Source organism: Dryas octopetala, chromosome 7 (assembly GCF_963921425.1).
Source record: "Dryas octopetala chromosome 7, drDryOcto1.1, whole genome shotgun sequence".
Taxonomy (NCBI): domain Eukaryota; kingdom Viridiplantae; phylum Streptophyta; class Magnoliopsida; order Rosales; family Rosaceae; genus Dryas; species Dryas octopetala.
The window spans coordinates 17,522,405-17,594,493 of NC_141372.1; the positions used below are offsets into that span (position 1 = coordinate 17,522,405).

At 40.2% G+C, this 72,089-nt stretch overlaps 1 protein-coding gene, 3 long non-coding RNA genes and 1 other non-coding gene across 6 annotated transcripts; 1 reads left to right on the forward strand and 4 right to left on the reverse strand.

Moving 5' to 3' along the window:
• Positions 1–4,388: 4,388 nt before the first annotated feature.
• On the reverse strand, positions 4,389–6,694 carry LOC147280157 (uncharacterized). The gene is made up of 3 exons (XR_015123216.1): positions 6,633–6,694; positions 5,806–5,863; positions 4,389–4,683 (listed from the first exon to the last, which is right to left on the reverse strand). It is a non-coding gene; the product is annotated as an uncharacterized LOC147280157 (long non-coding RNA).
• Positions 6,695–9,289: 2,595 nt separating this feature from the next.
• LOC147280158 (uncharacterized) lies at positions 9,290–11,504 on the reverse strand. Its single transcript, XR_015123218.1, has 3 exons — positions 11,443–11,504; positions 10,616–10,673; positions 9,290–9,493 (listed from the first exon to the last, which is right to left on the reverse strand). It is a non-coding gene; the product is annotated as an uncharacterized LOC147280158 (long non-coding RNA).
• Positions 11,505–13,264: 1,760 nt separating this feature from the next.
• On the forward strand, positions 13,265–13,371 carry LOC147280159 (small nucleolar RNA R71). Its single transcript, XR_015123736.1, has one exon. It is a non-coding gene; the product is annotated as a small nucleolar RNA R71 (small nucleolar RNA).
• Positions 13,372–44,066: 30,695 nt separating this feature from the next.
• LOC147280160 (uncharacterized) lies at positions 44,067–45,512 on the reverse strand. 2 transcript variants are annotated; one of them, XR_015123480.1, is made up of 4 exons: positions 45,121–45,512; positions 44,629–44,735; positions 44,258–44,453; positions 44,067–44,108 (listed from the first exon to the last, which is right to left on the reverse strand). It is a non-coding gene; the product is annotated as an uncharacterized LOC147280160 (long non-coding RNA). The 2 variants fall into 2 exon arrangements; XR_015123479.1 differs by lacking the exon at positions 44,067–44,108 and having other exon boundaries at positions 44,133–44,453.
• A 21,382-nt stretch (positions 45,513–66,894) lies between these two features.
• Positions 66,895–67,890, reverse strand: LOC147280161 (uncharacterized). Its single transcript, XM_086252143.1, has 2 exons — positions 66,946–67,890; positions 66,895–66,900 (listed from the first exon to the last, which is right to left on the reverse strand). Exons 1-2 carry the CDS (start codon positions 67,888–67,890, stop codon positions 66,895–66,897), a joined length of 951 nt encoding a protein of 316 aa, XP_086108269.1.
• Positions 67,891–72,089: the final 4,199 nt, after the last annotated feature.

Genomic DNA, 72,089 nt, shown 5'->3' on the forward strand with positions numbered 1-72,089 from the left:
TAGATGCAATTACCCTAAGGTGACCAATCAAAGGATGCAAACAACTAGTGACGGGTTCTAATAGATAGTGGAAATTTAATACATGCAAACATCAAACTAACAGACCAAGAGACGGATAAACGATTTGTTAGAACATGCAAATCCATTAATCGACCTACGACTAACATGCAAGATAGAATAACTAACCTACATACTTAAATTAAATAAATAAAAACAGCAACCAACAATAATGAAATCTCAATTCATGCTTGCTAAAGAAATCAGAAACGCAAAGTTAACGAAATTAAATGCATGCACGAATTAAAATCAGAACCACAACTAAACTAGATTGAAAAATATAAACTAACTAGAATCTGAAACATGCATTGAATAAAACAAAGCTTTAAACTAATTAAATTCAGCAACTCAATTAAATAAATTCATAAATATAAACTAGATAAATTTAGAAACATAAACTAACATAAAATCATAATTCTAGAAGGAAAAAGAAAACAAAAATCAGAGATGCAAACACATGGGGGCTGCGGCAAGGAGAGAGGAAGAAGGAGGCACCTAGCAAGCAGGAGGAACTCACGGCAAGGTGAGCTAGGGCTTGCGGCAAGGCTGATTCCTTCTCTCTCTCACTTGTCACGCCACCCTCTCTCTCTAAGTCTCTCTGAATTCGGCTCTCTCTCACTCTCTCTAACTTCTCAAAATAAAAACCTAAAACTGAAAATAAAACTAGCAGAAGGTAAGAGGGTCTCTGGGTTCTGAAGTATATGATATATTTATAGAGGTTCAATCCTTGAGAGGCAAGGAGAAGGTAACTTGCGGCAGCAGCTAGGGTTAGGGTGAATCAGGCCTTGCGACATGGGCTGCTCCTTGGGCTTAAGTGATTCATGCCTAGCCTAGCTAGGGTTCCTTCCTTGCGCATGGGCTGCTGGTCTTGGGCTTTGGGCTTGCATGTTGGGTTGAAGTGGCTTGCACAAGATGGGCTAGGGTTTCACTCCATGGGCTTCCACCTTGGGCTTGCATCTTGGGCTTGCGCATGGGCTCCTTGGCTGCTAGGGTTTGCATGGCATGCATGGGCTGCCATCTTGCTCCTTACGCATGGACTTTGGGCTGCTAGAGTTTGGGCCCATGCATGTGCATGCATGGCCCATCTTGCTTCGGCATCCCTAGGGCCCATGGGCCCTTGACTTTTGACTTCCCATTTTGCCCCTCATTTCCATTTGAATTCAAATTCATTTCTTCCCTCCATTCATTTCCATGGATGTCCACCACCTTTTAGAAGCTTCTGGAACCTTGACTTTGTAGAGTTGACTTTGACCAACATTTCCTGGTGCAACTAGGATTCCTTGAAAATGAGTGATTCCTTATCCATTTCGACTTCTCGTAATGACCATATTGCCCCTGGGGTCTCCTAGTGTCATTAGGACTCATTTCCCTAGTTGGGTTAGGTTTCCTAGTTCAACCAGGATTTCCTGTTCGAATCAGAATTTCACATTTCTAGCTCTGCAATGATGGTTCTGAACTTGATGTTTCCTAGTGTGACTAGGAATCCTCATTCGACTAGGATTTCTGCACTTTTCTTGGTTTGACCAGGATTTCACTCGTTTTCCTGGTTTGACCAGGAAATGTCCCAAAATGGCTCCATTTGCTTCTTTTTCTTATTTCTGCTTCATTTGACCTGAAAACACAAAAACAAGACAAGAAACACAAAATATCGAGTTCTAACACTCTAGGTTAAGGAGTTAGTATCATAAAGTGATGCAAAATGCACACTCATCACACCCCCAAACTTAGATTTTGCTAGTCCTCGAGCAAATAAAGGAAAGAAAAGACTCAAGACTAACTCCAACATCCCGACAACTGAATTCATGCGCACAACCATTAATCACATAGGAAAGCAAGGCATATAAATTGTATTCTCCAAATTCTAATAACATTTCAAATAACATACCTCGCTCCTTTATTGTCATATAGGCTATCCTTGACACAAATTCAAGTATTAGACAAACAAAACTAAATCAATACATACATAATAGATTCAACTCCAATCCTCACTATGGCATACTCTCAATGATAACACTCAAGAATTGGGTTGATATGTGCACTCAAAAGTATATGTGAGAGGAAATATGTAACAAAAACAGTTAGCTCACATATGTACATGAAATAAAGGCACATTTTAGAAAGAATACTGATCTCATGAAAGGAATCCAAATGCTTGAAATAGAATCAATAACCATAGGCTCCCTTCTCAAATAGACTCCACATAAGTATAATACACACCTCTTGAGATCAGCTAGGGCTTTAATAGGGTTATAATGAAGGCTTAGGCTAGGATAGGGTAGTGAAATGAAAAGGAAACACAAAGGGCTAAATTCATGGAATTGCAAGTATTACTAGAACATTCTGAGGTACACTTGCTTCTTTGCACTTCATAGCTCAATTTGAACTCTTTTTGCTCACTTTTTCTTTTGAAACCGTCCCATCTCTTTTCTTTGATTTATTTTTTTTTTATTTTCTTTGGGCACGACACACATACTTTTATGACACATTTTTGTATAAGCTATGCATTTTCACTTCTTTTTCACCTCAATCAACATGTAAACAACTTGCAATACCATAAAAAGGGTAAAACGGGTAAAAGGGGTGTAACACCCCCAAACTTAGGGTTTGGTATGGGGTAACAAAGAAAACAGCTGAAAGGGCTCAAATTGGGTAACTAAATATAAAACATGTAATGGGTAGGCTTTCAGGCTTTGGGGTACACAAACAGGGCCTAAATTCATTTCTCAAGAGTTATGCAAATACGACATGCTTTGTGTACACAAGAAAAGAGTTCTAGCTCATTGATTCAAGATTATGCATATTCCAAGCAAATGACCAAATGAAAGACAATGAGATCAAAACAACGACTTATATGACAATAATAGAATCAGAGTGGCGCGGAACACTCAAGAATTGAAGAACAGGGCTCAAAGGCTCACTTAGGTCATGCAAGTCTACTCTATTATGCATATAATCATTAGTAATGCTAATCACAACCTAAATTCATATCAACAAGGCCAAATGACATAGAATTGCAAGATATGTTATGGAACACTATTAGAATGAAAAGAACACCAAATATACACACAATACTAAAACATGCTCATAACAATCATGCACACTCAAATCAATTAGTTGGGGACTCAAAACGACCTGAAACAACCAAAATGACTCAAAAACTTTTTGTTTTTAAAACAATGTCGCACACTTCTAAAGAATCACATCCATCACTAAGGTGAATGAGATCTAATGAAAACGTGCATTTTGATGTGGGTTTTGACACCCTAAGTTTAAAAACAAAAGAAAAAGTTCTTTCCTAACCTAAAAACACTAAAAACGAAATTATTTATTTATTTATTTTTCTAAAAACACTCAAAAACACTTAAAACACCCTAAACACTTGTTCTAACCTAAAAACACTAACAAATGACAATTGCCCTTCCCCCCACACTTAAATGATACATTGCCCTCAATGTATATGAAATAAATGCAAGAATGATCAAATTAAGCGAAACGGGAAATTGCAAATATCCAAAACCAAATAAACACACCAAAATGAAAAATTGTCTTATGAAGCGAAATAAAGAAACTGTTTACTTGCGTACGCAAGCGTGGACACTCCAAGGGTAGGCGCGGCCTCCTTGGTCCTCGATGACTCCTCCTCCATTATTCGAAACAAAAACTTGAGTTGCCTCCCAATAAGCGCTTGTTTTTCTGTCTTCAGCCTGACATTGCCTTCTCCTTTACTTGCGTCATTTCCTCTTCTTCTTGCCACTGCTACTCTCGGCACTCCCTAAGAACGCACTGAAGAAGCTCTCCATTTCTGACTTCTCCTCTCCATAAAAAGTGATCTCCTCGCTTTGTGGCATCTCGGAAGTGAGACAATACACCTCTTGCTTGGTGTAGTGCCGAATCTTCATGGTACTCTCCATCGCCTTGTACTCCATGTTAGAGGTGCACAAAAATTGTCTCCCAAGAATAATCGAAACGTCGCCCGGAAGTCTCGGCACATCTAGCACTATGAAATCAGAGGGAATTAGTAATTTACGACATTTAACCAAAACATCCACAAGCATACCACGGGCTTTCTCGACTGAAGAGTTGGCGAAGCGAATGTTCAAATCGAACGGTTGCAAATCAGCCTCCACAAATCCAAGCCTCTTGAACACCACCAGCGGCATGACATTGATAGCTGAGCCATTGTCAATTATGGCATTGGCGATCTCATACTCCCTTATGCTGCATGGTATGACCAACGAGCCCGGATCCCTCTTCTTGCTTGGAAAAGATGCAAAGAGTGTCAGGAACGCCCCCGGATTCCACCCTGAAACCCGAAGAGGTCCTGCGGGAATCCAAATTCAAAGAAAATCCTACCGAAATTTCGGCAGAACCTCCCCTGAAAATGGACTAACCCAGAATTCTTATACCTGTTAAAATGCACTTCTAAACAGCAACCACCTCTACCACAACCAAAATAGGGTCTCAGACCCAACAATTTCACAGAAATCCAACTTAAACCTTAGGAGTGGTTATCAGAGCTACTAATAAGTTTTTACAAAAATAAACATGGCGCCTACAGGGTCCGGGAATGAAAAAATGGATGCTATGCCTCGACGCGTTTGGCTCGACCTCCACCAAAGCTACTACCTGGGGGGAACAATTTAAGACAAAAGAAAATAAACCGTGAGACAAACTCAGTGAGTGGACAGTTTAATAAAAACGAAAATAAAAGTAAACTTTCTTTTTCAGAAAATCCTTCAAAACCACATTTAGCACCAAGACCTCACGTCACTCTCTGAAATCCCCCAGTTTTAAAACCATAAAGTTTATTTAAATTTAAAGAATCTCATAAAACGATATATATTTTCTCAAGAAAACAATTTCTTAAAACAACCGAACCGTAAAAACATCGTAACAACAACCTTGATGGAATTCAAAAGAAATCCCTCACTTAAAAACATATTTGATAATTTCCGAAAATAACCAAATTTATTTTCCACCATGCTATATACCCTGAATAATCCTGGCCATACACACGCGTGGAGTGAAATCCAACACGTGCAGGCAATATCCTGGCCATACACACGTGTGGAGTAAATCCAACACGTGCAGGCAATATCCTGGCCATACACACGTGTGAATAAAATCAGCACGTGCAGGCAAATCCTGGTCGTACGTGCACGCAGAGCGGCCCCCAAAGGGCGAAGCATCCCGACACACGGCCCAAAGCCTATATGTGCATCGTGATGGGTCCCAAAGACCTATTAAATCTGATAACCTGTAGGGTACTGCAAAGGGTGGTTTTGAAAACCATTTTCCATAACCAAATCATAATCCTTTTTCCACCAAGAATAAATATCAAGATATTTTCCCAAAAAGGAACTTAAAATCCATAAGCTAACATACGAAATTCAAATAAAAATCGATATACATAAATCAAAATAATACTTTTCGACAAAACTGAAATATTAAATGAAACTTGTATATAAAATGAGAAATTAAATTCTTTTCCCAAAGTCCAACAACTCACTAAAACCAACATGTAAATATATGTTTAAAAAAAACTTTCTTATGAAGCATTGAAATCCGAAATCCAACATTTTCTTCAAATCCCAAATCAAATTCATGCATAATAGGATTAATGAAATCTTTTATAAATTTATTTGAAAACCAAAGTTCGCTCACATTTGTTATTTCTAAATCAAACTCAATTAACCAAAATAAAACGCAAATTTCATAAATCATTTAAAGAAATGAGAGTCCACTCACAGTGAGAAGATCTAATGTCGATCCTCCGCCGGATCGTCACGAACCCCGGTCGTCTCGCCTATAACACAAACGATAAATTATGAAATTAGTCTTGACTCCAATACATTAAATTTTGCATGGGTGTTAATCCTAATGTCCCGCCAAACTCACGCTCAAGTAACGGTTATAAATCATCTTCCTCAAAACTATACGCTCTCTACTATATTCCTAAACCATCTCGAAACTTCCCGGCTCACACCAACGTCACCCACACTTCTAAAACCAATTTCAAATTTCGAAAATAAATCTACGTAGCCAACCTCCATCGAGCACACCGTCTGAGAGTAAGTTCGATATCGGAAAAATATCCAAACATTTAATCCATTAATACCCAAATAAACCTTACGTGTGTTATGCCTCGACCTAGGTTCACTCGGGAATCGTTTTCAATATAGAAAACATATCCAATATCAATCCAAATTGGGGTTTCGTAAACTCCGGAAAATTTCCACCTAAACACAATTAATAACCAACTCCAAAAGAGTTTTAAATTCAAGTATCAAAAGAAATTGGCGGCTGGTTGATCAGAACCGCCGCTTCCGCCGCTTAAAGTGGCAGCCACAAACGCACCAAAACTAGATTTCACAAATTTCTCCCAATTTCCTCCAAATTTCAATCCTACACAGCCATTGGGTTTCCTAGAGACAAAATTTATCCAAAACAGCATCACAATAGCCCCCAAATTCGAAAACCCAAGATAACCCGAAATGGCTATAAACTCCAAAATTTCAATTCGCGAAAATACTCAAAATTTATCAACTAAACCAAGGGGGAATGAAAGCCCATACCTAAAGGAGTAAAACCCCTCAAGAATCACGGCCAACGGTGGCTGAAAACGGGTGGGATCGACGAAATGGCCGACGGTGGCTGCTGGCTTCTCCGGTGGTTTCTGCATGTGGAAACAATTGGCCTGCTCGAGGAGGCTTCGGGGATGGATGGCCGGCCTAAGGGGATCACGCTGGTGGCCTCGCGTTGCCGGGAAAGTGGCCGGACCACTGCTCCCAATGGTGAGGTCGCGCGCAGGGAAGAAGAAGAGAGAGGGTCGGGGAGAGAGAAAATGAGAGAAAGAGAGAGTGAGCTTAGGGGAGGGTGGTCGGCCCCTGGGGGTGCTCACCGGAGGTTGGTGTCGGCAGGGGTGGCTGGTGATGATGGCTGGGAGGGAGGTGCCGGTGTGCAGGGGTGAGGAGACACGAAGAGAAAGGGGGTGCGGGGAGAGAGAAATAAAAGGAGAGAGAAGTGTGTAGAAAATTCTAGAGAGAGAGAGAAAAAATCAGATTTTGGGTATTTAAAAACCTACTTTTATAAATTTACAAAATTACCCCTCACTTCACATGTCCGTATCTTTTAAACCGTAACTCGAAACGATGCGTGCTACGTGTCTATGAACTCGTGGGCTCGAAACCTATCTAACGGACCCAAAGTCAAAATCGAAAACCCATTCATTTTAAAAGTCAACTTTTGGTCAAACCCCAAATTAAAACAATAATAAAATAAAAATTTTAAATCCAAACCTTTTTTATTGTCCGAATAAATCCCAAAATCTTTAAAATACAATTCAACATCTTTTTAAAAAAAAATATCTTTAAAGCATAGTTAAATAAAAATTTAAATTTCTAGTGAAAATTTGGGTCGGGTCGTTACAACCTTCCCCCCTTACAAAAATTTCATCCTCGAAATTTAGTAGAAAACCTTAATTTAAGTGAATTACAGTTGTAAAATTCTTATCGCCCATCAAATCAAACCTCCTTTCAACAACCATAAGTTGAAATATGCCTGAATTTTGACATTTCCTTCCGTTTGAGGAAACCAAAAACATTTAAACTAAAAAGATCACTCCACAATGAACCTAAATAAATTTAGTAAGCCTCAAAAATAAAAACTTGAAAATGTGGTAGAAGCGCCAAACTCTAGATAAAGTTTTTAAGAATAAAATCATTACGAAGTAAATCAATTTAAAACCTTTAAATCATTTGAAAACCACTCTAACCCACAAATCGAGAAAGTTTACTCAAAACACGAATATGTGACAAGCTAGAGTGTGTGTCTCCTGAAGTCTATCGAAAATATCGTATCATGTTCAAAGTTAGATAATGTACCCATGATGACGTCTGACGAAACCAAAGCGTCCTGCTGCGTCATGGCGAAAACTCTGCCCTGGGCTCTGGGGCGTCCTGGCTGATTCCTCTGTTGTTCTCCACCTCTACTGACATGGCTGGACTGGCACCACTACGCTTCCGCTGCGCCACTCTGATTAACCTTTTGATCTCCAAATGTATCCAACGTAAAATATGATCGCGACTTCAAGTATCGTTAATTACTACGTCTTCCACACTATTCCTTACATATCCCTGAAAATGAGAAATAAATTCTATCGTGAACTAAAGGGTCACCCTTAAGCTCCTATCATTTCCTTAGCAATGTGTGATGTATTTAAGTCTATCTCGACTCCAACTACCCAGACTTTCATCACAAGATACTTATGTCTCCAAAATGGTCTAGCTCCTCATTACCATCCATAAGTTATCGTTAATCCATCAAGTACTCACATGCCCCAAGTTAAGAAAGCTAGATTAGTGGAATTACAACAATTTCAAGCTTACTCTTTTAAATAAAAACATCACTTCATACGTCATCGCTTTGTGACGTCCTTCCTCCTCTAATATCAACCCTTACTTAAATCCAATACTTGGATCTCTTGCTTTCCATATGCCTACCACCTTCTAATTTCTCCTATCATTCCTTTAAGTCATGTCTTTCTCTACTCAAATTCCTTCATTGTCCTCACTAGACTTCCAAAATAAAAACAATTCTTTTATCCCTTAATTGTTATTATGATACTTTTATCTTAATACGCAAGCATCTATCCTTCGCCATCCTTATTGTAAACCATCAAAGTTTAACTAAGCTTCACTGTGTCACATCTTTGATACTTAATCTCTAAGGAAATCTATAATTCTAATAACGTTAAATTCAATAAAATTCCAACTTGATTTCCTCGAATGGGCTTCAAACGAAGTACTGAAACATTTAACAATGCATTCTCAATTCCGCAGTTACTAATTATCAAAAAGAAATCCTCACGAGAACGACCCAATTTGTAATACTAGCATACTGCAAACGTAACACTCACGTTAATCGTATTAAATCTACCCCCATAATCTTACCACACTCTACTTTGAGGTCGGCCACGTCGAGGAGCTATATCTATACTAGCGGAGGAAAACCTTTTTGTACACTGAAGGACGCACAGGAGGTGCAGAGTCTACAGGAAAATTAAAACCTAATGCTCTGATACCAAGTTGTCAGGACCGCCCCCGGATTCCACCCTGAAACCCGAAGAGGTCCTGCGGGAATCCAAATTCAAAGAAAATCCTACCGAAATTTCAGCAGAACCTCCCCTGAAAATGGACTAACCCAGAATTCTTATACCTGTTAAAATGCACTTCTAAACAGCAACCACCTCTACCACAACCAAAATAGGGTCTCAGACCCAACAATTTCACAGAAATCCAACTTAAACCTTAGGAGTGGTTATCAGAGCTACTAATAAGTTTTTACAAAAATAAACATGGCGCCTACAGGGTCCGGGAATGAAAAAATGGATGCTATGCCTCGACGCGTTTGGCTCGACCTCCACCAAAGCTACTACCTGGGGGGAACAATTTAAGACAAAAGAAAATAAACCGTGAGACAAACTCAGTGAGTGGACAGTTTAATAAAAACGAAAATAAAAGTAAACTTTCTTTTTCAGAAAATCCTTCAAAACCACATTTAGCACCAAGACCTCACGTCACTCTCTGAAATCCCCCAGTTTTAAAACCATAAAGTTTATTTAAATTTAAAGAATCTCATAAAACGATATATATTTTCTCAAGAAAACAATTTCTTAAAACAACCGAACCGTAAAAACATCGTAACAACAACCTTGATGGAATTCAAAAGAAATCCCTCACTTAAAAACATATTTGATAATTTCCGAAAATAACCAAATTTATTTTCCACCATGCTATATACCCTGAATAATCCTGGCCATACACACGCGTGGAGTGAAATCCAACACGTGCAGGCAATATCCTGGCCATACACACGTGTGGAGTAAATCCAACACGTGCAGGCAATATCCTGGCCATACACACGTGTGAATAAAATCAGCACGTGCAGGCAAATCCTGGTCGTACGTGCACGCAGAGCGGCCCCCAAAGGGCGAAGCATCCCGACACACGGCCCAAAGCCTATATGTGCATCGTGATGGGTCCCAAAGACCTATTAAATCTGATAACCTGTAGGGTACTGCAAAGGGTGGTTTTGAAAACCATTTTCCATAACCAAATCATAATCCTTTTTCCACCAAGAATAAATATCAAGATATTTTCCCAAAAAGGAACTTAAAATCCATAAGCTAACATACGAAATTCAAATAAAAATCGATATACATAAATCAAAATAATACTTTTCGACAAAACTGAAATATTAAATGAAACTTGTATATAAAATGAGAAATTAAATTCTTTTCCCAAAGTCCAACAACTCACTAAAACCAACATGTAAATATATGTTTAAAAAAAACTTTCTTATGAAGCATTGAAATCCGAAATCCAACATTTTCTTCAAATCCCAAATCAAATTCATGCATAATAGGATTAATGAAATCTTTTATAAATTTATTTGAAAACCAAAGTTCGCTCACATTTGTTATTTCTAAATCAAACTCAATTAACCAAAATAAAACGCAAATTTCATAAATCATTTAAAGAAATGAGAGTCCACTCACAGTGAGAAGATCTAATGTCGATCCTCCGCCGGATCGTCACGAACCCCGGTCGTCTCGCCTATAACACAAACGATAAATTATGAAATTAGTCTTGACTCCAATACATTAAATTTTGCATGGGTGTTAATCCTAATGTCCCGCCAAACTCACGCTCAAGTAACGGTTATAAATCATCTTCCTCAAAACTATACGCTCTCTACTATATTCCTAAACCATCTCGAAACTTCCCGGCTCACACCAACGTCACCCACACTTCTAAAACCAATTTCAAATTTCGAAAATAAATCTACGTAGCCAACCTCCATCGAGCACACCGTCTGAGAGTAAGTTCGATATCGGAAAAATATCCAAACATTTAATCCATTAATACCCAAATAAACCTTACGTGTGTTATGCCTCGACCTAGGTTCACTCGGGAATCGTTTTCAATATAGAAAACATATCCAATATCAATCCAAATTGGGGTTTCGTAAACTCCGGAAAATTTCCACCTAAACACAATTAATAACCAACTCCAAAAGAGTTTTAAATTCAAGTATCAAAAGAAATTGGCGGCTGGTTGATCAGAACCGCCGCTTCCGCCGCTTAAAGTGGCAGCCACAAACGCACCAAAACTAGATTTCACAAATTTCTCCCAATTTCCTCCAAATTTCAATCCTACACAGCCATTGGGTTTCCTAGAGACAAAATTTATCCAAAACAGCATCACAATAGCCCCCAAATTCGAAAACCCAAGATAACCCGAAATGGCTATAAACTCCAAAATTTCAATTCGCGAAAATACTCAAAATTTATCAACTAAACCAAGGGGGAATGAAAGCCCATACCTAAAGGAGTAAAACCCCTCAAGAATCACGGCCAACGGTGGCTGAAAACGGGTGGGATCGACGAAATGGCCGACGGTGGCTGCTGGCTTCTCCGGTGGTTTCTGCATGTGGAAACAATTGGCCTGCTCGAGGAGGCTTCGGGGATGGATGGCCGGCCTAAGGGGATCACGCTGGTGGCCTCGCGTTGCCGGGAAAGTGGCCGGACCACTGCTCCCAATGGTGAGGTCGCGCGCAGGGAAGAAGAAGAGAGAGGGTCGGGGAGAGAGAAAATGAGAGAAAGAGAGAGTGAGCTTAGGGGAGGGTGGTCGGCCCCTGGGGGTGCTCACCGGAGGTTGGTGTCGGCAGGGGTGGCTGGTGATGATGGCTGGGAGGGAGGTGCCGGTGTGCAGGGGTGAGGAGACACGAAGAGAAAGGGGGTGCGGGGAGAGAGAAATAAAAGGAGAGAGAAGTGTGTAGAAAATTCTAGAGAGAGAGAGAAAAAATCAGATTTTGGGTATTTAAAAACCTACTTTTATAAATTTACAAAATTACCCCTCACTTCACATGTCCGTATCTTTTAAACCGTAACTCGAAACGATGCGTGCTACGTGTCTATGAACTCGTGGGCTCGAAACCTATCTAACGGACCCAAAGTCAAAATCGAAAACCCATTCATTTTAAAAGTCAACTTTTGGTCAACCCCAAATTAAAACAATAATAAAATAAAAATTTTAAATCCAAACCTTTTTTATTTTCCGAATAAATCCCAAAATCTTTAAAATACAATTCAACATCTTTTTTAAAAAAAATATCTTTAAAGCATAGTTTAATAAAAATTTAAATTTCTAGTGAAAATTTGGGTCGGGTCGTTACAAAGAGATAACCACAAATCTCCCTAGGAACGTTGTGACTATGCCCTTGCTCCTCAACCTTCTTCTCAATAGACTTCAACTCCCTCATGGTTGCTGGAAACTTAGTGATGTCGATGTCCGGAATGAGGGGAATCACACGTGTGTCATATTTCTCTTCAATCATTTCCGGATCCTCCTCTTCTTCACTATCCATGATCTCAATCACCTCCTTAGTCTTGACCACTCTAACTCTCTTTCTTGGAGTAGTCCTCAAAATAGCATTTACATGCTCCTCATTCTTCGGGTTGACGATGGGCTGGCTTGGAAATTTCCCCTTCTCTCTCTGACCCAAAGTAGTGGCAATCTGACCCATTTGACTCTCCAAATGTGCAATAGCCTTCGAATTGGCTTGCATCTGCTGCTCGGTACGGTTCATGAAGGCATTGGTACTCTGAGCAATGGAAGTGGTGCTTTGAGCAATCTGAGCAATCTTGTCCTCCAAACTAGACCTCTCGGCATTAGGGTGCATATATGGCTTGTTGGTGCTCCCACTAGCTTGCTGTCCATTGTTATTGCTCCACCTGAAATTATGGTTGTTCTTCCATCCAGGGTTATAAGTGTTAGAAAATGGATCATATGGCACCCTAGGATAATTCCCAACCTGATTCACGTGTTCCACATCACCTCCTTGTTCTTGCATACCCATCATCTTCTCTTGAGCCAAAGATAACTTCTGCACCATAGTCTTGATTTCCAAAATCTGTCCCCCCATGGTGTTTGGCACATCAGCTACCTCATATAACCCTCTCTTTGGTCCTCCTCTCGAACGATTGGAATCCCATTGTTGAGAACTCAAAGAGAGTGACTCAAACAAATCTGTAGCCTCATCCTCTGTCTTTGACATAAACGCACCACCACATGCCGAATCCACCTTGGCTTGATCTCTCTCCAATAATCCCTGATAAAAAAAACAAATCACATACCAAGGAGATAGGTTATGGTGTGGGCAGCTAGTAAGTAACTCATTGAATCTGTCCCAAGTCTCATGGAATGGCTCATCCGCTTTCTGCACAAATCCAAGGATCTCCTTCCGAATCGAATTTGTCTTGGAAATGGAATAAAATTTGTTCAGGAACTTGCTCGAAAGATCATCTCATGTCGAAATGGAACCACTGGGCAGCGAATACAACCACCTCTTTGCCTTGTCCTTAAGCGCAAAAGGGAACATCCTCAAACGGTATTGATCGGCATTCAGACCCCTCAACTGTGCGGCTTCACAAACCCCGGAAAACTCCTTCAAAAAGTGGATTGGATCCTCCCCATTCAGCCCATGGTAGCTCGGCAACAAGTGAATCTGGCCACTCTTGATTTCGAAATCAGTGGCTATGGTTGCATACCGAATGCAAGATGGTTGAGTGGGCAGCGAAGGTGCTGAAAAATGGCTCAGGGGCTGCGGCATCATCTCGTTTGTCTCAGCCATGTCGACACTCTCAGTCTCTTCACTACTTGAATCTGATGCACTAGGTTGCGGGCTGGCTTGTGATGTACCTAAAGTCTCCTTTTTGAGCCTCTCCAACCTTGCAACAAGCTCAGGGTTCATAAACACACCTAATCAAGAGAAAAACACACAATCAGTAGAAAGAATGCAAATAAAGGCATGGCATTTATTAAAAACTAAAAATTAACCAAAACTGAAATCTAGCTAATATAACCTAATTCTAATGACTAATTAAACCAATTCATTGATATTAGACACCATTCCCCGGCAACGGCGCCAAAAACTTGTTGATCCTTTTTGTACAACTTGTTTTACTTGGAATTTAGAAACGAATACCAAGTTGTAGCTCGCAAGTATACGAATCGCTCATGTAAGCATAGCGTATAAGTACGAGGTCGATCCCACGAGGAATAGGTAAATACACATCAAACCAATTCAACTTACCAACTAGAATAACCAAACACACACACACGGCAGGGGGGGTTTGTAGATTGTTAAACTCACACACACCACATACACACACACACACAATTGCAATGCTAAGAATTCAGAATCCACACCAATTGATGGAAATACAACCAAGCAATTCAAGATAATGCATAAATGTAATAAAGTTTACCAGCCGAAGGCCTTCTTGAGGACACTCATAACTATTGTTCTCCTTATGCATATACTAAGAGCTTCTTGAGCCTCCCCTAGTCAGTTAACTTGCATGTTCCCTAGTGCTAAGCTAAGGCAGCTGTTACCCATGCAAGAGTCATTAAGTTTTGTGAAAACGATAAACACATAGCGCATAGTTCCAAATTAATGTACTGTATGTCATCTATGATCCCTCTTCTCATGAGTATTATCTTAGGATACCCACTTGTTGCCTACTAAAACTATCATCCTTTCGAGCTTGTTTAGTTCCACAACATAAATCTAGATGCATGCAACCTAAGGTGATCAGTCAAAGATGTGAAACAAATAGAGTCAATTTTACTAGAGATCAAGGACTTACTACATACATCAAATTAAATCACAAGTGTCACCATTGCATAACTCACAATTAAAGTTTCATCATCCAACTTAGCAAAGCAATAAAAAAACTCAAAACATAATAATAAAGAAAATAAGAGATCTAACTTCCATTATAATAATTAAATCCACAATGAAAGCAAGAACAACTAATTAACTAAAGAAAAAGAAGAAAATCAAAAGAAAAACAAAGAACATCACAAGAGGGTGGCAGCGGCACAAGAGAGAAGAAGAGGAGAGACATAGCAGCAAGGAGGCTCACGGCAAAGGTGAGCTAGGGCTGCGGCACATGGTCTCTCATTCTCCCTCAAGTGGCGCCACCTTCTCACTCTCTCTCTCTGAAATTCGGCTTCCCCCTCTCTCTTTGAATTCTGAAAATATAAAAATATGGGAACCCTAAACAATGAGAGAATAGGATATATTTATAGAGGTGAGATGAGGATTCCTTGGGAGGCAAGGAGAAGACAAGGTGCGGCTAGGGTTTCATTAAAAGAACATGGGCTTAAGTGAATTTCTTGCTCCTTAAGACTTCTAATTTTCGGCCAAAAGTGGGCTTTGGGCTGATTTGGGCTCTTTTTGGGCGTAACTTATTTTCAGCTCGCGGAACTGCTGCGCTACCTCCACTAAAATGGTAATATCTTGAGCTAGAAAACTCGGAATTAAAATCCGTAAAATTCCCTTTGAAGCTAACATCCGTATCTTTCCAATCATATATGGTATGCTACCTGGTTCTCTCTGGAGAATTACAGAATTATTGTCGAAATTGGTGCTCTATTTTCCAGGGTTTTGACTTCTTTTTCAGCTAGGATTCCTTGGGCTTTCTCTTTGCATGGCGTGATGGACTTGGGCTGCATGACTTGCGCATGGCTATATGGGATGGGCTGCTGCAGGTGACGTGATGGGCTTCCTCCCTTCTAGCTTGCGCATGGCTGCATGACTTGGGCTGAATGGGTTGCACATAGGCCCTAGGGTTTCAGTGCATGGGCTGCCACCTTGCATGGCGTGATGGACTTGGGCTGCTAGGTTTAGGCACATGGGCTTGCATGAGATGCGCATGTATGCATGGGCTGCCACCTGGCCATTAACTTCCACATAGGCCCATGGCCCATTTGACTTGATGACATGTCATAGTTGACCCTTGACCATTGACTTTAACTTTCCATTTCGCCCCTCATTTCCAGGATGTCCACCACCTTCTAGAAGCTTCTAGAACCTTGACTTAATAGAGTTGACTTTGACCAACCTTTCCTAGTCCCACTAGGATTCCTTGTAGATGTAGGATTCCTTGTCCATTTCAACTTCTCATAATGACCATATTGCCCCTAGTGACCCCTAGTCTCATCAGGACTCCTTTTCCTAGTAGGATTAGGTTTCCTAGTTCAACCAGGAATTCCTGCTTCAATTAGGATTTCTCATTTCTGGCTTGACAATGATGGTTCTGGGCTTGATGTTTCTTCTTGTGACTAGGAATCCTCATTTGACTAGGATTTCTGCTCGTTTCCTAGTTTGTCCAGGAAATGTCCCAAAACGGCTCCATTTGCTCCTATTTCCTATTTTTGCTTCATTAGACCTAAAAACACAAAAACAAGATAACAGACACCAAAGTATCGAGTTCTAACACTCTAGGTTAGAGAGTTAGTATCATAAAATAACGTAAAATGAATACTCATCACTACCTCGTCTTCTCCTCACTGCTTCCTCAGTCTGCTTAACCTGCAAAACAACCACAACCACACTGCACCATATCCATGGTACACCGGGTCATTCAAACAAACAACCCGGTAAGCTCAGTAGAGCTCGTATGAGTGAAATGACGAAATGATTATCCTCAATAATATCCTCAATTTTCATATCACATAATAATTTCATTGCCAATCATCCAAGTATCAAGATAAATCAAATTTCTTTAATTCCACAATAAAATCCCATTAGTAAAAATGTAATAGTCATTCCAACAATTCAAGCTTAATCATCCACCATTAACCTTAAACATAATTTATAAAGCCTATACCATATCTCTAACTGATTCGCAATAATCCAAACCACACATCAACCCATAATCTCAATGCTAATCATCAACATTCTCATCCTCAGGATTCAAGGCTAGACTTTACCAAGTCCTAGCCAAACCAAATCCTAGCAAACATATGCACACAAGCACACAAAGCAACAAAACAGACTATCTAATTTCACTCACAGTGCAACCACGTGAAAAGACTGAAATGACCTTCTTGGCTCCTTTGCTCGGATATCAAATCCAGCAGCATAACGGCATAGGGAAAGAGATTTCCCGAGCCCGTGTACCTGTTAAGACCAGACAACCAAATAAAAACCAATTAGGAACACAAATGGTCGCTGAACGACCGAAACGGGCGGCCGCCACCACACACAGTGGCTGCCCAGCCCCCAAACAACACAGAAAACACCACAAAACTCACCACCGGACCAGGAGAAGCTTCTGGAGGTTCCGAAGAGTCAGAACAACGAAGAAAAACGACCAAAACGCCGCCACACAAGGCGGAGCTACAGTAGTCGTGGCTAGAAAATAGGAAAGTCAGATTCGAATCACAAATGGCTCAAACTAAGTACACAGACATGAATGAGACGTCAGAGGATCAACATTTATACTTGGGTCAACGGCCAATTATCGCCGGAAAAGCTCGAAAATCGCCAGAGAAGCCGCCGGAAAAAATTCTTCGATCCGCCGCCGTTTGTGGTCATCGAAGCATGGTGTAACCACGGGGAGGCTCGCCGGGACCTGGGGAAGAGAACCCAAGTGGCTCGGAGTCGCGTCGTGGCCGGAAAAATGAGATCGCCGACGAGGAGAGGCTCGGCTGTTCCGCGTCGTTCCTTCGTCGTGGGTGATCAGCTGGAGAGACAGAGTCCACAGGTAGAGAGGGGAGGGTGGCGAACACCCAGCCCAGCCGCCGCCAGATGCGCCGGTGGCAGGCGGCGAGGGTGAGGAGCGAGAGAGAGAGAGAGAGAGAGAGAGAGAGAGAGAGAGAGAGAGAGAGAGAGAGAGGAAAAATGAGGAGAGAGAGGAAAAATGAGGAGAGAGAACTAACTTTTGTGGTTTCAAAACCACTTTTATAAAAATTACAAGTTTGCTACTCACTTCAATTGCCCGTAACTTTCAAACCGTAACTCGGATCGACGCGTGCTTCGTGTCTACGAAACCCGTGGACTCGAAACCTTTCCAACGGGCCCAAAGTCAAAACCAAAAGCTCAATAGAATAAAAATTTAAAATTAAATCAAAACCCTTTTTATTTTCCAAATAAATCTCAAAATCCTTAAAATAAATATTCAAAATATTTAAAATAATTATCTGGAAAATACGGGGTCTCACAATAACCAAATCATAAATAAATAAATTCAAATTTCAAATCCTTCCATTATTCTTCCAAAACTTTCTTTAACAAATCCAAACTCATCAAATATGCATTTGTTCAACCCACAACATCTCAATACATAAATCCATGAAACTTTGAATACGCAAAAAAAAAAAATATATATATAGTTCCTAATTTCCACCACAATTTTCAAATATTAATATTTAATTTTATCCAAAAGCCTAAAACAAAATTTTTCGAATATAAATGAAATTCCTCAAATTGTTTAAAACATGCTCTCCAATGAAAATAAACCCAACATGATGAATGTATTAAGGGGGAGGCTATTCTGACCACCCTAAAATATTGAGTTGACCACCCTAAGATTTTTTCCCCATTTTTTCCTATTTTACCCCTGCCACCATTAACAACACACCCACTACCACCACCAGACCTCACCACTGCCACCACCACCCCTCCCCATAATTGGTTCAAACCAATCTGACCAACAACAAGAACACAACGAGAGGATCGAAAATCATACATGGATCGACCCAATTCATCGCCGGAATCTGTCGAAATCGGCGACGAAAGCCGCGGAGCTTCACGACGTCGATTAGCCGCACATGGTGGTCGGATGAGTAAGGGAAGACCAGGGTTGGACTCGCCGTGACCTGGGGAACAAAACCCAAGTGGTCCGGTGTCTCAACTCCGCCGGAAAAGGAAGATTGTCGGCAAAGGGGCCGATCGGGTCTTCGCCTTGGTTCGAGTTTTCTGGGCTTTCCTAGTTTGAAGGCTACCATGGGGAGAGAGAGGAGAGGCAAACGAGTTGACTGGTGGTGGTCTCGCCGCCACTGATCGCCGGATGGCGACACACCGAAGAGAGAGAGAGTGACTGGTCCGGCGGGTGGGTGGGAGGGATGGGGTTTGGTGGTGTAACGATCTGACCCAAATTTTCACTAAAAATTTAAATTTTTATTTAACTATGTTTTTTAAGAGATTTTTTTTTTTTTTTAGGTGTGGAATTGCATTTTAAAGATTTTGAGGTTTATTTGGAAAATAAAAAGGGGTTTGATTTAAATTTTTATTTTTGTTTTAATTTGGGGTTTGACCCAAAGTTGACTTTTAAAATAAATGAGATTTCGATTTTGACTTCGGGTCCGTTGGATAGGTTTCGAACTCACGATTTCATAGACACGCGGCACGCGTCAATCCGAGTTACAGTTTGAAAGATATGGGCGTTTGAAGCGAGGGGCAATTTCGTAAAATGGACAAATTGGGTTTAAAAATCAGATTTTTTTTTAGAACTTTCTCTCTCTCTCTAGAACTTTCTCTCTCCCTTTCTATTTCTCACCCCCGCACTCTCTCTCTCTCGGTTTTCTCCTCCCCCACAACCACCCAGCACCAACCGACTACCACCACCACCCAGCCGCCGTCGACCACCACTCGCCGATCAGCCTCACCAGCGTGACCCCACCCCATCGCACCGACCACCACACCCCAGTCACCCCTTGCAGCCCAGCCCACTTGCGCGAGCGAACAAGGCCAGAGGAGGCCCATTTGCCATCGCCTGTAGTCGCCGGCCATTTTGGCCACCTGAGACCTTCGGCGAGCCTTCCCGACGCCGACCACCTCCCCCGACGCCTCCTCCAGCCAGCCCAGCCCCACGCGTACAGTAACGACGCTAGAGACACCTTCTGTCTCGCCGGATTCTGGCCTAGCTACAGTGCCATCCACTTCGAAATTAGGTGGATTCCCTTCCCTTCTCAGTGGGCTTTTACCCTCTTATGGTTTAGTTGTTTAATTTTGAGAATTTGCTGAAGATGAAATATAGGGGTTGAGGGTCATTTCGGAATTTCTGTGGGCTTTGGATTGGGGGGCTATTGTGATGTTGTTTTGGATAAATTTTGTCTCTAGGAAATCCAATGGCTGTGTAGGATTGAAATTTGGAGGAAATTGGGAGAAATTTGTGAAGTCTAGTTTTGGTGCATTTGTGGCTGCCACTTTAAGCGGCGAAAGCGGCGGTTCTGATCAACTAGCCGCCAATTTCTTTTGATACTTGAATTTAAAACTCTTTTGGAGTTGGTTATTAATTGTGTTTAGATGGAAATTTTCCAGAGTTTACGAAACCCCAATTTGGATTGATATTGGATATGTTTTCTATATTGAAAACGATTCCCGAGTGAACCTAGGTCAAGGCATAACACACGTAAGGTTTATTTGGGTATTAATGGATTAAATGTTTGGATACCTTTCCGATATCGAACTTACTCTCAGACGGTGTGCTCGATTGAGGTGGGCTACGTAGATTTATTTTCGAGATTTAAAATTGGTTTTAGAAGTGTGGGTGGCGTTGGTGTGAGCCGGGAAGTTTCGAGATGGTTTAGGAATATGTTAGAGAGCGTATAGTTTTGAGGAAGATGATTTATAACCGTTACTTGAGCGTGAGTTTAGCGGGACATTAGGATTAACACACATGCAAAATTAAACGTATTGGAGTCGAGACTAATTTTATAATTTATCGTTTGTGTTATAGGCGAGACGACCGGGGTTCGAAACGATTCGGCGGAGGATCGGAGCTAGGATTCTCACTGTGAGTGAATTTTTATTTTTGAAAATGTTTATGAAAGTTTATAATTTAATTTATACTTATTTTCTAATTATTGTTTGAGAAATAAAAATCTTTGAATTGGTTGTTTAATCCTTAATAAGTTATGAAAATCGTATCATTTTAATTATTCCGTGATGTTGATTTTAATTTGGGATTTGATCAATGGCGATGGATTTCGAATTTCAATTGTGTTCATAAATAAGTTTTAAAACCATATATTTTCATATTAGTTTTAGCGAGTTGTTGGGCTTGGGAAAGGAATTTGGTTTCTCATTTTATATACAAGGTTTATTTAATATTTCGTTTTTGTCGAAAAGTATTATTTCGGTCCCTGTATATTGAATTTGATTCGAATTTCATATATTGGCTTATGGATTTAAAGTTTCTTTCGGAAAAGGACTATGATATTTATTGTCAATGGAAAAAAGATCTATTATTTGGTTTATGGAAAAATGGTTTTCAAACCACCCTTTGCAGTACCCTCCAGGTTATTAGATACATAGGTCTTTGGGACCCATCACGGCACACATATAGGCTTTGGGCCGTGTGTCGGGATGCTTCGCCCTTTGGGGGCTGCTCTGCGTGCACGTATGACCAGGATTGCCTGCACGTGTTGATTTTATTCGCACGTGTGTATGGCCAGGATATTGCCTGATGCACGTGTTGGATTTCACTCCACGCGTGTGTATGGCCAGGATATTGTCTGCCTGTGCGATGCAGGAATTCCGCATAGGTGTATGGCCAGGATTATTCAGGGTATATAGCATGGTGGAAAATGAAATTGGTATCTTCAGAGTTTAAGTATGGATTTTAAGTGAGGAATATCTTTCGAGTTTTATAATGATTTCGATTTTATTATTATTTTTATGACTTTACTAATTTAGATGGTTGGCTTTTGAGAAATGTGTTTGAAATATCTTTTCCTTGAGTCCTTTAGTGTTATAACACTCTTAATGATTGGAAATGATTTTAAAACTGTGGGATTTCAAAGAGTGACGTGAGGTTTTAGAGCTAAACGTGATTTTGGAGGATTTTCTGAAACATGAATTTTACTTTTGATTTCATTTTATTAAACTGTCCACTCACTGAGTTTGTCTCACGGTTTATCTTGTTTTGTTTTAAATTGTTTCCCCCCAGGTAGTAGCTTTGGTGGAGGTCGAGCCAATCACGTCGAGGTGGTTACATCCAGTAGGCGTCATTTTATTTTCCGGTGTAAAATTCTTTGTAATAGATTAGAGGCTCTGATAACCACTTTAAATATTTAGTTGGTTTCTCTGTGAAATTGTTGGGTCTGAGACCCTATTTGGTTGTGGTAGAGGTGGTTGATGACTTAGAAGTGTGTGTTTTAACAGGTATAAAATTTCTGGGTTAGTCCATTTTCAGGGGAGGTTCTGCCGAATTTTCGGTAGGATTTTCCTTGATTTTGGATTCCCGCAGGACCTCTCCGGGTTTCAGGGTGGAATCTGGGGGCAGTCCTGTCAGGTGGTTTTTTTTAAGGGTATATTAGGAATATTTGTAAAATAAAAAAAGGAGGGTGGTGAACTCAGCATTTTTGAATGGTCTGAATAGCCACCCCCATGTATTAATTAATTCAAATCAATTTCCTCAAAATATTATGTAAAACTTATTTAGATTGTCATGCATAAATCATAAATATCAATTTAAACTTAGGATAGAAGATTTTGAAAACGAAATTCTAACTCAAAATCTTGTAGCTTAAATTCAAACTCAATATAGTCAAGAAATATAATTAATCATCAAACGTCACTACAAGAAAAACCTTAATATATATCAATGATAAACCGATATCTATTTAGGTTTCCAACCGATATCTATTTAGGTTTCCAACCGATATATTGAGTGCCGATATCTATTCTCCCATATTACATATCGGTTATACACTGATGTCTATACTATATTAGATATCGTATTTGTTTGATAATCTGATATGATATACCACCATCGTTATCAGATATTAATCATTTCTGATATCTTAAAAACTTCATTCCGATATGTAAGATACTTATGATATCATTAGTAATTTTGGAACCGATATAAAAAATGTATTCAATATCGTCTTGGTACTTAAAATCAGATATAAAATGAGTATAGCATATCGGTTTTGTAATTAAAATTGGATATAAATGGTGTATTACATATCGGTTTGATACTTAAAATCTGATATAAAAGGTAGATAAAATATCGGTTTGTACTTAAAATATGATATAAAAAGTGGATAACATATCATTTTTAAATTAAAATCGGATATAAAAGGTGTATAACATATCGGTTTTGTACTTAAAATCGGATATACAAGGTATATAACATATCGGTTTTGTACTTAAAATCGGATATAAAAGGTGTATAACATATCGGTTTTGTACTTGAAATCGGATATAAAAGGTGTATAACATATCGGTTTTGTACTTGAAATCTGATATAAAAGTATCCTTTACATATCGGTTTTTTGTTTTTTAAATGATGTTTAAACATCATTCCTTATCGTTGCATTTTTACATAATCTGATATACTTCTGATATGGATAAAAATTAATTGGTAAATATGCATCCACGCAACAATTACTAAGCTTCTAAAGTAATCCAACTTAAATTCTTCTATTCATATAAATGAATCCAACATCCAAACTCAGTAATGAAGTTAACAAAATAAGATTACAAATCCATATAAAAAGATGGATAGCCCTCATCATGTATACCTCAAAATCACTATCCTATCTCCATAACCTTCACAAAATCCATCTCTAGCTAGCTAGATCCTAATTAAACACATGCCAACATGTACAAAAATAATGAAGGCATGACAGTACAATTCAGCTAGGCCTAAATTCTGCCTATACAAAAGATTTGAATCTGAACTAGCTAGTATATATCTTCATATCTACAACAAAATGCTCAAAAAGGTACCAAAAACATGCATATTAGTCTAAATAAAATTCATGGAAACATAATCTCCCCATTCAACCCGGACTTCATCTATTTGTTCATGTGTGTAACTGCTCCTCTTGTTCTTCAGGTTACTCCACTGAAAACAAGAAAGAAAAGTGCATTAATTAATAAGATGGCAGCAAGGATCTCAAAGTATTGAAAAGTGCATTCAGCAAAAATTGGGTAAACTAACAAAATTTAGACAAACTTGGAAGAATTATTGACAATAACAAGTGTGAAAACTAGCAAAATGAAACTTTGAATCATCTCTCTCTCTCTCTCTCTGTAGCTAGTGATGATGGGGTGTAACGACCCGACCCAAATTTCCACTAGAAATTTAAATTTTTATTTGACTATGGTTTTGAGAGGTTTTTAAAAGATGTTGAATTGTATTTTTAAAGATTTTGAAATTTATTGGGAAAATAAAAAGGGTTTGGATTTAAAATTTTTATTTATTTTATTTTTGTTTTAATTTGGTGTAACGACCCGGCCCAAATTCCATTAGAAATTAAAATTTTTATGTTTTATTCGTAATGGTCATTTAGAGGCATAGTGAGAAATTGAATTTTGAGACTTCGTATTTTTCTCAAAAGTTATTTTTAAATATTTTGAAAATTTATTTGGATCATTTTGGGGAATTTATTTGGAAATTAAAAAGGGTTTTGATTTAATTTTTAATTTCTGTTTTAAATTGGGCTTGACAAAAAAAATTGACTTTTAAAATTAGTGGGCTTTCGTCTTTGACTTTTGGCCACGTTGAATAGGTCTCGAGTCCACGAGTTCGTAGAGACGTAGCACGCGTCGATCCGAGTTACGGTTTGAGAGATACGGGCAATTGAAACGAGGGGCAATTTTGTAAATTTATAGAAATGAGTTTTAAAAACCCAAAATGTGTCTCTCTCTCCTCAGATTTCTTTCCCCCCCCTCCCCCCGACTTCTCTCGGGCTCTCTGGAGCCTTCCTCCCCGTGCACACACACCCCCCCTCCGAGACACCATCGCCGGCCACTCCCGCCGACTTGGATTCCGGCGAGCAACCCCAGACGCTGACCACCCTCCCTCCCCCGAGCTCCCTCTCTCTCTCTCTCTCTCTCTCTCTCTCTCTCTCTCTCTCTCTCGCACCTCCCCTGCGCACACACACAGCTACCACTGGAAACCACGCCGTCGGCCACCTTCCACCGACCCAGACCCACCGGCGTGCTCCCCCGGCGTCGATCAACCACCCCGTCCTTCCACCAGTGCAATTTCTACTCAGAAAACCACCACAGGGCGCCGACCTCTCTCCTCATTTCCGGCCAATTTCTGACACCAATTCCCTCAATTCCAGGTGGGTTTTCTTTCCCTCATCTTGGACTTTATTTCCCCTATACTATTGTTGGTCAATTTTGAGTTATTAAGGAAGATTGAATTCAAGGGTTTGGAACCCATTTCGGGTCTACTTAGAATTTCGAAATTTTTTTTGTGTCTTGGGATAGCTTGGGATAAATTTTCACTCTAAGGAACGCTATTGGTCGTTTCAAATTGGAAATTTTGAGAAAGTTTGAGTTTGGGTGAAGTTTACAATTGAAGGCATCGTTTTGGGCAGCAACGGCAGTAGTTCCGACCACCCAGCCGTCAATCCAAGAGCTTAATGTCAAATTGAAACCCCAATTGAGTTCCTTGTTGATGTGGGGTAGGTAGAAGGTGTTGGGATTGATCGAATTTCCCGATACCTAAATAACTCTAGGGAGATTTATGGATCAAGTAGGCTTTACGCATGTTACCTTTAGGTTTATGGTTGGGTTATGGAGCATAAGCGACGTTGATTTTGAGCTAAGAAAGTTTTGGAGCGAGTATAAGCGTTAATGGGTTTAAGAGAAGAGGATTTCTAATCGTGGTGATGAGCGACAGTCGAGTGGGACACTTAGTTTTCACACACGCATGTTTATGGCTGAGCCGAGCCTAATTTCATGTTTATTTATGCATTTTTAGGCAGCACCTCGAGGCTTAAGGTGATCCAGCGAGGGATCGACGCTAACTTTTCACAGTGAGTGGACTTTTATTTGTGAAAGCATTTTATAAACCTTATGAATTTACTTATTTGATTATCTCGAGTTTTAATTGAGAATGAGTAAATCAGAGTGGACTTTCGGGTTTTCTAGTAAGAGTATAGAAATTTATTAATTTTATTAATCTTAATATCTTGAATCTGATTTGGGATTTGGTGAATAAATGTTGACATATGGATTTAAAGTTCTTTTGGGAAAGTACAATGACAATTTATTTTTGGAAGTGGAAATGTTGTGAATTGAAAATGCAAGTACTGATCGTACGAGCCTGCTCGTGCGGAGTGACCCCTCCGTACGGGATTGTGGCCAGGATGTGAGCCTGCTCGTGCGGAGCGACCCTCCGTACGAGATTGTGGCCAGGATACGAGCCTGCTCGTGCGGAGTGACCCATCCGTACGGGATTGTGGCCAGGATGTGAGCCTGCTCGTGCGGAGTGACGCCTCCGTACGGGATTGTGGCCAGGATGTGAGCCTGCTCGTGCGGAGCGACCCTCCGTACGAGATTGTGGCCAGGATACGAGCCTGCTCGTACGGAGTGACCCCTCCGTACGAGATTGTGGCCAGGATACGAGCCTGCTCGTGCGGAGTGACTCCTCCGTGCGAGATTGTGGCCAGGATTTGAGCCTGCCTGTGCACGGGATTGTGGCCAGGACAATGTTTACAGTACGGGTACAAGTGTAAGTATTTTGAGATATCAGTTTATAAGGATAATTTCAGTCCAGATTTGCTATTTCTCAGCTTGGAAGGTTTTATTGTTTTTTTTCCGTATATTGAGGTTTATTTGAGATGATTTTCGAAAATGGATTGCAAAATAGTTTTAAAGCTGGGGGATTTCAAAGGGCGAGTGTAAGGTCTTAAAGATTTTTATTGTATGACTTCTATAAGATAATCTAACTTTATGTTTCGTTTTCATAACTTGTCTACTCACTGAGTTATCTCACAATTTTCTTGTTTTGTCTTATATTGTTTCCCCCAGGCCGTAGCTTTGGTGGAGGTCGAGCCAATCACGTCAAGGGATAACGTCCATTTTCTTTACCCAGATCTTGTAGGCATCGTTTTCATTTTGGAAGTTCCTTTTTACTTTAACTGTAAAATTTGTCGTAGTAAAAGTAGTGGCTCTGAAAACCATACTGGAACCTTATGTTATTGTGGTATGTTTGGGTCTGAGACCCTTTTTGGTTGCGGTAGAGGTGGCTGAAGATTTTAGAAGTGCTTTTAACAGGTTCTGAAAATTTTGGGTTAGTCCATTTTCAGGGGAGGTTCTGCCGAATTTTCGGTAGGATTTTCCTTGATTTTGGATTCCCACAGGGCCTCTCCGGGTTTCAGGGCGAAATCCGGGGGCGGTCCTGTCATTTGGGGCTTGACCCAAAGTTGATTTTTAAAATAAATGGGCTTTCGATTGTGACTTTGGGTCCGTTGGAAAGGTTTCGAGCCCACGATTTCATAGACACGTAGCACGCGTTGATCCGAGTTACGGTTTGAGAGATATGGACGTTTGAAGCGAGGAGCAATTTCGTAAAATTGACAAATTAGGTTTAAAAATCAGATTTTTAAGAGGATCTCTCTCTCTCTCTCTAGAATATTCTACACACTCTCTCTCCCACTATTTCTTCTCTCTCCCCGCACTCTCTCTCCCTGTTTTCTCCTCCCCCGCAACCCGCCCCTGCACATCAACCAACGTCCACCACTCTTGCCGCCGACCACGACCAGCCAACCTAGCCTCACCGGCGTGTCCCTACCGCACCGACCACCATCTCTCAATCACCCCCTTGCAGCCCAGCCTTCACACACGAGCGAACAAGCCAGAAAATCCTCAACCGCCGCTCTTCTCTTCGCCCAGCCATCTTCAGCCACCTGAGGTCACCGGCGTGCCTCCCCTAACTTGAGCTAGAAAACTCGGAATCGAAATCCGTAAAATTCCCTGCGAAGCTAACATCCGTATCTTTCCAACCATATATGGCATGCTACCTGATTCGTTCTGGAGAATTACAGAATTGCTGTCGAAATTTGATGTTCAGATTTCAGGGTTTTGACTTCCTTGCAAGATAAGGACTCCTTGTGTGTCGACTTGGGCTAGGGTTTACAAACACACATGTGGGCTGCTGCAACCTTGTAAGCGTGATGGGCTTAAGTGACTTGCAAGTGGGCTGGCGCAAGGAAGCTTGGAATGGGCTTGCTCCCTTCTAGCTTGCGCATGGCTGCATGACTTGGGCTGAATGGGATGCACATAGGCCCTAGGGTTTTAGTGCATGGGCTACCACCTTGCATGGTGTGATGGACTTGGGCTGCTAGGTTTAGGCGCATGGCCTTGGTCCTTTGGGCTAGGGTTATGCGCATGGCCCATAGTGCATGGGCTGCATGTGTGGTCCATGTCATGTGATGATGTGGCACGGTTGACCATTGATTTTGACCTTTGACCTTTGACCAAAAGTCAACCTTGACAAAAAAGATTCCCCAAAAGATTCTGTCTGAGATTCTCCAAAGATTCCTTTCAGATTCCAGATCCTTCTAGCAGATTCCCTCAAGATTCTTTTTCCCATTTCTTCCATTTTTAGCTCAAAATAGCCTCATTTAGCTTCTTTCTCCATCATTGCTTCATTTAACCTAAAAACACAAAAACAAGACAACAGACACAAAAGTATCGAGTTCTAACACTCTAGGTTAGGGAGTTAGTATCATAAAATAACGTAAAATGAACACTCATCAGCTGACCCCTATGGGCTTGCATGTAGCTGATTTCCTCCCCTAATGGGCCTCCAATAAATCAGGAATTAAAATGAAATAAATCAGGTTATATCAAATCTGATTTTTAGAGCCCAATTAGGAAAGGAAAGCCTTGCAAGGTGCGGCCAGCCCTTTTCTTCTAGCAACCACGCCACTTCCTATGTGGTTTGGGCTGGGCTTCCATTTCTTCATGCTCTTGGACCCTCTCTTGATCTTGGGTTTCCCTTTAAACAGCACATATTCTTTTAAGCTCAAAATGGGCTGATTTGCATCCATTTAATTCCTATGGGCTTTCCACCTACAAAAGAGAAAAATACAAATAAATAACATAAAATATAGGGACTAAGTCCTAAATACATGAAGATAGAGGGCCTAAAATGTAAACATTTAAGGACCCAACACATGTTTTAGTATTATGTGTATATTTGATGTTCTTTTCATTCTAATAGTGTTCCATAACATATCTTGCAATTCTATGTCATTTGGCCTTGTTGATATGAATTTAGGTTGTGATTAGCATTACTAATGATTATATGCATAATAGAGTAGACTTGCATGACCTAAGTGAGCTTTTGAGCCCTGTTCTTCAATTCATGAGTGTTGCGCGCCACTCTGATTCTATCATTGTCATATAAGTCGTTGTTTTGATCTCATTGTCTTTCATTTGGTCATTTGCTTGGAATATGCATAATCTTGAATCAATGAGCTAGAACTCTTTTCTTGTGTACATAAAGCATGTGGTATATGCATAACTCTTGAGAAATGAATTTAGGCCCTGTTTGTGTACCCCATAGCCTGAAAGCCTACCCATTACATGTTTTATCCCTAGTTACCCATTTTGAGCCTTTTAAGCCATTTTCTTTGTAACCCCATACCAAACTCTAAGTTTGGGGGTGTTACACCCCTTTTACCCGTTTTACTCTTTTTATGGTATTGCAAGTTGTTTATATGTTGATTAAGGTGAAAAAGAAGTGAAAATGCATAGCTTATACAAAAATGTGTCAGAAAAGTATGTATGCCATGCCCAAAGAAAAGAAAGAGAAAAGAAATCAAAGGAAAGAGATGGGATGGTTTCAAAAGAAAAAGTGAGCAAAAAGAGTTCAAATTGAGCTATGAAGTGCAAAAGGCAAAGTGTACCTCAGAATGTTCTATTGATGCTTGCAATTCCATGAATTTAGCCCTTTGTGTTTCCGTTTCATTTCAATACCCTATCCTAGCCTAAGCCTTCATTATAACCCGATTAAAAGCCCTAGCTGATCTCAAGAGGTGTGTATTATACTTATGTGGAGTCTATTTAAGAAGGGAGCCTATGGTCATTGATTCTATTTCAAGCATTTGGATTCCTTTCATGAGATCAGTATTTCTTTCTAAAATGTGCCTTTATTTCATGTACATATGTGAGCTAATTGTTTTTGTTACATATTTCCTCTCACATATACTGTTGAGTGCACATATCAACCAAATTCTTGAGTGTTTATCATTGAGAGTATGCCATAGTGAGGATTGGAGTTGAATTTATTATGTATGTATTGATTTAGTCTTGTTTGTCTAATACTTGGATTTGTGTCAAGGATGGCCTATATGACAATAGAGGAGCGAGGTATGTTATTTGAAATATTATTAGAATTTGGAGAATACAATTTATATGCCTTGCTTTCCCATGTGATTAATGGTTGTGCGCATGAATTCAGTTGTTGGGATGTTAGAGTCAGTTTTGAGTCTTTTCTTCCCTTTATTTGCTCGAGGACTAGCAAAATCTAAGTTTGGGGGTGTGATGAGTGTGCATTTTGCATCACTTTAAGATACTAATTCCTTAACCTAGAGTGTTAGAACTCGATATTTTGTGTTTCTTGTCTTTTTTTTGTGTTTTCAGGTCAAATGAAGCAGAAATGAGAAAAATAAGTAAATGGAGCCATTTTGGGACATTTCCTGGTCAAACCGAGAAAACGAGTGAAATCCTGGCCAAACCAAGAAAAGTGCAGAAATCCTAGTCGAATGAGGATTCCTAGTCACACTAGGAAACATCAAGTTCAGAACCATCATTGCGGAGCCAGAAATGTGAAATCCTGATTCGAACAGGAAATCCTGGTTGAACTAGGAAACCTAACCCAACTAGGGAAATGAGTCCTAATGACACTAGGAGACCCTAGGGGCAATATGGTCATTACGAGAAGTCGAAATGGATAAGGAATCTCTCATTTTCAAGGAATCCTAGTTGCACCAGGAAATGTTGGTCAAAGTCAAGGTTCCAGAAGCTTCCAGAAGGTGGTGGACATCCATGGAAATGAATGGATGGAAGAAATGAATTTGAATTCAAATGGAAATGAGGGGCAAAATGGGAAGTCAAAAGTCAAGGGCCCATGTGCCGAAGGGATGCCGAACCTAAGATGGGCCATGCATGCACATGCATGGGCCCAAACCCTAGCAGCCCAAAGTCCATGCGTAAGGAGCAAGATGGCAGCCCATGCATGCGCATGCATGCCATGCAAACCCTAGCAGCCAAGGAGCCCATGCGCAAGCCCATGATGCAAGCCCAGGGTGGAAGCCCATGGAGTGAAACCCTAGCCCATCTTGTGCAAGCCACTTCAGCCCAACACATGTGAGCCCAAAGCACATCAAGGTCCAAGACCAGCAGCCCATGCGCAAGGAGGGAGGCCTAGCTGACTTGCATGCGCCACTTAAGCCCAAGAGGACAAGCCCTTGCCGCAAGCCCATAGCTAGAAACCCTAGCTGATGCCGCAAGCCACAAGGAGAAGAAACCCTAGCAGCCGCATGTCACCTCTTCCTTGCCTCTCAAGGATTGCACCTCTATATATACCCCCTTAATTCAGAACCCTAGGGACCTCACTTCACACTTTTTGCACCAGCCGAATTCTCCTAGTTCCTAGTTTATTTTTCTGTTTTAGGTTTTAGTTTTCAGAAAATAAAAGTGAGAGAGGGAGCCGAATTCGGAGGGACATAGAGAGAAGGTGGCGTGACAAGTGAGAGGGATAAGGAACCAGCCCCTTGCCGCAAGCCCTAGCTCACCATAGTCGTGAGCCAATTGCTTGCTAGGTGTCTCCTTCTTCTTCCCTCCTTGCCGCAGCCACCCTTGTGTTTGCATCGCTGATTTTGTTTTCTTTTTCCTTCTAGAATTCTGATTTTATGTTGGTTTATGTTTCTAAATTTATCTAGTTTATAATTCTGAATTTATTTAATTGAGTTGCTGAATTTAATTAGTTTAAAGCTTTGGTTTTCTTCAATGCATGTTTCAGATTCTAGTTAGTTTATATTCTTCAATCTAGTTTAGTTGTGGTTATGATTTCAATTTGTGCATGCATTTAATTTCGTTAGCTTTGTGTTTCTGATTTTATTGTTAAGCATGAATTGGGATTTCATTATTGTTGGTTGCTATTTTTATTTATTTAATTTAAGTATGTAGGTTAGTTATTCTATCTTGCATGTTAGTCGTAGGTTGATTAATGGATTTGCATGTTCTAACAAATCGTTTATCCGTCTCTTGGTCTGTTAGTTTGATGTTTGCATGTATTAAATTTCCACTATCTATTAGAACCCGTCACTAGTTGTTTGCATCCTTTGACTGGCCACCTTAGGGTAATTGCATCTAGTTTATTTGTTAGGTTTAGCTGTGAAATAGTCAAAGACACTAAACCACAAGTAACAAGGGAATAAGGGATTATTCTTGGTAGTGGGGTTGGGCGACCTCTATGAGGAAATAGTCAAAGCTTATATGTTGTGCATGTTTGACGTTCTCATAAAACTTAATGACTCCTGCATGGATAACAGCTGCCTTAGCTTGAACTAGGGAACATATAGGTTAACTGGCTAAGAAAGGCCCAAGAAGCTCTTAGTTTATGCATTAGGAGAACAATTGCGAGAAAGTAACTAGCCAAACCTTTTTAGCAGTCAAACTTTAATATGTTGTGTTCAAATTAACTGTCATTAGCCTTTTATGGTTATTGCATGCTTATCTGATTTGAAACCGAAAATTAACATTGCAAGATAGAATAAAGGGTGTGTGCGTGTGGTGATGTGTGCGTGTGTTTCCATCTTCCAAAACCCCCCATTTAGTTAGTCTAGTGATTAATTACATTGATTTGTCTTTTATTAACCATTCCCTGTGGGATCAACCTCGTGCTTGTACGCTTTGCTACTGATGCGATTCGTGCACTTGCGAGTATACTTGGAATGAGATAATTGCTTATTTTGTTCTAAGAAAACACATTCAACATGTATGTGGTGTGTGGTGTGTGTGAGTTTAACAATCTACAAACCCCCTGCCGTGTGTGTGTGTTTGGTGATTCTAATTGGTAAGTTGAATTGGTTTGATGTGTATTTACCTATTCCTCTTGGGATCAACCTTGTACTTATATGCTATGCTTACATGAGCGATTCGTATACTTGCGAGCTACAACTTGGTATTCGTTTCTAAATTCCAAGTAAAACAAGTTGTACAAAAAGGAGCAACAAAAACTATGGGCAAATGACAACAAAAACGTCATTTCGGTGCATAATTGGTCCAATTTTGTCCAAATTGCACCAAATTGTTCATAGTTGGCAAGAAAACCGTGGGGATGCACTTTCTCATGTTAGAGATTAGCGTTCTAGACCTATTGAACCGCATTTCGTGTTAACCACACACGAAAACATCATTTCGGTGCATGGTTTGTTCAATTTTGTCCAAATTGCAACAAATTGTTCCTAATTGGCAAGAAAACCATAAGGATGCACTTTCTCATGTTATGGATTAGTGTTGTAGACCTATTAAACCACATTTGGTTTTAAGAATGCACGAAAATGTCATTTTGTTGCATTCTTGGTCTAATTTTGCCCAAATTGCACCAAATCGCTCCCGGTTGGCATGAAAACCATGGGGATGCACTTTCTCATGTTAGGGATTAGCGTTCTACACCTATTGAACCATATATGGTGTTAAGAACGCACAAAAACTTCATTTCAGTGCATACTTGGTCTAACGTCATCCAAAGTGTAGCTTAACGTGATTGGTTGGCAAGAAAGAAATGTGGAAACACTTTCTCCAAAATTTGGTTTTAAGAACGGACAAAAACGTCATTTCGGTGCATTCTTAGTTTAATTTCGTCCAAATTGCATCAAATTATTCTCGGTTGGCAACAAACCATGGAAATGCACTTTCTCATGTTAAGATTAGCGTTCTAGATCTACTGAACTACATATGGTGTTAAGAACGCATGAAAACATCATTTCAGTGCATACTCGATCCAATTTCATCCAAATTGCACAAAATCGTTCCCGGTTGGCAAGAAAACCATGGGGATGCACTTTCCCATGTTAGGATTAGCGTTCTAGACTTATTGAACCACATTTGAAGTTAAGAACACACGAAAACTACATTTCAGTGCATAGTTGGTCTAATTTCATCCAAATTGCACCAAAACGTGACTGGTTGGTAAAAAAGTCATGCGGAAACACTTTCTCATGTTAGAATTAGCGTTCTAGACCTACTGAATCACATTTGGTTTTAAGAACGCATGAAAACGTCATTTTTTTGCATACTTGGTCTAATTTCTTCCAAATTACACTAAATTGTTCCCGATTGACAAGAAACCAATAAGGTTGCACTTTCTCAGGTTAAAATTAGCATTCTAAATCCATTGAACCACATATGGTCTTAAGAACGCACGAAAACATCATTTTGGTGCATACTTGGTACAATTTCGTCCAAATTGCACTAAATTGTTCCCGATTGACAAGAAAACCATGCAGATGCACTTTTTCATGTTAGGATTAGCGTTCTAAACCTATTGAATGACATTTTAAGTTAAGAACAAACAAAAGTTTCATTTTTGTGCATACTTGGTCTAATTTCGTCCAAATTGCACCAAATCGTGATCGGTTGGCAAAAAAGGCATGTGGAAACACTGTCTCATGTTTGGATTATCTTTTTAGACCTATTGAACCACATTTGGTTTTAAGAACACAAGAAAACATCATTTGGTCGCGTACTTGATCCAATTTCATCCAAATTGCGCCAAATCGTTCCCAGTTGGCAAGAAAGCCACGCGAATGCACTTTCTCGTGTTAGGGATTGTTGAATGTTTTCTTAGAACAAAATAAACATCTATTTCATTCCAAGTATACTCGCAAGTGCACGAATCGCATCAGTAGCAAAGCGTACAAGCACGAGGTCTATCCCATAGGGAATGGTTAATACACAACAATTCAATTCAATTAATCAATAGAATAACTAAATGGGGGGTTTTGGAAGATGGAAACACACGCACACATCACCACACGCACACACCCTTTATTCTATCTTGAAATGTTAAGTTTTCAGTTTCAAATCAGATAAGCATGCAATAACCATCCAAGGCTAATGACAATTAATTTGAACACAACATATTAAAGTTTGACTGCTAGAAAGGTTTGCCTAGTTACTTTCTCGCAATTGTTCTCCTAATGCATAAACTAAGAGCTTCTTGGGCCTTCCTTAGCCAGTTAACCTACATGTTCCCTAGTTCAAGCTAAGGCAGCTGTTACCCATGCAGGAGTCCTTAAGTTTTATAAGAACGTCAAACATGCACAACATAAAAGCTTTGACTACTTCCTTATAGAGGTCGCCCAACCCCACTACCAAGAATAATCCCTTATTCCCTTGTTACTTGTGGTTTAGTGTCTTTGACTATTTCACAGCTAAACCTAACAATTAAACTAGATGCAATTACCCTAAGGTGGCCAGTCAAAGGATGCAAACAACTAGTGACGGGTTCTAATAGATAGTGGAAATTTAATACGTGCAAACATCAAACTAACAGACCAAGAGACGGATAAACGATTTGTTAAAGCATGCAAATCCAATAATCAACCTACAACTAACGTGCAAGATAGAATAAATAAACCTACATAATTAAAATAGAAAAGAAAATCTGAATAACATAAATAAATTTCCAATCCATGTTGGAAAGCAAACTAATTAAACAAAACAATTAAAAACTAGAATTCCAAAAGAAAAACAAAGAGAACATCCTTAAAGAGTGGCAGCGGCGGCGGCACAAGGTGGCAGCGGCTCGACTCCTTCCTCCTCCTTCGGTTCAGCAGAAAAATAAAGAAAGAGAGATGATGGTGGCTGCGGCAAGGGAAGAGAAATAATGGGGGCTGCTAGGGTTCCTAGGCTACGTGAGAAAAGAAAGAGAGAGAAAGGAGGGTAGGGTGTGCGGCAAGAAGAGAGAGAGACTAGGCTAGGGTTTCTGAAATTTCAGAGAGGAGATCCCCCTCCTTGAGTTATAAAGATGTATTTATAGAGGAGAGTGGGGCTGAGATTTCTCTTTCTCTTCAATGTGGGATAAGTGCATTCCTTGCACACCAAGACTTATAATTTTCGGCCAAACATGTGCCTTGGGCTGATTTGGGCTTTTTTTGGGCGTAACTCCATTTTCAGCTCGCGGAACTGCTGCGCTACCTCCACTAAAATGACCATATCTTGAGCTACAAAACTCAGAATCGAAATCCGTAAAATTCCCTGCGAAGCTAACATCCGTATCTTTCCAACCATATATGGTATGCTACCTGATTCGTTCTGGAGAATTACAGAATTGCTGTCGAAATTGGTGCTCTATTTTCCAGGGTTTTGACTTCTTTTTCAGCTAGGTTTCCTTGGGCTTTCTCTTTGTAGGCGTGATGGGCTAGGGTTTCCTTTAAAAGAACATGGGCTGGCTGCAACAAGCAAGTGGCGTGATGGGCTTTAGGGATGCATGGCTGTATGACTTGGGCTGAATGGGCTACAAGCATGCAAATAATGTTTTGGGCTGCCACCTCACCATTCTTGTGGATTTCGACTTCACCTAGGCCCAAAGCCCAATTGACTTCATGACATGATATGGTTGACCCTTGACCATTGACTTTGACTTCCAATTTTACCCCTCCCTCCTTCTTGGATTCGAATTCATTTCTTTCCTCCATTTGATTCCATGGATGTCCACCACCTTCTAGAAGCTTCTGGAACCTTGACTTGAATGAGTTGACTTTGACCAACCTTTTCTAGTCCAACTAGGATTTCTTGTAGATGAAAGATTCCTTATCTATTTTGACTTCTCGTAATGACCATATTGCCCCTGGAGTCTCCTAGTGTCATTAGGACTCCTTCCCCTAGTAGGGTTAGGTTTCCTAGTTCAACCAGGAATTCATGTTCCAATCAGGATTTCTCATTTCTGGCTCGACAATGATGGTTCTGGACTTGATGTTTCCTAGTGTGACTAGGAATCTTCATTTGACTAGGATTTCAGTTCTTTTCCTGGTTCGACCAGGAATTGACCCATTTTCCTAGTTTAACCAGGAAATGTCCCAAAACGGCTCCATTTGCTCATATTTCCTATTTATGCTTCATTTGACCTAAAAACACAAAAACAAGACAACAAACACAAAATGATCGAGTTCTAACACTCTAGGTTAGGGAGTTAGTATCATAAAATAGCGTAAAATGAACACTCATCAGGGATTAGCGTTCTAGACCTATTGAACCATTTATGGTGTTAAGAACGCACAAAAACTTCATTTTAGTGCATACTTGGTCTAATTTCGTCCAAATTGCATCAAATCGTGATCGGTTGGGAAGAAAGACATGCGGAAACACTTTCTTTTGTTTGGATTAGCTTTCTAGACCTATTGAACCACATTTGGTTTTAAGTACGCAGGAATACGACATTTCATTGCATACTTGGTCCAATTTCATCCAAATTGCGCCAAATCGTTCTCGGTTGGCAAGAAAACTATGGGGATGCACTTTCTCATGTTAGGATTAGCGTTCTAGACCTATTGAACAACATTTCAAGTTAAGAACGCATGGAAACTACATTTCGGTGCATGCTTGGTCTAATTTCATCCAAATTGCACCAAAACGTTCCCGGTTGGCAAGAAAGACATGGGGAAACACTTTCTCATGTTAGGATAAGCGTTCTAGACATATTGAATCACATTTAGTTTTAAGAACGCACGAAAATGTCATTTCGTTGCATATTTCACTACTACAAAAATCATCAAAGATGACACTGAAACCGTGTCATCTAATTCATTTTATGACACATATGAAATGAGTCATCTATGTGGGTGTCATTAAAAGTCTATAAACATGACACGCAAAAAGTGTCATTAAAAGTCTTCGATGACACAATTTATGTGTCATTAAATCTTATAAATGTGTCATTAAATCTAAAATATGACAAATAAAAAGAGTTATTAAAACCCAAAAAAGAGTCATTTTATAGCAAAGATGACAGCTAAAATGAGTCATTGAAACTTTAAAATTATCCAAAAAAAAATTAAAATAACATCCTTCGAATACACACCACAAAAAGGTATTACTAGCCAAAACTTATATATTAGTGACCACAATACTATGAATAGGAATACAAAACCAATTTCGAATTTACTAAATAAACAAATTACAATTAAACAAGTAATTTGTTGTTAAAAAAATAAATAAACAAAATATTACTAAAGCCTGGCTGATGGTACAAGTCACTGCAATCACCCTAGCTAAGGTCACACTGCAATCACCCTAGCCAACAACAGAGTACCTGTGCCCAAGCAACAAACAAAAATTAAACATATGATGAGTGTGCATTTTGCATCACTTTACGATACTAATTCCTTAACCTAGAGTGTTAGAACTCGATATTTTGTGTTTCTTGTCATGTTTTTGTATTTTCAGGTCAAATGAAGCAGAAATGAGAAAAAGACGCAAATGGAGCCATTTTGGGACATTTCCTGGTCAAACCAGGAAAACGAGTGAAATCTTGGTCAAACCAGGAAAAGTGCAGAAATCCTAGTCGAATGAGGATTCCTAGTCACACTAGGAAACATCAAGTCCAGAACTGATGAGTGTGCATTTTGCATCACTTTATGATACTAATTCCTTAACCTAGAGTGTTAGAACTCGCTATTTTGTGTTTCTTGTCTTGTTTTTGTGTTTTCAGGTCAAATGAAGCAGAAATGAGAAAAAGAAGCAAATGGAGCCATTTTGGGACATTTCCTGGCCAAACCAGGAAAACGAGTGAAATCCTGGTCAAACCAGGAAAAGTGCAGAAATCCTAGTCAAATGAGGATTCCTAGTCACACTAGGAAACATCAAGTCCAGAACCATCATTGCGGAGCCAGAAATGTGAAATCCTGATTCAAACAGGAAATCCTGGTTGAACTAGGAAACCTAACCCAACTAGGGAAAGGAGTCCTAGTGACACTAGGAGACCCCAGGGGCAATATGGTCATTACGAGAAGTCGAAATGGATAAGGAATCTCTCATTTTCAAGAAATCCTAGTTGCACCAGGAAATGTTTTTCAAGGTTCCAGAAGCGTCCAGAAGGTGGTGGACATCCATGGAAATGAATGGAGGGAAGAAATGAATTTGAATTCAAATGGAAATGAGGGGCAAAATGGGAAGTCAAAAGTGGAGGGCCCATGGGCCCTAGGGATGCCGAACCAAGTGGGCCATGCATGCACATGCATGGGCCCAAACCCTAGCAGCCCAAAAGCCACACGCAAGGAGGAAGATGGCAGCCCATGCATGCGCATGCATGCCATGCAAACCCTAGCAAGACAAGGGGCCATGCGCAGGCCCAAGGTGACAAGCCCAAGGTGGAAGCCCATGGAGTGAAACCCTAGCCCATCTTGTGCAAGCTACTGAAGCCCAACATGCAAGCCCAAAGGGACCAGCCCATGCACCAAGGAGGGACCCTAGCTAGGCTAGGCGTGAGCCACTTAAGCCCAAAGGGGGAAGCCCATGCCGCAAGGCCCTAGTCAGCTAACCCTAGCTAAAGCCGCAAGGCACTAGGAGAAGGAAAACCCTATGCAGCCGCAAGTCTCTTCCTTGCCTCTCAAGGAAGTCTTCTCCTATTTAAACCTCCTCATTCAGACTTTTAGAGACACTTTTTATTCCTCCTAGGTTCAGCCGAATTCTCTCTTCTCTCTCTTAGTTTTATTTTGCTGATTTAGGTTTTTAGCTTCAGACTTTCATTCTTGTAAGGTGAGCCGAATTCAGAGAGAGGTTTAGGAAGAGGGTGGCGTGACATTGAGAGGGAAGGATCACCCGCAGCCACAAGCCCAAGCTCACCTTGCCGTGAGCCAATTGCTTGTGCTAGGTGCCTCCTCCTTCCTCCCTCCTTGCCGCAGCCCCCATTTGTTGCACCTCTGATTTTTGTTTTCCTTTTCCTTTTAGTTTCTATTGTTATTGTTGGATCATGTTACTGATTTTATTAAATTAATTTGCTGGTTTAATTCAGTTGTCTTTTTATTTATTTTATAGCTTTGGTTCTGATTTTAGTTAGTTGTTATTTAATCTTTGCAATCTGATTTTTATTTAGTTATCTCTTTATTGCTTTTAATTCATGTTGCTGATTTCCTTTTGTTTACGCTTTTAGTTTCTTTAATTTCGCGTTCCTGATTCCATTTAGTTTATGCACTTTAAATTAATTGTTTAGTTTATGTTTCTAAGTTTGTTCAGTTTGCGTTTCTGATTTCCGTTAACAATCATGAATTGGGATTTTATTTATTTGTTAGTTTCTGTTTTCTTTTATTTATTAGTTTTAATTATGTAGGTTAGTTATTCTATCTTGCATGTTAGTCGTAGGTCGATTAATGGATTTGCATGTTCTAACAAATCGTTTATCCGTCTCTTGGTCTGTTAGTTTGATGTTTGCGCATATTAAATTTCCACTATCTATTAAAACCCCCGTCACTAGTTGTTTGCATCCTTTGAATGGCCACCTTAGGGTAATTGCATCTAGTTTATCCGTTAGGTTTAGCTGTGAAATAGTCAAAGACACTAAACCACAAGTAACAAGGGAATAAGGGATTATTCTTGGTAGTGGGGTTGGGCGACCTCTATAAGGAAATAGTCAAAGCTTATATGTTGTGCATGTTTGACGTTCTCATAAAACTTAATGACTCCTGCATGGGTAACAGCTGCCCTAGCTTGAACTAGGGAACATGTAGGTTAACTAGCTAAGGAAGGCCCAAGAAGCTCTTAGTTTATGCATTAGGAGAACAATGGCGAGAAAGTAACTAGCCAAACCTTTTTAGCTGTCAAACTTTAATATGTTGTGTTCAAATTAACTGTCATTAGCCTTGGATGGTTATTGCATGCTTATCTGATTTGAAACTGAAAATTAACATTGCAAGATAGAATAAAGTGTGTGTGTGTGTGTGGTGATGTGTGCGTGTGTTCCATCCTTTCAAAACCCCCCATTTAGTTATTCTAGTGATTAATTGCATTGATTTATTGTATATTAACCATTCCCTGTGGGATCGACCTCGTGCTTGTACGCTTTGCTACTGATGCGATTCGTGCACTTGCGAGTAAACTTAGAATGAGGTATTTGTTTATTTTATTCTAAGAAAACACATCAACAAGAACCATCATTGCGGAGCCAGAAATATGAAATCCTGATTCGAACAGGAAATCCTGGTTGAACTAGGAAACCTAACCCAACTAGGGAAAGGAGTCCTAATGACACTAGGAGACCCCAGGGGCAATATGGTCATTACGAGAAGTCGAAACGGATAAGGAATCCTTCATTTTCAAGGAATCCTAGTTGCACCAGGAAATGTTGGTCACAGTCAACTCTACAAAGACAAGGTTCCAGAAGCTTCTAGAAGGTGGTGGACATCCATGGAAATGAATGGAGGGAAGAAATGAATTTGAATTCAAATGGAAATGAGGGGCAAAATGGGAAGTCAAAAGTCGAGGGCCCATGGGCCTAAGGGATGCCGAACCTAGATGGGCCATGCATGCACATGCATGGGTCCAAACCCTAGCAGCCCAAAGTCCATGCGTAAGGAGCAAGATGGCAGCCCATACATGCACATGCATGCCATGCAAACCCTAGCAGCCAAGGAGCCCATGCGCAAACCCAAGATGCAAGCCCAAGGTGGAAGCCCATGGAGTGAAACCCTAGCCCATCTTGTGCAAGCCACTTCAGCCCAACATGCAAGCCCAAAGCCCAAGACCAGCAGCCCATGCGCAAGGAAGGAACCCTAGCTAGGCTAGGCGTGAATCACTTAAGCCCAAGGAGCAGCCCATGCCGCAAGGCCTGATTCACCCTAACCCTAGCTGCTGCCGCAAGTTACCTTTTCCTTGCCTCTCAAGGATTGCACCTCTATATATATCCTCTAAATTCAGAACCCAAGAATCCTCTGACCTCTGACCTCCTGCTAGTTTTATTTTCAGTTTTAGGTTTTTATTTTCAGAAGCTAGAGAGAGTGAGAGAGAGCCGAATTCAGAGAGACTTAGAGAGAGAGGGTGGCGTGACAAGTGAGAGAGAGAAGGAATCAGCCTTGCCGCAAGCCCTAGCTCACCTTGCCGTGAGTTCCTCCTGCTTGCTAGGTGCCTCCTTCTTCCTCTCTCCTTGCCGCAGCCCCCATGTGTTTGCATCTCTGATTTTTGTTTTCTTTTTCCTTCTAGAATTCTGATTTTATGTTGGTTTATGTTTCTAAATTTATCTAGTTTATATTTCTGAATTTATTTAATTGAGTTGCTGAATTTAATTAGTTTAAAGCTTTGGTTTTCTTCAATGCATGTTTCAGATTTTAGTTAGTTTATAATTTTCAATCTAGTTTAGTTGTGGTTCTGACTTCAATTCGTGCATGCATTTAATTCCGTCAACTTTGTGTTTCTGATTTTATTGTTAAGCATGAATTGGGATTTCATTATTTATTGTTGCTGTTTTTATTTATTTAAATTAAGTATGTAGGTTAGTTATTCTATCTTGCATGTTAGTCGTAGGTCGATTAATGGATTTGCATGTTCTAACAAATTGTTTATCCGTCTCTTGGTCTGTTAGTTTGATGTTTACATGTATTAAATTTCCACTATCTATTAGAACCCGTCACTAGTTGTTTGTATCCTTTGACTGGCCACCTTAGGGTAATTGCATCTAGTTTATTTGTTAGGTTTAGCTGTGAAATAGTCAAAGACACTAAACCACAAGTAACAAGGGAATAAGGGATTATTCTTGGTAGTGGGGTTGGGCGACCTCTATAAGGAAATAGTCAAAGCTTATATGTTGTGCATGTTTGACGTTCTCATAAAACTTAATGACTCATGCATGGGTAACAGCTGCCTTAGCTTGAACTAGGGAACATGTAGGTTAACTGGCTAAGGAAGGCCCAAGAAGCTCTTAGTTTATGCATTAGGAGAACAATTGCGAGAAAGTAACTAGCCAAACCTTTTTAGCAGTCAAACTTTAATATGTTGTGTTCAAATTAACTGTCATTAGCCTTGAATGGTTATTGCATGCTTATCTGATTTGAAACCGAAAACTTAACATTGCAAGATAGAATAAAGGGTGTGTGCGTGTGGTGATGTGTGCGTGTGTTTCCATCTTCCAAAACCCCCCCCCCCATTTAGTTATTCTAGTGATTAATTACATTGATTTGTTGTTTATTAACCATTCCATGTGGGATCGACCTCGTGCTTGTACGCTTTGCTACTGATGCGATTTGTGCAGTTGCGAGTATACTTGGAATGAGATAATTGCTTATTTTGTTCTAAGAAAACATTCAACAACATAACACAACTTTAAGTACTTAAAAAAAAAAAAAAGCAAACATCAGTGAAAATCAAGCAACCTAAGACAACTGACACCAACAAACCATATAACCAATAAAAAGAAATACATATAGCTAGAAGAAAAGGGTTGTAAAACTTTGGAAAAACCTTTAGAGTCCAGACTGTGCAATTTACTTAGTCACGTATGTAGACAGCCCTACCTAGACAATCATCAAGATACAACTAAGTTAAGAAATATACCAAAAAAACAAAATTTTAAACAGTCATAAAAATTGGACCTCCAAAGACAGATTTCTTTACCTACAAAGACATAAGACTTGTTCAATGGAAACCTTGTTCAATGAAAACCAAAATCTAAGAATGGAAGACTTGTCTCATCCCCAGTTTTAAATTCATAAATTTAGATAGTAAAAAATAAAAAGAACCACTCTTGAGAATTGATAATAGGTACTTGCAAACCTACATACCATTTGAACGACATAGCAACAAGTAAAAGAAAGACCTCAAAAAAGATATAGGGAAGGAAATTAATGAAGTAAGAGTTACCTTGTTTGATGCATGCCTTGTTTCCAAGACCAATCATGTTAGTAAGAATAACTGCTCCTCTATTAAGCTTTTTGTAGTAGCTAGTGCATATCAGAACTTAGCTAAATCAAATTGCAAAACCACATATAACATATGTATATAAACAATGCAATCAGATATTAAAAGAACATTATTATATATATATATATATGCTAATCATCAGTCATGTATGTCATTCAGTACGAAGTTGTGGGGTTAGAGGGTGAGTTAAAGTGTTAAACTAACCTGGATGACATGGTTTCTAAAATCAACTTTTTCTCTTTCTTTTCTGGTTCTGTATTCATCCACATAGAGTGTGCTAATGAGGTAAGCTGTCCAGCTTCCCAACAAGCCATAGAAGAGCTAAAAAAAGTGTGCCTGAGAGCATCCCCAGCTGTGAGAATGAGTATGGCAGAGTAAGCAAAACTTGAGCCACTTGATCACACACATTCAAACCATTAGAACCCACCAAAAAACAAACACATAATGAACAAAACAAAGATGACCCATTTCAAATTACTGTCTTCACCACCTTCTCTGTTGCCATCATTCACTCACTTGCACTATAGTGAGTTAAGAAACAGACCAAAAAGGAAAGAATTTAAATACAAAGTCATAAAAATTGGATACGCAAAGTCATATTTTTTTACCTACAAAGACAGAATAAATTCTAAATACAAAGTTATAAAATGTTTGATGCATAATGACTGACCCTCAAGAGCCCATGTTGTAGAGGTACGAGTATCATGTTTAAAAATTTTAGATTAATATATACTAGGAATCTGATAGTTTTAGACAAATAATTAGGAACTTGGGAAACATATCAAAATCTGAAACTTCAGGTCTATAATTTGCAGCGGAATTATGTGTGGCAGGGTTGCAATCATAGCCATGAGGATGCACACCGCCTGCAAAGTTTTAACCTTAGATTATATTAGCTTTAGAACAGAAGCTGAAATCAAATAAACTAATTCTCTTGATATAGGATTCATTCAGCTAAAACTAACAATAGCCAATAATTTAAGAAAGTTGATTAGGGATTGCAAATTAATTAGAAAACAGAGACAATGGCAGAAGACTAACCACCACAATGATGGAAGGCACCAAAGATAAACTGATTCCCAACTTAGAAGAGATATCCATAGAGTACTGCTTCTTCTCAATAATACAGCAGATAAGCACGAAGATTACTACATAAGGCAGAAATTTATAAACTCTAATTAGAGGGGATAAGTAGATTTATAAGAAAAAAAAAATCAAATTAACCTAGATTATGAGAAAATCAAATATTGAAAAACCCAATATCAGATTCACCAAGACATGCAGAAATACTAATCACCCCCAACCCAATATCAAATTCATGGAGAACATAAATAGATATTTTATGAACAATGACTGATAGTGAATTGAGAGAGAAAACTTAAACCAATTATCCACACACATATCAAAACCATACATCACGACAAAGCTCGCAGTAGTTGTGGGTTCGGATTTAGGGTTTTTCATTCCTTTAAATTTCAGATCAATCCTGGTACACAGAGATGTAGAGAAAAAAGATGGGACCAAGATTGATACCTGGGTTGAGGCCAACAGCTGCCGGAGTCGCTGTAAACTCGCCGGAAAAGCCACGAGCTTTTTTGTTTCGATGCACCGCCGTGCGTCGTCTTCGGAACAAAAGAAATGTATTAGGAGGTTCAGGGCACCGAGGAGAGAAGGTTGGTGGTGGCGCGACACCTTGCCGTCGCCGAAAACGGTGGATCGCTGGAAAGGGGTTTGACGCTGTTTGGGTTCGAATCGGGTCCTTGGCTGGGTGGTCGAGGAGACGAAGACCAGAGGGAGAAGGGGAGGAGGAGGCAAGCAGCCTGGTGCCGGTCCCGTCGCCAGCCGCCGCAGAAATGTTGCAGATTGAAGAGAGAACTCGGGGAGAGAGAGAGAAGAGAGAGATAGGGGGTTGCGGGGGAAAGTGAAAAAATATTTCACTTTTTCAAGTGAAATATGTTTGAAGTGTGGAATGAAGTGTCATAAAAAGGGTTTAATGACTTATTAAAAAAGATGAGTCATTATATCCAAATATTGGGTGTCATCTATGACACTTTCTGTAGTAGTGTTAGGTCTATTTCGCTGAAATTGCACCAAATTATTCCGGTTGGCAAGAAAAGTATGGGGATGTGTTGCTCCTTTTTGTACAACTTGTTTTACTTAGAATTTAGAAACGAATACCAAGTTGTAGCTCGCAAGTATACGAATCGCTCATGTAAGCATAGCGTATAAGTACGAGGTCAATCCCACGAGGAATAGATAAATATACATCAAACCAATTCAACTTACCAATTAGAATCACCAAACACACACACACGACAGGGGGTTTGTAAATTGTGAAACTCACGCACACCACATACACACACACAAATGCAATGCTAAGAATTCAGAATCCACACCAATTGATGGAAATACAACCAAGTGTTGTATGTTTTCCTAGAGCAAATTAAATAACTTTTTCTGAGCTCTAGGTTAACTCGCAAGTGCACGAATCGCGGAGTAGCAAAGCTTACAAATACGAGGTCGATCCCACAGGGAATTGTACTAGTGTTATGATCACTAACTTAATTAAATTCGATTAAATCAACTCTAACTCACACACGCAAATGGGGAGTTTTGATTGGTTTTTGAGACTAGACAAACTAACAGATAAATGACAAAACTTAAAAAGAACAACTAAATGAATTTGGATAAAACAATAATAAAGAAACACTAGGGGTCAGAATCCACCACTAGCATACCATTCACTCTACTATGGATATTAACAATCAATATATAAACATGTCAACAAAGTTCGTCTACTAAAAGGTTTGGCTAGTTACTTTTAGCAATTACTCCCCTTACTGCGCATAAACTAAGAGCTTCTTGGGCCTTCCTTAGCCAGTTAACTTGCATGTTCCCTAGTGCTAAGCTAAGGCAGCTGTTACCCATGCAAGAGTCATTACGATCTGTGAGAGTGACAAACACATAGCGCATAGCTCCAAATTAATGTACCCTATGTCCTCTATGATCCCTTTTCTCATGAATATTATCTTAGGATATCCACTTGTTGCCTATTGAAACTATCATCCTTTCGAGCTTATTTAGTTTCACAACATATATCTAGATGCATGCAACCTAAGGTGATCAGTCAAAGATGCGAAACAAATAGATTCAATTTAAACAGAGATCCAAGATTTGTCAACATGTAAATAATTAAAAATCAATAATCCATAGTGAGAGTAAGCAGCATCGCTAGGGCTTCATCCTAGCCCTAGCCCAATATTCAGCTACACATAATTAAATCCATAAATAAACAAAGCATAATTAAAACAATTAAAATAAAAGAAAGGGAAGAAGAAATCAAGCCACGGATGACGAGGTGGAGGCGGCTCCACCCTTGGACGGTGTGGCTGCAAGGTGGCGTGATGGCTGCTGCTCGGCTTGGGCTCCACGGCAAGGCTGCTGGGGTGCTCGGCAAAGTGGTGGCAGCAAGAAGGTGGCGCGGCTAGGTGGTGGTGGCTGCGGCGTGACTTCCTCCTCCTTCTTCAGTTCAGCCCAAAAATAAAAGAACACCAAGATAGGTGGCTGTAGCAGAAAAATAAAGAGAAGAAAAGGAGGTGATGGGGGCTGCGGCAAGAGAAAAGAAAAAGATGGTGGCTGCTAGGGTTTGCTTCAGAGAAATAAAAGAAAAAGAGAGAGAGAAGAGAAGGGTGTGCGGCCAGAAAGAAGGAGGCTAGCTAGGGTTTCTGAAAATTAAAGAGCAGAGAGCCCTCTCCTTGAGTTATAAAGATGTATTTATAGAGGAGAGTGGGGCTGAGATTTCTCTTTCTCTTCAATGTGGGATAAGTGCATTCCTTGCACAACAAGACTTATAATTTTCGGCCAAGCATGGGCCTTGGGCTGATTTGGGCTCTTTTTGGGCGTAACTCCCTTTTCAGCTCGCGGAACTGATGTGCTACCTCCATTAAAATGGCCATATCTTGAGCTAGAAAACTCGGAATCGAAATCCGTAAAATTCCCTGCGAAGCTAACATCCGTATCTTTCCAACCATATATGGCATGCTACCTGATTCGTTCTGGAGAATTACAGAATTGCTGTCAAAATTGGTGCTCTATTTTCCAGGGTTTTGACTTCTTTTTTCAGCTAGGATTCCTTGGGAGGCAAGGACAAGAAAGTGCGGCAGCAGCTAGGGTTAGGAGAGCATTGGGCTTGCGGCAAGGGCTTTGGCTTTGGGCTTAAGTGACACAAGCCAGCCCCCTAGGGTTTAGTGCATGCGCATGGCTGCTAGTCTTGGGCTGGCGCATTGGGCTTCCTCTTGGGCTGGCGCATGCATGCATGCATGGCCCCTTCAGATTTCGGCATTGCATAGGCCCATGGCCCATTTGACTTGTTGACTTTGTCATAGTTGACCCTTGACCATTAACTTTGACTTCCCATTTTGCCCCTCATCTCCATTTGAATTTGAATTCATTTCTTCCCTCCATTTATTTCCATGGATGTCCACCACCTTCTAGAAGCTTCAGGAACCTTGATTTTGTAGAGTTGACTTTGACCAACATTTCCTAGTGCAACTAGGATTTCTTGTAAATGAGGGATTCTTTATCCATTCCGACTTCCCGTAATGACCATATTGCCCCTGAGGTCTCCTAGTGTCATTAGGACTCCTTTCCCTAGTAGGGTTAGGTTTCCTAGTTCAACCAGGATTTCCTGTTTCAATCAGGATTTCTCATTTCTAGCTCCGCAATGATGGTTCTGGACTTGATGCTTCCTAGTGTGACTAGGAATCCTCATTTGACTAGGATTTCTGCACTTTTCCTGGTTTGACCAGGATTTCACTCGTTTTCCTAGTTTGACTAGGAAACGTCTAAAAATGGTTCTTTTGGCTCCTTTTATCTTCTTTGCTCATTTTATCCTATAAGAACAAAAACAAACTAACAACACACAAAATATCGAGTTCTTGCACTCTGGGTTAGGGAGTTAGTATCATAAAGTAGTGTAAAATGAGCACTCAACACACCCCCAAACTTAGATTTTTCTAGTCCTCGAGCAAAAAGAACAAAGAAAAGACTTAAGACAGACTCAAAACATCCCAACACATGACTTCATAAGTACAGCCATAAATAGCATAGTCAAGCAAGATACATATAGAATTTATTCCTCAATCTCTAATAATGCTTCAATTAACATACCTTACCCTCCATGAAGCGTATAGACCATCCTTGACACAAACTCAAGTGTTAGACAAACAAGACCAAATCAGCATACACAAAATAGATTCAACTCAAATTCTCACTAAGGCATACTCTCAACAATAAAACGCTCAGAGATTGGGTTAACACGTGCACTCAAGTATATGTGAGAGATGATATGATAAACAAATACAAAAAGCTCACATATTAATCATGAAAGAAAAGCACAAAGAAACAAAAACACTGATCTCAATAGAAGAAATTAAAATACTTAGAACAGAATCAATAACCATAAGCTTCCCTTTTATCTAGACTCCACATAATGAACCACATTTCTCCCAAGATCAATTAGAACTTTTATGCGGGTTGTAATGGAGGCTTAGGTTAGGACAAGGTATTGAAATGAAAGGGATAACCAAGGGCTACAGACTATGGATTTGCACAAGGAAATCAATAGAGGCATTCTTTGCATAATTTGTACTCATAGCTCAAATTCGAACACCTTTCCACTTCCATCTTTTGAAATCGTCCCTTCCCTTTGATTTTTGATTCTTGATTTTTTTTTTTTTTTTTTTTTTGAAAGGGAACGACAAACACTCTTAAGCACAATTCATTTTCCTTTTACATCAAGCTACGCATAGTGTTGAGTGCTCATTTTACACTACTTTATGATACTAACTCCCTAACTCAGAGTGCAAGAACTCGATATTTTGTGTGTTGTTAGTTTGTTTTTGTTCTTATAGGATAAAATGAGCAAAGAAGAGAAAAGGAGCCAAAAGGACCATTTTTAGACATTTCCTAGTCAAACTAGGAAAACGAGAGAAATCCTGGTCAAACCAGGAAAGGGGCCGAAATCCGAGTCGAATGAGGATTCCTAGTCAAACTAGGAAACATCAAGTTCAGAACCATCATTGCGGAGCCAGAAATGAGAAATCCCGATTGGAACAGGAAATCCTGGTTGAACTAGGAAACCTAACCCAACTAGGGAAAGGAGTCCTAATGATACTAGGAGACCCCAGGGGCAATATGGTCATTACGAGAAGTCGAAATGGATAAGGAATCCTTCATTTACAAGAAATCCTAGTCACACTAGGAAATGTTGGTCAAAGTCAACTCTACAAAGTCAAGGTTTCTGAAGCTTCTAGAAGGTGGTGGACATCCATGGAAATAAATGAAGGGAAGAAATGAATTCAAATTCAAATGGAGATGAGGGGCAAAATGGGAAGTCAAAGTTAATGGTCAAGGGTCAACTATGACAAGGTCAACAAGTCAAATGGGCCATGGGCCTATGCAATGCCGAAATCTGAAGGGGCCATGCATGCATGCATGCGCCAGCCCAAGAGGAAGCCCAATGCGCCAACTCTAGAGCCCAAGTCATGCAGCCCACATGCCAAAAGCCCAAGAAATCCTAGCTGAAAAAAAAAGAAGTCAAAACCCTGGAAAATAGAGCACCAATTTCGACAGCAATTCTGTAATTCTCCAGAATGAATCAGGTAGCATGCCATATATGGTTGGAAAGATACGGATGTTAGCTTCGCAGGGAATTTTACGGATTTCGATTCCGAGTTTTCTAGCTCAAGATATGGCCATTTTAGTGGAGGTAGCGCAGCAGTTCCGCGAGCTGAAAGAGGAGTTACGCCCAAAAAGAGCCCAAATCAGCCCAAGGCCCATGCTTGGCCGAAAATTATAAGCCTTGGTGTGCAAGGAATGCACTTATCCCACATTGAAGAGAAAGAGAAATCTCAGCCCCACTTCCCTCTATAAATATATCTCTAACAATCAGAAAAGGGGTCTGTTCTGAAGTGTTGTCTCTCCTCTTTAATTTTCAGAAACCCTAGCTAGCCTCCTTCTCTTTCTTTTATTTTTCTGAAGCAAACCCTAGCAGCCACCATCTTTTTCTTTATTCTTCTTGTGCCACAGCCACCTTCTCTCTATTTTATTTTTCTTCTTTTCTTTTGTGGCCGAACCTAGCAGCCACCCTTTTCTCTTTGTGTTTCTTTTATTTTGTGCTGAACTGAAGAAGGAGGATCAAGTGAAGCCGCAGCCACCTCCAGCAGCCACGCCATCACCACCTTGCTGCCACCTTGCCGTGCACCTCAGCCTCCTCGCCGTGGAGTCCAAGGCCGAGCAGCCCCATTACGCACCACCATTGCAGCCGCACCTCCACCTTGCTGCCCCGGCTTGCTTTCTCTCCCTTTCTTTTATTTTCATTATTTTAATCATGCATTATTTATTTGTGAATTTAATTATGTGTAGCTGAATATTGGGCTAGGGCTAGGATGAAGCCCTAGCATTGCTGTTCACTTTTACTATGGATTATTAATATTTTGATTGTTTATATGTTGACAAATCTTGGATCTCTGTTTAAATTGAATCTATTTGTTTCGCATCTTTGACTGATCACCTTAGGTTGCATGCATCTAGATATATGTTGTGAAACTAAATAAGCTCGAAAGGATGATAGTTTCAATAGGCAACAAGTGGGTATCCTAAGATAATATTCATGAGAAAAGAGATCATAGATGACATACAGTACATTAATTTGGAGCCATGCGCTATGTGTTTGTCACTCTCACAGATCGTAACGACTCTTGCATGGGTAACAGCTGCCTTAGCTTAGAACTAGGGAACATGCAAGTTAACTGGCTAAGGAAGGCCCAAGAAGCTCTTAGTTTATGCACAGTAAGGGGAGTAATTGCTAAAAGTGACTAGCCAAACCTTTTAGTAGACGAACTTTGTCAACATGTTTATCTATTGATTGTTAATATCCATAGTAGAGTGAATGGTATGCTAGTGGTGGATTCTGACCCCTAGTGTTTCTTTATTATTGTTTTATCTGAATCTTTCAGTTATCATTTTAAAGTTTGATTATTTCTCTGTTTGTTTAGTTTAGCCTTAAAACCAATCAAAACCCCCATTTGCGTGTGTGAGTCAGAGTTGGGTTAATTGAATTTAATTGAGTTAGTAATCGTACGCTAGTACAATTCCCTGTGGGATCGACCTCGTATTTGTAAGCTTTGCTACTTAGCGATTCGTGCACTTGCGAGTTAACCTAGAGTTGTTAAAAAGGTTTATTATAATTGCTCTAGGAAAACATACAACAAGTTTTTGGCGCCGTTGCCGGGGAATTGTTATTTGTGTTGATTGCTAGTTTAATTAACTTTAGTTAAGTCATTTTAGTTAGGTTTTATTTTCTGTTTTTATTTTTGGTTCTCACTGATTTCTCTTGTTTCTAAGGTACAATGGAAGAATCAAATTCGAAGATCACTCCTCTTTCACGTGCAGAAGGCCAAAAGGTGTTGAGTGCGTACAAGGGAAGACCGAGACTCAATTGGACACCATTAAGGATGAGGTCGACTCTTGTGTTTGTACAATGGAAGAATCAAATTCGAAGATCACTCCTCTTCCACGCGTAGAAGGCCAAAAGGTGTTGAGTGCGTACAAGGGAAGGCCGAAACTCAATTGGACACCATTAAGGATGAGGTCGACTCTTGTGTCGCCGAAAGGAAGTGAATCTGAAGAAGCATACGAAGAGGAGAAATCAGAAGAGGAAGTCGAGGAGACCTTGCAGCCGAATGCATCTCAAATGAGAATACCTTTGAGTGATTATTCGTCTCCAACGCTTCTAGCTCAACCAACGTGCATTGTTTACTCTCAAGTGGAAGCTGATTTTGAACTTTCAAGTGGGACAATCAAACTTCTTCCATCATTTCATGGGTTAGAAGGAGAGGATCCCTACGTGCATATCAAGGAATTTCATGCGATATGCGAGATTGGCAAGCTGAGGGGGTTGAGCGATGATCAAAGAAAGTTAAGGTTATTTCCATTTTCTCTTAAAGATAAAGCTAAACATTGGTTGTTTTCCTTGCAGGTCGCTTCTATTAAAACATGGGAGGAACTGGCATCTAAGTTTCTTCTGAGGTTCTATCCAGTTAGCAAGACTACCATCATGAGGAAGCAGATCTTAGGGTTTACACAATCAGAGGACGAAGTGTTTCATGAGAGTTGGGAAAGGTACCAAGAGCTTCTGACTTCGTGTCCACACCATAATTTTGCCCCATGGATGCAGATTGAGTATTTTTATGAGGGTTTATTGGATCAAGATCGTAATATGGTGGATATGACATGTGGAGGAGCACTGAAAAAGAAGACTTTTGAGGAAGCATGGACACTCTTTGACAAATTGGCGTTGAGTTCACAGCAATGGAATAGACGGAAAAGAGTGGAAAAGAAATCAGCTATGGAAGCTGAGATGTCTGAGCTTAAGCAGATGATGCAGGTTCTGATGGCAAATCAAGGAGCTAGGTCATCATATGGAGAGTCGTGTTTTGAGGTTGAAAAAGTTCAAGTTAGACCGAGCGTACAGTCCCCTGTTGAGCAACGAAGTACTTATTTGGAGGACATGATTGCTGCATTAGCTCAGAGTACAACTTCGATGTCTAATGATACTAAGACGTTTATGAATAAGACTGAGGAGCAGTTGAGTGTCACAGCTAAAGCTATCTCGAATTTGGAAGCCCAATTGGAACAAGTGACTTTAACCTTGGACAAAGTGGTAAAGGGTGCACCAATTCAGGATAGGGCAGAAGCGATCACTACTTTGAGAAGTGGGAAAGTGATTGACAACAAAGTGGGCATTACTCAAGAGGATAATCCAGGCAATAAGGATGAAGTTGAGGTGCTAGATCCTGAACAAGTGGAAAAGTACAAGATGGATAAAGTTAAGGTTAAGGATGAGGAAGAGGAGGAAAGAAAGAAGCAAGAAAAGCACATTGCTACGCGTGCTAGCAAGAAGGCCGAGATTACTTCCTCTATTCCAAGAGCTCCATTACGTTTCCCTCAACGCCAAAGGAAGCAGAGTAAGGACGAGCAAGCTAAGGAAATTTTGGAGATGTTTAAGAAAGTGGAAATCAACATTCCTTTGCTTGATGCTATTCAACAGATTCCTAAGTATGCCAAGTTCTTGAAGGAATTGTGCACACACAAGAGAAAATTCAAAGAACATGAGCAGGTGTGCCTGAGTGAAGAAGTCAGTGCGGTTTTGCAGAGGAAGCTGCCGCCCAAGTTGAAGGACCCTGGCAGTTTTACGATTCCATGTTTGGTTGGGGATCATAAGTTTGAGAAGGCATTGCTGGATTTGGGAGCAAGTATTAATTTGATGCCGTATTCAGTTTTCGCACAGTTGGGCATAGGAGACCTTAAACCTACTAGTGTTACTCTTCAATTGGCAGATCGTTCAGTAAAGGTTCCGAAAGGTGTGGTTGAAGATGTGCTGGTTCGGGTTGCAGATTTGATCATGCCCGCTGATTTTATCATTCTTGAAATGGAGGATACCCCAATTAGAGGGAATGAGCTACCGATCATATTGGGAAGACCGTTCATGGCCACAGCGAACACCAAGATTGATGTGAGTAATGGGAAGTTGACAATGTCTGTTCTTGGTGAAACAGTTGAGTTTGATGTTTTTGGTGCAATGAGGTATCCAAAGGAGGAGGATGATTGCTTGAGGATTGATAGTTTGGACCCATTGGTTGAGGAAGTGTGCGAAACTAGCCTTGCAGAAGATACATTGGAGGTTGCTTTGGGAGCACTCGAGTCTAGTGAGTTGGAAGAAAACGTGGAAACAACTCCTACACGTTTGGAAGGCACCTGACCTCTCAGAAATAAGTGGTTCAACCAGTTTGAAATGTTAGTGCCTACTAATCAAAAGACGCTTCCCTCTATTGAGCAAGCACCTAAGTTGGAGCTGAAACCGTTGCCAGAGCATTTGAAATATGCATTTTTGGGAGAGAATGAGACCTTGCCTGTGATTATTGCAGCTAATTTGAGTGCAGGCGAGGAAGAAAGACTTTTGAGAGTTCTGAAGGAAAATCGGTTAGCATTGGGGTGGACCATAGCCGATATCAAGGGAATCTCACCCACAATGTGTATGCACAGAATTTTACTTGAGGAGGAATCCAAGCCTACCCGTGATGCCCAAAGAAGACTGAATCCAACTCTGAAGGAAGTTGTGCGTAATGAGGTAATCAAATTGTTGGATGTTGGTATTATTTATCCTATCAGTGATTCGAAGTGGGTTAGTCCTGTTCAAGTAGTGCCAAAGAAAAGTGGTATTACTGTGGTGAAGAATGAGCATAATGAGTTGGTTCCCCAAAGGACGCAAACCGGTTGGCGTGTCTGTATTGATTATCGAAAGCTTAACACCGCAACAAGGAAGGATCATTTCCCTTTGCCATTTATCGACCAGATGTTGGAAAGGTTGGCCGGCCATAGTCACTATTGCTTTTTGGATGGGTATAGTGGGTATAATCAGATTGCTATTGCACCCGAGGATCAAGAGAAGACCACGTTCACATGTCCATTTGGTACGTTTGCTTATAGGAGGATGCCATTCGGATTGTGCAATGCGCCGGCAACATTTCAGAGATGCATGATGTCTATTTTCTCTGACATGGTGGAACGAATCATTGAGGTATTTATGGATGATTTTTCTGTTTTTGGTTCGTCTTTTGATGCATGTCTGGATAACTTGTCTTTAGTTCTGAAAAGATGTCAAGAAGCCAATCTAGTGCTTAATTGGGAGAAATGTCACTTCATGGTTCAACAAGGGATAGTATTGGGTCATGTGATTTCGAAGGAGGGCATACAAGTTGATAAGGCCAAGATTGATGTGATTCAGAGATTGCCGCCTCCATCGAGTGTTAAGGAAGTAAGAAGTTTTCTAGGCCATGCTGGGTTTTATAGGAGATTCATCAAGGATTTTTCCAAGATCTCCAGGCCTTTGTGCACCTTATTGCAAAAAGAGGTGAATTTCGAGTTTAATGAGGATTGCTTGGTTGCCTTTAACAAATTGAAGAAGCTACTCACTTCTGCTCCGATCATTATGCCACCTGATTGGAACCTGCCGTTTGAGCTCATGTGTGATGCAAGTGACTATGCTGTTGGAGCAGTTTTGGGTCAGAGAGTTGATAAGCTGCCACATGTGATTTATTATGCAAGCAGGACTCTGAATGATGCACAGTTGAACTATTCTACTACAGAGAAGGAGTTGCTTGCTGTGATCTTTGCCTTGGAGAAATTTAGAAGTTATTTGATTGGGTCTAAGATCACCATCTACACGGATCATGCCGCTCTCAAGTATTTGCTGAACAAGAAAGATGCAAAGCCGAGGTTGATTAGATGGACTCTGTTGCTACAGGAATTTGATATTGAGATCAAGGATAAGAAAGGATGTGAGAATGTGGTAGCAGACCATTTGAGTAGACTCGTCAATGAGGAACAGTCTGAAGAGGACACACTACCGTTACTAGAGTCATTCCCGGACGAGCAGCTTTTCGCCATTTTGACTACCCCATGGTATGCTGACATAGCGAATTATTTAGCGAGTGGAGTGTTGCCCAATGATCTGACACACTACCAAAGGAAGAAGTTTTTGCATGATGTCAGACAGTATGTGTGGGATGATCCTTATTTGTTCAAATATGGGTCAGATCAGTTGATAAGACGATGTGTACCGGAAATGGAGCAGAGGAATGTCATTGAGATGTGCCATTCTAAAGAATGTGGAGGCCATGGTGGAGGAACTAAGACCGCTTACAAGATTCTTCAAGCAGCAGGTTTCTTTTGGCCCACTATTTTTCATGATTGTCATCAGTTTTATCTCACATGTGACAGATGTCAGAAGATGGGAAATATTTCGGCTCGCGACCAGATGCCGCTGAACTTCATGTTGGAAGTCGAAATCTTTGATGTTTGGGGTATAGATTTCATGGGACCATTTCCATCTTCTTTTGGATACGAGTACATTCTGGTGGGAGTTGATTATGTGTCTAAGTGGGTGGAAGCTGTCGCTTGTAGGACTAATGATGCTCGAGTGGTCTTGAATTTCCTTAAGACCAATATATTTGCACGATTTGGTACCCCAAGAGCAATCATTAGTGATGGGGGGTCGCATTTTTGCAATAAGCTGTTTGAGGCCGTGATGAAGAAGTATGGAATAAGGCATAAAGTGGCTACTCCCTATCATCCTCAGACGAGTGGGCAAGTGGAAATATCGAATCGTGAGATCAAGTTCATTTTGGAAAGAACAGTGCTCGCCAATAGGAAGGATTGGTCTACCAAGCTTAATGATGCATTATGGGCTTATCGCACCGCTTACAAGACACCCATTGGAATGTCTCCGTTTCGACTGATCTATGGGAAAGCTTGTCATTTACCAGTTGAGCTTGAGCATAAGGCATATTGGGCGATTAAGAAGTTCAATTTCGATATTCATGCCGCTGGTGAGAAAAGGAAGTTGCAGCTTAGTGAGCTGGAGGAAATACGACATTTCGCATATGAGAATGCTAAGTTGTACAAGGAAAGGACCAAGAGGTACCATGATAAGAAGCTACGTCCGCGAGAATTCTTTGTTGGAGGGAAGGTGTTATTATATGATACAAGATTACGTCTCTTCCCAGGCAAGTTGCGTTCGAGATGGACCGGACCTTATGAGGTGATTAGAGTGTTTCCCTATGGTACAGTTGAAATCAAGAATCCGAAGAATGGGAACATATTTAAGGTCAATGGTCATCGTGTGAAACCTTTCCTTGAACCTGATTTTGAGCTGAACCAAGAAAAAAATTGATTTCTAGTACAAGACTAGGTCTGGCTGAAGACGTGAAACTTAGCGCTTCTTGGGAGGCAACCCAAGGGATGGATGACGACGAGGAGGTGATTTTGTACATATGCGTGGGCAAGCCATTTTCACATCAGCCAAGGTACGTTTTCACCCTCTCTTTGCTCAGTTCAGTAGTTTTGTTTTATTTATTGTTTTTCCCTTCCTCCGTTCATTATAATGTGCATTACATCTGTCTTTCATTTAAACATTGAGGACAATGTTTCTTTTAAGTTTGGGGGTGGGGAATACAACGCATTTTTCGTTTTTAGTGTGTAAAAAAAAAAAAAAAATTTTACTTTTGTTGTAAATTAAGGGTATCAAACCCACATTAAAATGCATCTGTTCTTAAGATTTCATTCACCGTAGTGATGGATTCGAATCTTTAGAAGCATGCAACAGTGTTTTTGAGTGTTTTTGTTTGTTTTAAGTCTTGAGTCCCCAACTAATTGATTTCATTATGTATGGTTATTTTGAGCATGTCTAGCTTGTATATATAGTATGTATTCTTCTTTATCTAGTATTGTTTCGTAACATGCTTTACAACTCTATGGACTTGTGGCCTTGTTGTCGTAAACTTAAGTGATGACTTGCATGCTTAGAGATGCATATACTTAATAGAGGAGACTTATATGACCTAAGTGAGCTATTGAGCCTTGTACTTCAATTCTTGAGTGTGTTTATACTTACTCCAATCCTTTCTTGTCATTTAAGTCGTTGTTTGATCTCATTATCATTCTTCTGTTCAAATGCTTGAAATGCACCTAATTTGAATTATTGAACTAGAACTTCTCTCTTACTCTATGCAAAACATGTCTATAACTACATGGATCTTAGGAGATGATTTTAGGCCTTGTTTGTGTTACCTAGAGCCAAAAACCAACCTTTTGTGTTTTATCCCTAGTTACCCCTTTTGAGCCTTATAGCCTTTTCTTTGTTAACTACAGTATATACCTAACCCTAAGTTTGGGGGAGTTACACCCCTACCCTGTTTACCTTTTATCTATGGTTTTGCATTGATTTTATGGCTTTGAAGTTGAAAATAAATGTTGAAGTATAGCTTGAAAGCAAAAAGAAAGAGAAATGTGTTGAAAAGAATGTATGCCGTACCCAAGAGAAATTGGAAAAGAAGAGTTTCGAAAAAAAAAAAAAAAAAAAAAAGAAAAGAAAAGAAAGAAGGGACGGTTTCAAAAGAAAAGAAAAATGATGATGAAAGGTGCTCAAATATCAAGCTATGAAGTGCAAGTATGCAAGGTATGCCTCTAAAGTGTTATTCTGTGTTGCAAAACCATAGTTTGTAGCCTTTGTATTATCCTTTCATTTCAATATCATATCCCTACTACAAGCCTACGTTACAACCTTGAGTAAAGCCCTATTTGATTTTAAGGGAAATGTAGTATAAAATGTGGAGTCTAGATGAAAGAGAAGCCTATGGTGATTGATTCTATTTCAAGTTTTTGATATTCCTTTCATGAGATCATTGCTTCCTTTCAAATGTGCCTTTATTTAATGCCAATATGTGAGCTATTTGTTTTTGTTTACATAAATTCTCTCACATATAATTTTGAGTGCACAATTCAACCCAATTTCTGAGTGCTTTATTGGTGAGAGTATGCCTTAGTGAGACTTGAAGTTGAATCTATTTTGTGTATGCTGATTTAGTCTTGTTTGTCTAACCACTTGAATTTGTGTCAAGGATGGTCTATATATTTCATGGAGGATTAAGGTATGTTAATTGAAGCATTATTAGAGATTGAGGAATAAATTCTATATGTATCTTGCTTGACTATGCTATTTATGGCTGTGCTTATGAAATCATGTGTTGGGATGTTTTGAGTCTGTCTTGAGTCTTTTCTTTGTTCTTTTTGCTCGAGGACTAGCAAAATCTAAGTTTGGGGGTGTGTTGAGTGCTCATTTTACACTACTTTATGATACTAACTCCCTAACTCAGAGTGCAAGAACTCGATATTTTGTGTGTTGTTAGTTTGTTTTTGTTCTTATAGGATAAAATGAGCAAAGAAGAGAAAAGGAGCCAAAAGGACCATTTTTAGACATTTCCTAGTCAAACTAGGAAAACGAGAGAAATCCTGGTCAAACCAGGAAAGGGGCCGAAATCCGAGTCGAATGAGGATTCCTAGTCAAACTAGGAAACATCAAGTTCAGAACCATCATTGCGGAGCCAGAAATGAGAAATCCCGATTGGAACAGGAAATCCTGGTTGAACTAGGAAACCTAACCCAACTAGGGAAAGGAGTCCTAATGACACTAGGAGACCCCAGGGGCAATATGGTCATTACGAGAAGTCGAAATGGATAAGGAATCCTTCATTTACAAGAAATCCTAGTCACACTAGGAAATGTTGGTCAAAGTCAACTCTACAAAGTCAAGGTTTCTGAAGCTTCTAGAAGGTGGTGGACATCCATGGAAATAAATGAAGGGAAGAAATGAATTCAAATTCAAATGGAGATGAGGGGCAAAATGGGAAGTCAAAGTTAATGGTCAAGGGTCAACTATGACAAGGTCAACAAGTCAAATGGGCCATGGGCCTATGCAATGCCGAAATCTGAAGGGGCCATGCATGCATGCATGCGCCAGCCCAAGAGGAAGCCCAATGCGCCAACTCTAGAGCCCAAGTCATGCAGCCCACATGCCAAAAGCCCAAGAAATCCTAGCTGAAAAAAAAAGAAGTCAAAACCCTGGAAAATAGAGCACCAATTTCGACAGCAATTCTGTAATTCTCCAGAATGAATCAGGTAGCATGCCATATATGGTTGGAAAGATACGGATGTTAGCTTCGCAGGGAATTTTACGGATTTCGATTCCGAGTTTTCTAGCTCAAGATATGGCCATTTTAGTGGAGGTAGCGCAGCAGTTCCGCGAGCTGAAAGAGGAGTTACGCCCAAAAAGAGCCCAAATCAGCCCAAGGCCCATGCTTGGCCGAAAATTATAAGCCTTGGTGTGCAAGGAATGCACTTATCCCACATTGAAGAGAAAGAGAAATCTCAGCCCCACTTCCCTCTATAAATATATCTCTAACAATCAGAAAAGGGGTCTGTTCTGAAGTGTTGTCTCTCCTCTTTAATTTTCAGAAACCCTAGCTAGCCTCCTTCTCTTTCTTTTATTTTTCTGAAGCAAACCCTAGCAGCCACCATCTTTTTCTTTATTCTTCTTGTGCCACAGCCACCTTCTCTCTATTTTATTTTTCTTCTTTTCTTTTGTGGCCGAACCTAGCAGCCACCCTTTTCTCTTTGTGTTTCTTTTATTTTGTGCTGAACTGAAGAAGGAGGATCAAGTGAAGCCGCAGCCACCTCCAGCAGCCACGCCATCACCACCTTGCTGCCACCTTGCCGTGCACCTCAGCCTCCTCGCCGTGGAGTCCAAGGCCGAGCAGCCCCATTACGCACCACCATTGCAGCCGCACCTCCACCTTGCTGCCCCGGCTTGCTTTCTCTCCCTTTCTTTTATTTTCATTATTTTAATCATGCATTATTTATTTGTGAATTTAATTATGTGTAGCTGAATATTGGGCTAGGGCTAGGATGAAGCCCTAGCATTGCTGTTCACTTTTACTATGGATTATTAATATTTTGATTGTTTATATGTTGACAAATCTTGGATCTCTGTTTAAATTGAATCTATTTGTTTCGCATCTTTGACTGATCACCTTAGGTTGCATGCATCTAGATATTTGTTGTGAAACTAAATAAGCTCGAAAGGATGATAGTTTCAATAGGCAACAAGTGGGTATCCTAAGATAATATTCATGAGAAAAGAGATCATAGATGACATACAGTACATTAATTTGGAGCCATGCGCTATGTGTTTGTCACTCTCACAGATCGTAACGACTCTTGCATGGGTAACAGCTGCCTTAGCTTAGAACTAGGGAACATGCAAGTTAACTGGCTAAGGAAGGCCCAAGAAGCTCTTAGTTTATGCACAGTAAGAGGAGTAATTGCTAAAAGTGACTAGCCAAACCTTTTAGTAGACGAACTTTGTCAACATGTTTATCTATTGATTGTTAATATCCATAGTAGAGTGAATGGAATGCTAGTGGTGGATTCTGACCCCTAGTGTTTCTTTATTATTGTTTTATCTGAATCTTTCAGTTATCATTTTAAAGTTTGATTATTTCTCTGTTTGTTTAGTTTAGCCTTAAAACCAATCAAAACCCCCATTTGCGTGTGTGAGTCAGAGTTGGGTTAATTGAATTTAATTGAGTTAGTAATCGTACGCTAGTACAATTCCCTGTGGGATCGACCTCGTATTTGTAAGCTTTGCTACTTAGCGATTCGTGCACTTGCGAGTTAACCTAGAGTTGTTAAAAAGGTTTATTATAATTGCTCTAGGAAAACATACAACACATAGACATTTCTTTTCAACCTTACATTTTCACCAACTCCATGCAAATTCATAGGTAAGGTAAACGGGTAGAGGAGTGAAACTCCCCCAAACTTAGGATTTGGTATAGGGGTGAACAAAGAAAAGGTCATTAAGCTCAAAATGTTTGACTAGGGTTATAACATAGGGTAGGCTTTAGGCTATGGGTTAAAAACAAACAAGGCCTAATATCATCTCCTAAGATTTATGTAGTTATATTCATGCTTTGTATAGAATAAGAGAGAAGTCCTAGCTCTTTAATTCACAATTATATTCCAAGTACTTAATCAAAATAGAGACTAATGAGATCACAACGACTTTATATGACAAGAACATATTAGAGTAACGTTAACACTCAAGAATTGAAGTACAGGGCTCAAAAGCTCACTTAGGTCATACAAGTCTACTCTATTAAGTATATGCATCTCTAAGCATGCAAGTCATCACTTAAGCTCATGAAAACAAGGCCACAAGTCCATAGAGTTGTAAAGCATGTTACGAAACAATACTAGATAAAGAAGAATACATACTATATATACAAGCTAGACATGCTCAAAATAACCATACATAATGAAATCAATTAGTTGGGGACTCAAGACTTAAAACAAACAAAAAGACTCAAAAACATTGTTGCATGCTTCTAAAGATTCGAATCCATCACTACGGTGAATGAAATCTTAAGAACAGATGCATTTTAATGTGGGTTTGATACCCTTAATTTACAACAAAAGTAAAATTTTTTTTTTTTTTTTTTTTACACACTAAAAACGAAAAATGCGTTGCATTCCCCACCCCCAAACTTAAAAGAAACATTGTCCTCAATGTTTAAATGAATGACAAATGTAATGCACCATGTAATGAAAAGAGGAAGGGAAAAACATCAAATAAAACAAAACTAATGAACGGAGCAAAGAGAGGGTGAAAACGTACCTTGGCTGATGTGAAAATGGCTCGCCCATGCATATGTACAAAATCACCTCCTCGTCGTCATCCATCCCTTGGGTTGCCTCCCAAGAAGCGCTAAGTTTCACGTCTTCAGCCAGACCTAGTCTTGTACTAGAAATCAATTTTTTCTTGGTTCAGCTCAAAATCAGGTTCAAGGAAAGGTTTCACACGATGACCATTGACCTTAAATATGTTCCCATTCTTCGGATTCTTGATTTCAACTGTACCATAGGGAAACACTCTAATCACCTCATAAGGTCCGGTCCATCTTGAACGCAACTTGCCTGGGAAGAGACGTAATCTTGTATCATATAATAACACCTTCCCTCCAACAAAGAATTCTCGTGGACGTAGCTTCTTATCATGGTACCTCTTGGTCCTTTCCTTGTACAACTTAGCATTCTCATATGCGAAATGTCGTATTTCCTCCAGCTCACTAAGTTGCAACTTCCTTTTCTCACCAGCGGCATGAATATCAAAATTGAACTTCTTAATCGCCCAATATGCCTTATGCTCAAGCTCAACTAGTAAATGGCAAGCTTTCCCATAGATTAATCGAAACGGAGACATTCCAATGGGTGTCTTGTAAGCGGTGCGATAAGCCCACAATGCATCATTAAGCTTAGTAGACCAATCCTTCCTATTGGCGAGCACCGTTCTTTCCAAAATGAACTTAATTTCACGATTCGAAATTTCAACTTGCCCACTTGTCTGAGGATGGTAGGGAGTAGCCACTTTATGCCTTATTCCATATTTCTTCATCACGGCCTCAAACAGCTTATTGCAAAAATGAGATCCCCCATCACTAATGATTGCTCTCGGGGTACCAAATCGTGCAAAGATATTGGTCTTAAGGAAATTCAAGACCACTCGAGCATCATTAGTCCTACAAGCGACAGCTTCCACCCACTTAGACACATAATCAACTCCAACCAGAATGTACTCGTATCCAAAAGAAGATGGAAATGGCCCATGAAATCTATACCCCAAACATCAAAGATCTCAACTTCCAACATAAAGTTCAGCGGCATCTGATCACGAGCAGAAATATTTCCCATCTTCTGACATCTATCGCATGTGAGGTAAAACTGATGACAGTCATGAAAAATAGTAGGCCAAAAGAAACCTGCTTGAAGAATCTTGTAAGCAGTCTTAGTTCCTCCTCCATGGCCTCCACACTCTTTAGAATGACACATCTCAATGACATTCCTCTGCTCCATTTCCGGTACACATCGTCTTATCAACTGATCTGATCCATATTTGAACAAATAAGGATCATCCCACACATATTGTCTGACATCATGCAAGAACTTCTTCCTTTGGTAGTGTGTCAGATCATTGGGCAACACTCCACTTGCTAAATAATTTGCTATGTCAGCATACCATGGAGTAGTTAAGATGGCAAAAAGCTGCTCGTCCGGGAATGACTCTCGTAACGGTAGTGTGTCCTCTTCAGATTGTTCCTCATTGACAAGTCTACTCAAATGGTCTGCTACCACATTTTCACAACCTTTCTTGTCTTTGATCTCAATATCAAATTCCTGTAGCAACAGAGTCCATCTAATCAACCTCGGCTTTGCATCTTTCTTGTTCAGCAAATACTTGAGAGCGGCATGATCCGTGTAGATGGTGATCTTAGACCCAATCAAATAACTTCTAAATTTCTCCAAGCCAAAGATCACAGCAAGCAACTCCTTCTCGGTAGTAGAATAATTCAATTGAGCATCATTTAGAGTCCTACTTGCATAGTAAATCACATGCGGCAGCTTCTCAACTCTCTGACCCAAAACAGCTCCAACAGCATAGTCACTTGCATCACACATGAGCTCAAACGGCAAATTCCAATTACGTGGCATAATGATCGGAGCGGAGGTGAGTAGCTTCTTCAACTTGTTAAATGCAACCAAGCAATCCTCATCAAACTCAAAATTCACCTCTTTTTGCAATAAGGTGCACAAAGGCCTAGAAATCTTAGAAAAGTCCTTAATGAACCTCCTATAGAACCCAGCATGGCCTAGAAAACTCCTTACTTCTTTAACACTCGACAGAGGCGGCAATCTTTGTATCACATCAATCTTAGCTTTATCAACTTGTATGCCCTCCTTCGAAATCACATGACCCAATACTATCCCTTGTTGGACCATAAAATGACATTTTTCCCAATTAAGCACTAGATTGGCTTCTTGACATCTTTTCAGAACTAAAGACAAATTATCCAGACATGCATCAAAAGACGAACCAAAAACAGAGAAATCATCCATAAATACCTCAATGATTCGTTCCACCATATCGGAGAAAATAGACATCATGCATCTCTGAAATGTTGCGGGCGCATTGCACAATCCGAATGGCATCCTTCTATAAGCAAATGTACCAAATGGACATGTGAATGTGGTCTTCTCTTGATCCTCGGGCGTAATAGCAATCTGATTGTACCCACTATAACCATCCAAAAAGCAATAGTGACTATGGCCAGCCAACCTTTCTAACATCTGGTCAATAAATGGCAAGGGAAAATGATCCTTTCTTGTCGCGGTGTTCAGCTTCCGATAGTCAATACAAACACGCCAACCGGTTTGTGTCCTTTGGGGAACCAACTCATTATGCTCATTCTTCACCACAGTAATACCACTTTTCTTTGGCACTACTTGAACAGGACTAACCCACTTCGAATCACTAATAGGATAAATAATACCAACATCCAACAATTTGATTACCTCATTACGCACGACTTCCTTCAGAGTTGGATTCAGTCTTCTTTGGGCATCATGAGTAGGCTTGGATTCCTCCTCAAGTAAAATTATGTGCATACACACTGTGGGTGAGATCCCCTTGATATCGGCTATGGTCCATCCCAATGCTAACCGATTTTCCTTCAGAATTCTCAAGAGTCTTTCTTCTTCGCTTGCACTCAAATTAGCTGCAATAATCACAGGCAAGGTCTCATTCTCTCCCAAAAATGCATATTTCAAGTGCTCCGGTAACGGTTTCAGCTCCAATTTAGGTGCTTGCTCAATAGAAGGAAGCGTCTTTTGATTCGTAGGCACTAACATTTCAAACTGGTTGAACCACTTATTTCTGAGAGGTCGGGTGCCTTCCAAACGTGTAGGAGTTGTTTCCACGATTTCATCTAATTCACTGGACTCTGGTGTTCCCATAGCAACCTCCAATGTATCTTCTGCAAGGCTAGTTTCGCACACTTCCTCAACCAATGGGTCCAAACTATCAATCCTCAAGCAATCATCCTCCTCCTTTGGATACCTCATTGCACCAAAAACATCAAACTCAACTGTTTCACCAAGTACAGACATTGTCAACTTCCCATTACTCACATCAATCTTGGTGTTCGCCGTGGCCATGAACGGTCTTCCCAATATGATCAGTAGCTCATTACCTCTAATTGGGATATCCTCCATTTCAAGAATGATAAAATCAGCGGGCATGATCAAATCTGCAACCCGAACCAGCACATCTTCAACCACACCTTTCGGAACCTTTACTGAACGATCTGCCAATTGAAGAGTAACACTAGTAGGTTTAAGATCTCCTATGCCCAACTGTGCGAAAACTGAATACGGCATCAAATTTATACTTGCTCCCAAATCCAGCAATGCCTTCTCAAACTTATGATCCCCAACCAAACATGGAATCGTAAAACTGCCAGGGTCCTTCAACTTGGGCGGCAACTTTCTTTGCAAAACAGCACTGACTTCTTCACTTAGACACACCTGTTCATGTTCTTTGAATTTTCTCTTGTGTGTGCACAATTCCTTCAAGAACTTGGCATACTTAGGAATCTGCTGAATAGCATCAAGCAAAGGAATGTTGATTTCCACTTTCTTAAACATCTCCAAAATTTCCTTAGCTTGCTCATCCTTACTCTGCTTCCATTGACGTTGAGGGAAAGGCAATGGAGCTCTTGGGATGGAGGAAGTAATCACGGCCTTCTTGCTAGCTCGCGTAGCATTGAGCCTTTCTTGTTTCTTTCTTTCCTCCTCTTCCTCATCCTTAATCTTAACTTTATCCCTCTTGTACTTTTCCATTTGTTCGGGCTCTAAAATCTCAACTTCATCCTCATTTCCTGAATTATCATCTTGAGTAGTGCCCACTTTGTTGTCAATCACTTTCCCACTTCTCAAAGTAGTGATTGCTTCGGCCTAATCCTGAATTGGAGCACCCTTTACCACTTTGTCCAAAGTTAAAGTCACTTGTTCCAATTGGGCTCCCAAACTTGAAATAGCTTTAGCTGTGACATTCAACTGCTCCTCAGTTTTGTTCATGAATGACTTGGTATCATTAGACATCGAAGTTGTACTCTGAGCTAGTGCGGCAATCATGTCCTCCAAATAAGTACTTCGTTGCTTAACAGGGGACTGTACACTCGGTCTAACTTGAACTTTTTCAACCTCAAAACATGGCTCTCCTTGTGATGACCTAGCTCCTTGATTCGCCATCAGAACCTGCATCATTTGCTTAAGTTCAGACATCTCAGCTTCCATAGTTGATTTCTTTTCCACTCTTTTCCGTCTATTCCACTGTTGTGAATTCAACGCCAATGTATCAAAGAGTGTCCATGCTTCTTCAAAAGTCTTCTTTTTCAGTGCTCCTCCACATGTCATGTCCACCATACTACGATCTTGATCCAACAAACCCTCATAAAAGTACTCAATCTGCATCCATGGGGCAAAATTATGATGTGGACACGAAGTCAGAAGCTCTTGGTACCTTTCCCAACTCTCATGAAACACTTCATCCTCTGATTCTGTAAACCCTAAGATCTGCTTCCTCACAATGGTAGTCTTACTAACTGGATAGAACTTGAACAGAAACTTGGATGCCAGTTCTTCCCATGTTTTAATAGAAGCGACCTGCAAGGAAAACAACCAATGTTTAGCTTTATCTTTAAGAGAGAATGGAAATAACCTTAACTTTCTTTGATCATCGCTCAACCCCCTCAGCTTGCCAATCTCGCATATCGCATGAAATTCCTTAAGATGCACGTAGGGATCTTCTCCTTCTAAACCATGAAATGATGGAAGAAGTTTGATTGTCCCACTTGAAAGTTCAAAATCAGCTTCCACTTGAGAGTAAGCAATGCACGTTGGTTGAGCTAGAAGCGTTGGAGACGAATAATCACTCAAAGGTATTCTCATTTGAGAGGCATTCGGCTGCAAGGTCTCCTCGACTTCCTCTTCTGATTTCTCTTCTTCGTATGCTTCTTCAGATTCACTCCCTCTCGGCGACACAAGAGTTGACCTCATCCTTAACGGTGTCCAATTGAGTCTCGGCCTGCCCTTGTACGCACTCAACACCTTTTGGCCTTCTGCACGTGAAAGGGGGGTGATCTTTGAATTTGACTCTTCCATTGTACCTTAGAAATAAGAGAAATCAGCAAGAACCAATAATGAAAACAGAAAATAAAACCTAACTAAAATGACTTAACTAAAGTTAATTAAACTAGCAATCAACACAAATAACAATTCCCCGGCAACGGCGCCAAAAACTTGTTGTATGTTTTCCTAGAGCAAATTAAATAACTTTTTCTGAGCTCTAGGTTAACTCGCAAGTGCACGAATCGCGGAGTAGCAAAGCTTACAAATACGAGGTCGATCCCACAGGGAATTGTACTAGTGTTATGATCACTAACTTAATTAAATTCGATTAAATCAACTCTAACTCACACACGCAAATGGGGAGTTTTGATTGGTTTTTGAGACTAGACAAACTAACAGATAAATGACAAAACTTAAAAAGAACAACTAAATGAATTTGGATAAAACAATAATAAAGAAACACTAGGGGTCAGAATCCACCACTAGCATACCATTCACTCTACTATGGATATTAACAATCAATATATAAACATGTCAACAAAGTTCGTCTACTAAAAAGTTTGGCTAGTTACTTTTAGCAATTACTACCCTTACTGTGCATAAACTAAGAGCTTCTTGGGCCTTCCTTAGCCAGTTAACTTGCATGTTCCCTAGTGCTAAGCTAAGGCAGCTGTTACCCATGCAAGAGTCATTACGATCTGTGAGAGTGACAAACACATAGCGCATAGCTCCAAATTAATGTACCCTATGTCCTCTATGATCACTTTTCTCATGAATATTATCTTAGGATATCCACTTGTTGCCTATTGAAACTATCATCCTTTCGAGCTTATTTAGTTTCACAACATATATCTAGATGCATGCAACCTAAGGTGATCAGTCAAAGATGCGAAACAAATAGATTCAATTTAAACAGAGATCCAAGATTTGTCAACATGTAAATAATTAAAAATCAATAATCCATAGTGAGAGTAAGCAGCATCGCTAGGGCTTCATCCTAGCCCTAGCCCAATATTCAGCTACACATAATTAAATCCATAAATAAACAAAGCATAATTAAAACAATTAAAATAAAAGAAAGGGAAGAAGAAATCAAGCCACGGATGACGAGGTGGAGGCGGCTCCACCCTTGGACGGTGTGGCTGCAAGGTGGCGTGATGGCTGCTGCTCGGCTTGGGCTCCACGGCAAGGCTGCTGGGGTGCTCGGCAAAGTGGTGGCAGCAAGAAGGTGGCGCGGCTAGGTGGTGGTGGCTGCGGTGTGACTTCCTCCTCCTTCTTCAGTTCAGCCCAAAAATAAAAGAACACAAAGATAGGTGGCTGTAGCAGAAAAATAAAGAGAAGAAAAGGAGGTGATGGGGGCTGCGGCAAGAGAAAAGAAAAAGATGGTGGCTGCTAGGGTTTGCTTCAGAGAAATAAAAGAAAAAGAGAGAGAGAAGAGAAGGGTGTGCGGCCAGAAAGAAGGAGGCTAGCTAGGGTTTCTGAAAATTAAAGAGCAGAGAGCCCTCTCCTTGAGTTATAAAGATGTATTTATAGAGGAGAGTGGGGCTGAGATTTCTCTTTCTCTTCAATGTGGGATAAGTGCATTCCTTGCACACCAAGACTTATAATTTTCGGCCAAGCATGGGCCTTGGGCTGATTTGGGCTCTTTTTGGGCGTAACTCCCTTTTCAGCTCGCAGAACTGCTACGCTACCTCCATTAAAATGGCCATATCTTGAGCTAGAAAACTCGGAATCGAAATCCGTAAAATTCCCTGCGAAGCTAACATCCGTATCTTTCTAACCATATATGGCATGCTACCTGATTCGTTCTGGAGAATTACAGAATTGCTGTCGAAATTGGTGCTCTATTTTCCAGGGTTTTGACTTCTTTTTTCAGCTAGGATTCCTTGGGAGGCAAGGACAAGAAAGTGCGGCAGCAGCTAGGGTTAGGAGAGCATTGGGCTTGCGGCAAGGGCTTTGGCTTTGGGCTTAAGTGACACAAGCCAGCCCCCTAGGGTTTAGTGCATGCGCATTGCTTCTAGTCTTGGGCTGGCGCATTGGGCTTCCTCTTGGGCTGGCGCATGCATGCATGCATGGCCCCTTCAGATTTCGGCATTACATAGGCCCATGGCCCATTTGACTTGTTGACTTTGTCATAGTTGACCCTTGACCATTAACTTTGACTTCCCATTTTGCCCCTCATCTCCATTTGAATTTGAATTCATTTCTTCCCTCCATTTATTTCCATGGATGTCCACCACCTTCTAGAAGCTTCAGGAACCTTGATTTTGTAGAGTTGACTTTGACCAACATTTCCTAGTGCAACTAGGATTTCTTGTAAATGAGGGATTCTTTATCCATTCCGACTTCCCGTAATGACCATATTGCCCTGGGGTCTCCTAGTGTCATTAGGACTCCTTTCCCTAGTAGGGTTAGGTTTCCTAGTTCAACCAGGATTTCCTGTTTCAATCAGGATTTCTCATTTCTAGCTCTGCAATGATGGTTCTGGACTTGATGCTTCCTAGTGTGACTAGGAATCCTCATTTGACTAGGATTTCTGCACTTTTCCTGGTTTGACCAGGATTTCACTCGTTTTCCTAGTTTGACTAGGAAACGTCTAAAAATGGTTCTTTTGGCTCCTTTTCTCTTCTTTGCTCATTTTATCCTATAAGAACAAAAACAAACTAACAACACACAAAATATCGAGTTCTTGCACTCTGGGTTAGGGAGTTAGTATCATAAAGTAGTGTAAAATGAGCACTCAACACCAAGCAATTCAAGATAATGCATAAATGTAATAAAGTTTACTAGCCGAAGGCCTTTTTGGGGACACTCCTAACTTTTGTTCTCCTTATGCATAAACTAAGAGCTTCTTAGGCCTCCCCTAGTCAGTTAACATGCATGTGTCCTAAGAGCTTTGTTAGACAATCCCTAGGCGCATGTTAACCATACAAGAGTCATTAAATTTTGTGAAAACGGTAAACACATGGAGCATAGACCCACCTTAATGTAACCTATGAACATCCAATGATCCCTTTTCTCATGAGTATGTTCTTAGGATACTCATTTGCTGCCAATTGAAATTATCATCCTTTTGAGCTTATTTAATTTAACAACATAATCTAGATGCAATTACCCTAATGTAGCTAGTCAAAGGGTAAAAACAAATAGAATCAATTTTGCTAGAGATCAAGGATTTACTACATGCATCAAATTAAATCACAAGTGTCACCATTGCATAACTCACAATTAAAGTTTCATCATCCAACTTAGCAAAGCAATAAAAACTCAAAACATAATAATAAAGAAAATAAAAGATCTAACTTCCATTATAATAATTGAATCCACAATGAAAGCAAGAACAAACTAATTAACTAAAGAAACAGAAAAAAAAATCAAAAGAAAAACAAAGAACATCACAAGAGGGTGGCAGCGGCACAAGAGAGAAGAAGAGGAGAGACATAGCAGCAAGGAGCCTCACGGCAAAGGTGAGCTAGGGCTGCGGCACATGGTCTCTCATTCTCCCTCAAGTGGCGCCACCCTCTCACTTTCTCTCTCTATTCGGCTGCCCTCTCTTTTTTGAATTTTGTGACCTAATGAATTCTCTGAATTATGAGAGAATGAGATATATTTATAGAGGTAGGGTGAGGAGAGGTTTTGCTGATTTTCCAATGTAGGATGAGTGTATTTCTTGCTCCTTAAGACTTCTAATTTTCGGCCAAAAGTGGGCCTTGGCTGATTTGGGCTCTTTTTGGGCGTAACTTATTTTCAGCTCGCGGAACTGCTGCGCTACCTCCACTAAAATGGCCATAACTTTAGCTAGAAATCTCAGAATCTAAATTCGTAAAATTCCCTGCGAAGCTAACATCCGTATCTCTCCAACCATATATGGCATGCTATCTGATTCGTTCTGGAGAATTACAGAATTGCTGTCGAAATTGGTGCTCTATTTTCCTGGGTTTTGACTTGTTTTTCAGCTAGGATTCCTTGGGAGGCAAGAAAAAGGCAAGGTGCGGCTAGGGTTTTAATTAAAAGAACAT

Excerpts from the sequence above, each read along its gene's own strand:
- LOC147280161 (XM_086252143.1), bottom strand. The coding sequence starts at position 67,890 with ATGAGAATACCTTTGAGTGATTATTCGTCTCCAACGCTTCTAGCTCAA.